We start from the raw sequence: 72,089 nt of genomic DNA, 5'->3' as shown, positions 1-72,089 counted from the left end.
TTTTTTTTTAATAGTTTAAAACTTTTTTTTTACTTTTTTTTACATTTTTACTTAGTCCCTGTATGGGACATTAATTTTTATTTTTCTGATCACTGATCTCATGTAATGTAATACACATATATTACATTACATGAGATCTTCCCTGACTGTTTCAGTCAGTCTCCTGTCTGGCTCAGCTTGCAGGCTGAGCCAGACATGACACCGTATATGGCAGAGCTGGAGGCGGTCATGTGACCTCCAGCTGCCATAGCAACCCCAGGTCCTGGAAGGAAACGGAGGTCTTCGGAGAGGTAAGATGACCCCCTCTCCTCCTGCTGTCTCCTATATGCCGCGATCACTATAGATCGCAGCATATAGAAGACAGCAAGGGGTTAACATCACTGGGACCTGATCTAATCAGGTCCCGATGATGTTCCCTGTCAGAGCTAACGCTCTGCACTGGAATCGCAGCGCTTGCAGGACCCTGGGGGTCCTGAGCGCTGCGAGACCACCCACCGTTTTTAAACGTCGGCGCTGCACAGAGCCCGGCAAGCGCCGACGTTTATCTACAGTGGGCGGTCGGGAACCGGTTAAACTTTTTCACCCCAAAAAACTCACTATGGCAATTTACTCCATAACTACTATTATTATTATTGACATGATAAAATGTATAAATATTTAAAGTGCTCATCCTGGCACTATTAATCAGAGCTCATTTTACCTGATGCAGTTACACTATACAGATAAATGAACATACACTGTATACTCTATACCTATATACTATATATACACAAACCTACCATATATACTCTATATGCAAATGCATGTACACTGTATATTGGATACTCTATATCTATATACACAAACCTACCATATATACTCTATATGCAAATGCATGTACACTGTATATTGGATACTCTATATCTATGTACACAAACCTACCATATATACACTACATACTAATGCACATAGACTTTATATATGCTACACCTACATATCTTCATATTTTCACATCCACCTTATATACACTACACGCATATATACACATTCTTATACACTGTATAAACACATTCACCTTATATATAAGTAAATACATAGTAAAAACATAGAACTGGATTATTGATATTTACCTGTGACTTTGTGATGAACTTTTTCTACTGAGTCTGAGATTAGTCAATCACAATCTTCCATCAGTTACACGGAGAAAATGCTGGTCTTGTTTGGCATCTAAGGGGAAACATCCGCTGGGAAGAAGACTGCTCTGCTCAAGTGATCGGCTGCAACTGGTGCATGTGGAGGATCCAGCTGTGTCATATAGGAGAAGGCTATGATGTCATAAGAGAGAAGCCGATGATGTCATAAGAGAAGAGAGAAGCCCAGGACTAGCATAGCAATATCTCCTACAGAAATTCATTATATAATTTGGAATAAATATTTATTTAGAGATATCTCTCTGTTAAACATGATAAAATGATGACATGTATAAATCTATAAAGGACTCATCTTGGTACTAATATTAATCAGAGCTCGTTTTGCCAGATGCAGATACACTATACAGATGCACATACACTGTATACTATATTACTATGTACTCTATACCTATACACTATATACAGTGGTGTGAAAAAGTTTTTGCCCCATCCCTGATTTCTTATTCTAACACTTAAATGTTTCAGATCACAAGACAAATGTAAATATTAGACAAAGATAACACAAGTAAAGACAAAATGCTATTTTAAATAAAGGTCTTTATTATTAAGGGAAAAAGAAATCCGAACTTACAGGGACCTGTGTGAAAAAGTGATTGCCCCCCTCCTTTAAACATAAATTAACTGTGAAAAACTACTGAATCTATCGCGCTACTTACAATATGGTAAGTTATATAGACCCAAAAAAAGGAATAAGTAAAATGATAACCTCAAAAAGAAGTAAAATGTGATATTAAGAACATAGTGATATTAATAGGCACAAGTTAACAGCACAATTTCACAAAATATCAGTTTTCCATAGGATAAATAAAGGTGCACAAGATTAAAAAGAGTCCATACAGACTTCCGGTTCCGGCTCTGACAGGGATGCGTCTGAGCTATCAGCCCCCGTGGCGGTTAAACAGCAACATCGCACCACGCACCGACGCCACAACGCTCAAAATGAGCTCTAAGAAGGCAGCGTCACCGGCAGCAAAGGAGGGACGCATGGAGAGGTGACTCCGCAACACCGGGAGCGAGCACGGAACCTCGTCTCCTCAGATCCAGCGGCAGAAGGTAACCGCCAAGATGGCGGCGGGCGGGAAGCAGAGGGACACAACGCGGGGACAACGACAGCAGAAGAAGCTGGAGGGTTCCGTAAGCGCAGACAGTAGCATAGATGTGGCAGCCAGTGGAGGGGAGTGTAGTGAAGGAGACGAAGAAGTACCCTCACCTGGTCACACTATGCCCCCACTAGATTATAAAAAGCTGGCACAGGAAGCATCACACTACCTAGCAGAAGATCTCAGGGAGACAATCAGAGAGGTGATGAAAGAGGCTCTGCTGGGCTTGCAAATCATATCTGACCAGCATGAATCCAGACTCCATACCTTAGAACAGAGGTTATCTGATTCGGAGGACAGGGTGTCACAACTGGAGAACCAAGTCTCTGATCTTCTCCAACAGTCAGCTTACACTAAAGACAAACTAGAGGATCTGGAGAACCGCTCGAGACGCATCAACCTGAAAATCATAGGGCTGCCTGAATCTATACCAAATGGGGCACTAAATGACATCTGAAAATTGAAATTTCTCGTGCCTTAGGGATTTCGCACAAATGCAAGGTAGAAAGAGCCCACAGAGTTGGCATGCCTCCAGCGACAAGACCAGATTCCAGCAAAATCAACAATTCTGAGTCTCAGATGCGTGAAAAGAACCGCACCTCCCTCCAGTCAAGACCAAGACAAGTGATTGTGCGCTACCTTGATTATAAAGACAAAGAAAATATCTTGCGCACCTTTAAGGGTATGAGACGTCCAGTATTGATTGGAGAGCATAGGATCCTGATTTTTGGAGATTTTTCTGTGGCGGTTACCAAGTTGAGAAAAGCTTTTAGCCCGGCATGTAGCATCATGTACAAGAGGAACATCCGTCTCCAACTCCTGTACCCTGCAGTGCTTAAATATAGAGGCCCTGATGGCAGGCTTAGAGTGCAGCGTGATCCCCAGGAAGCGCTAAGACATCTCACGCAAAGAGAGCCTGCGGATAGAAGTAATCACATATCTCCCAGATCGGATGAAATTAGACCGTCGGGGTCTCCGGACCTTGCCGTGATGCAGACTCCCGATCGCCTGGGCCCCGGCATGGTGAAATCTTGCCCTAGTCATCGGGAGGAGGTGTCCAAACCTTGTCCCCGAAAGAAAAGGGGGGCACAAACTACAGTGGGCCCACATGAGGTCAGCACTCAATCGCTTCTGAACCTTTGCCTATTCAAGACAGTGAAGATTTGTGCTAAGTCTGTCTCTCACTGGTAACATTAAGCTGTTTTTCTTGGGGTTTCTTCCCCTTTTTTTTTAATCTTTTCCCTCTTTTCCTTCCTCCGTGGACTCTATTCTACACTATTGGATGACTTCTTGAGCATTTGGAGGATTGGAACAGGGGTTGAGGAGAGGCGCTATGTATATGCAAAGACGGTTGCTACACTTTAAACTTTGTTCATAAGCCGTTGGGCGGGAGAGAAAGGAGGTTACCTGTCAGTATATGGAAGTTCGTTTACGTCGAATATTTAGAGGGATAATTGTTGAGGGGAGGGGGAGGGTATTTTTACAAGGGGGGGAAATGGGAATGGTTTTTACTGTTGTTGTATAAAGAGTTTTCAGAGCGCGATCCACTTAATGCAACGTCGTCTCAAATTATAATGTGCTGTTATACCACAAATTATGCTTACCCAGTTAGAGAGTACCATCACCTAATCTCACTATATAACAAAGAACATGGTTAAGGTTATAACCTGGAACGTTAAAGGATTAAGATCCCCGGAATAAAGATCAATGATATTGCGACATCTGAAGAGACTTAACGCTGATATTGCCATGTTACAGGAAACTCATTTGTCCCAAAATGAAATGTTTAGAATGCATAGAATGTGGGTAGGGCAGTATATGGCTCTGGGGCGGAAGGGAGGAAAGCAGGCGTGCTAATTCTGGTCAACAGGGCCTTCCAACACAAAATCCTCTCTGAGGTCAGGGACGATGGGGGACGCCTGATACACCTGGTACTGGATAGTCCGTCAGGTAGACTAAGTCTCTATAATATTTATGCCCCTAACTCGGCCCAGAAAGACTTCTTTACATACATTCAAAAGTTGGTCCTGGAAGATGGAGAGGATACAAAAATTTTGGGGGTGACTTCAATACAGTAGTATCTAGCTTAGAAGATAGAAGAAGGGGAGGACGTCATGGACTCTGTGTTGCCCAAAACGAGGAGTTCCAGGAGGGGTCGGGACTACTCCACAATTTGATTTCCTGCTTATGCTTGGGGGATGTGTGGAGAATGTATCATCCCCTAGATCGTGGTGAATTCACACATTATTCTCACCCGCATGATTAGTGGTCACATATAGACATGTTCTTACTGGGGGGGGGTGCCGATAGATAGAGTAGAAGATGTGACCATAGAAGACATGGCTATTTCAGACCACAATCCAGTCACTCTACAATTGACAGATTCATCGCCAAGAGGGACAGATTATCTGTGGCGCTTCTCGTCATATCTTAGACGAGACGGGAATTTTGACAAATTATTAGGGGAATGGTGGACTGAATTCTCATTAGACAATGAAGCTCACAGGTCTGATCCACGGTTATTTTGGGAAACGAGTAAGGCCGTAATGAGAGGTAAAATCCTAGCCTACACAAAGACACAGAAATGTAAGGCCAATGAGCAGTTTAAAACTGCTAGCGAGGCCGTCAGGAAGGCGTACACTCAATTCAAAAATCTACAAACTTTGGACTTGAAATCCCAGTGGGTGACAGCTAAACAAAAATTTGACGCATGGGCCAAGAAAAAAGAGCTATTTTGGAAAGCCCAATGGGAGGTTGATTTATATAGATACGGGGATATAGCAGGAAAAATTTTAGCCAATTTAGCCAGAGGAAAGAGGCCGCATACGGCAATAACATCTTTGAAAAAGAAGGATGGTACTTTAGAATCCACTCCAAGGGGGATTAACAATCTACTCGGAAAATACTATTCAGAATTCTACAAAGACAATCTAGGGCCAAGAGAGGGAAGGGAGGACTGGTTGAAAAAAGTAAAATTACCAAACTTAGCAGAGGGAGAACTAGAGGGGTTAAATAGAGAAATAACCCAAGAAGAGGTCCTTGAGACGATAAAACACCTGGGTTCCCACAAGGCTCCGGGTCCTGACGGGTTCACTGGGGAATATTATAAAGCGCTTAATGATAAAGTTGCCACCTGCATGGTCCCTTACTTTAATAAGATCTTGAGGGGTGAGCGCCTGTCTGATCAAACCAATATGGCATATATTAAACTTTTCCCGAAAGGAGAAAGGGTAGCAACCGATCCCTCCAGTTATAGACCCATTTCACTAATCAATCAGAATCTCAAGATTCTGCCCAAGATTATGGCAGACTGTCTGGCACAAATTATGCCACGGCTTATCGGGAGCCAACAATCGGGGTTTATAAAGGGAAGGTCGGCAGTGGGTAATATTAGGAAGGCTATATTGATCCTGGATGAGGTGGGAAGGGGGAGGTTATGCAGGGATGATCCACCGGCATTACTATTGTTGGACGACGAAAAAGCGTTTGACAATGTAAGTTGGGCATGGCTTGATATGGTTTTGGATGCCTTTGGCTTTCTCGGGTCCTTTAGTACCTTTCTAAAAACACTATACTTTAACACAAGAGCGAAGGTGAACACCCCGGGCTTTCTGTCTGCAGCCTTCCCCTTGGAGAAGGGAAAACGCCAGGGATGTCCCTTGTCTCCTTTGCTTTTCAACCTGGCAACTGAACCTTTTTCTCGATTCCTCAATGATGGCGATGCATTTGAAGGAATACGAGTAGGGCAAAGAACTGTTGAATCAGCTTTATTTGCTGACAACGTAATATTATTTTTAAATAGACCGGGAAGAGATATGGGCAACCTGCTTGCACAGCTTGAAGTCTATGGCTCCTTTTCTGGCTTCAAACTAAACAAATCTAAATGTGAGCTGCTCAGACTGGGTGAGTCAGGTCGCAACATCCATCATGAGAGGTTGGTGGACCGGATAGGAGGTATTAAGGTTAGACGTGACCACATAAAATATCTAGGGGTTTATCTGGGGAGGTCTGCGAGCTCTGTGTATTCTCTGAACTTTGGCCCGTTAATTGCCAAGATAGAGAAAGAGTTGGAGGAGTGGAAAAACCTCCCATTGTCTCTATTGGGGAGGTGTCATCTGATAAAGATGATTAGTTTAGCGAGACTGCTGTACCCACTACAGACGATCCCTCTTCTCCTCCGATATACAGACATCAAACGACTCAATGTAGCATTCACGAGATTCTTATGGAGAGGAAAGAGAGCGAGAATAAGAACTGATACCCTGACGCTTCCCAAAGACAGGGGGTGGTTAGGACTCCCGGATATTAGGGGATATAATTTGGCTTGTCTTTCCCGACATGTGCTAGACTGGCTAAAGAAATCTAGCAAACACTCTAACTATGAAGATGAGGTGGAACTATGTAGACCATGGGACCCGGTTAGTCTCCTTCATGCCTCTTGGTCTGACATTCCACAGTCTTTGAAACACTCATTGATATACAGAGACACAGCGATGTGCTGGAAGCGGTCCGAAAGAAATTTAAGTTGGCGTGGAGGGTTTCAAAATATTTGAATCCCTGGGCCCATATCGGCTTTAAAATGGGAAGGGAGAACATTCTATTCAAGGAATGGAGAGTTAGGGGCATTCAGAGGATGGGTGACCTGTTACATGTGACTAAGAAAAGATGGTTACGTGGGTCGGAAGTGTTAGAGAAGTACGGTCTATCGGCCATGCAGTTGATGCAATATGGACAACTACAGTTCCATGTCTTAAACCAGCTGAAGGATGTCTCGATGGAATGCGTTACAATCTCTTACTTATACAAACGATTGAAAGACATAACCTCATTTGAGGGCGTTGATAAGAGATTTAAAGGTTGGGAGAGATTGATTTAAACTGAAGATCTGGAGGACAAAATACTTAAAGGCTGGGAATTGGTGAGAAAGTATATACCTAATGAAAAGTGGAGGAACATGCAATTCCGTATCATGTATAGAGCGATATTTGGCTTTACCATACCACCAACACCACAAGCACCTGATAGGTTACAAAGTTGCCCAAAATGTGACACCCCTAAGACAGATATGATTCATGGCCTGTGGACTTGTACAGCTATTCAGGGTTTTTGGAGACGGGTTATTACGGCAACACAAGATATTTATAATAATGACATAGGTCACGACCCCTTGACATGGCTGTTACACTTCCCGGCGGAAAAAATTTGGAGATGAAAAGAAGCTAGATTATTGCACATTATAGCTATAACAGCTAAGAAACTTATTTTAAGGGACTGGCTGAGTGGGGCATGCCCCAAGATCCCAGACTTAGTAACAATGCTGAAAGACAACATATTGACTGAGAGGATGGAAGCTGAGAGAAACAAGGATATCTTGACAGAAATTTTTTTTAATACGTGGAGAGCCTTCAAAATTTTGCATCTGACCCCGGACGAGTTGCTTCGTACGGTCCTTCCATTTAAAAATTCCAACTGGTATCTACTAGAAGACTTGAATGGTACTCTGGGGATCTTAAAGATATAGAAGTGGTTTTATTGTTTGTGGTGATAGCGGAGGAACCTTCATTCGATATCTTTCAGGACACTACTAGAGTCATTTGATATACATGATAGATGGCTGTACTGCATTTTGTGGATGTATCTATATTGGGGGCTTATGTTTGATTTTGATTTTGTGCTCTTATGATGTTATTTTGTTATTTTGCTATTTTGTACCATTGACAAACTGTAATAAAAATGATTTTGGAAAAAAAAAAAAAAAAAAGAGTCCATAATAATAATATCATAGAATCATAGAATGGTAGAGTTGGAAGGGACCTCCTGGGTCATCTGGTCCAACCCCCTGCTCAAAGCAGGATTCACTAGATCATCTCAGACAGATGTCTGTCCAGCCTCTGTTTGAAGACGTCCATTGAAGGGGAACTAACCACCTCTCGTGGCAGCATGTTCCACTCATTAATCACCCTAACTGTCAAAAAGTTTTTTCTAATATCTAATCTGTGTCTCCTCCCATTTAGTTTCATCCCATTGCTTCTAGTCTTTCCTTGTGCAAATGAGAATAAAGATGATCCTTCTACAATGTGACAGCCCTTGACATATTTGTAGACAGCTATTAAGTCTCCTCTCAGTCTTCTTTTTTGCAAGCTAAACATTCCCAAATCCTGCAACCGTTCCTCATAGGACATGGTTTGCAGACCAGTCACCATTCTGGTCGCTCTTCTCTGAACTTGCTCCAGTTTGTCTATGTCTTTTTTAAAATGTGGTGCCCAAAACTGTACACAGCATTCCAGATGAGGTCTGACCAAAGAGGAGTAAAGACCGATAATGACTTCACGTGATCTAGACTGTATGCTTCTGTTAATACATCCCAGAATTGTATTTGCCTTTTTTGCTGCTGCATCACACTGTTGACTCATGTTCAGTCTATGACCTATTAGTATACCTAAGTCTTTTTCACATGTACTGTTGCTTAGCTCTATTCCTCCCATTCTGTATATGCTTTTTTCATATTTATTGCCCAGATGTAGTACTTTGCATTTTTCCCGGTTAAAAACCATTCTGTTGGTTGCTGCCCACTGCTCCAGTTTATTTAGGTCTTTTTGAATCCTCTCTCTCTCTTCTCTAGTATTAGCTATCCCTCCTAGCTTTGTGTCATCAGCAAATTTAATCAGTTTACCCTCAATTCCTTCATCTAAATCATTGATAAAGATGTTGAACAATACAGGTCCCAGGACGGAGCCCTGTGGTACCCCACTTGAGACATTCATCCAGCTGGATGTGAAGCCATTTACAACCACCCTTTGAGTCCGATCACTAAGCCAGTTATGAATCCACCTAACAGTTGCCTGGTCCATTGCATACTTGGTCATTTTTTCAATAAGGACGGTGTGAGATACTTTGTCAAATGCTTTGCTGAAGTCAAGATATACTATCATTGGACACCACTTTGTCCATCCACAGCGTGCAACCATTATATTTCGCCAGAAAAGAGTCCCAAACCTCCAGATCCGCCTTGATCTCCTGAGTAACGCGAAAAAATGATGCGACGATGATTTTCCTGCCAACGCCTCCGATAATCACCTGGAAAACACCCTGACCATCGGCATTATCCTGCAAGCAAAATTAAGCTTGCCCAACAATGACCGTACTACCTTCAACCTTATTTTCTTGACGCGTCGCACCGCCGCTTCCGCCAGCCGCAAATCCATCAACTTTCCTTTAGGAAGCCTACACTCCATCGCCACACTGTCAATTTCTATACCCAAAAAACACATCACCGTAGCAGGGCCCTCCGTCTTGTCTGCGGCTAATGGGATCCCAAACAACACCGTCACCTTCTTTAAAGTTACCCACAAAACTGAACACACTAACAAGCCAGAAGGCCCAACACAAAAGAAATCATTCAGGTAGTGAATTATTGAAGAGACCCCGGACATGTCCCGAACCACCCATTCAACAAATAAACTAAAAACCTCAAAGTATGAGCATGATATAGAGCAGCCCATGGGCAAACAACGATCTACAAAAATGTTTTCATCCCACATGCAGCCTAACAGATGAAGAGTGTCCGGATGCACTGGAAGCAAGCGAAAAGCCGCCTCAATATCCGATTTTGCCATTGTGGCGCCCCTGCGGGGTCAGTCGCCACAGAGGTACTGCATCTCACCCAGAGGTGTGGTATCTCACTCTCAGGTAAGGATGGAGTACTGCCCGGGACCCACCCACTTGCATCCAACACTACACCCTTCCAGGCCAGCAGGCGGGGCAAGATGCACTGCCTTATGCTGAGCCCTGTCCCTGTTGGAAGTGCGGTGGAACCGACTGAGGGGGAACCAAGTATTGGGTGAGGGTGGAGGAAGCAGCTAGGGGAGCACTTCAGTAGGTGTATAAAAAGGGGAGCCATCTTGAGAGAGAGAGTCCAGTCAGTCAGTGTTCAGTCTGAGGAGAGAGTGGTGGAAGCAGGAGCTCTGCTCAGAGAAGAGAGCCTAGACAGAGAGGCCCAGGAGGACTGGCTGAAGAGGAAGGGAGCAGAGGAAGGCTCCAGGAGTGAGGGGATCCCAGGGGCACGGCAAGTGCGGAAGCCACCAATGCGCCCGAATCTGCAGGAACGTGGAGGTATCAGGCCGCAAAGAGGACCGGCCCCTAACTAGTGGAGAACTACAAGGCTCAGCTAGAAACCGGATGCTTCTGTACTTTCAGGGTGCAGCTGCTCACAACCACAACTACATCGCTAAAAAGGTAGCCACATAGGATTCAGGGGACTGCAGGTTACCCGCCAAAATCCGAGGTTACCGGCTTGGGACACTGGCGCAGGGCAGGAGGGTGAGAGCCAGCGCAGGAAGACGACCGAGTAAGGCACACAGACTGGGGTCCCGTTATGTACTCCTGAGGCACCTGGGAGATTGCTGAACCCCTGCCTTGGTAAACACAGGACGGTGTGGGAGGTTACCCTGGTCCTGGTAACCTGGAGTTCAACAACTGTGAGTAAACCTTGAAGACTACACCCCACTGTGTCCTAGAATTATTATCTGCGCCATCACCTGCACTACACCGCACCAACCACATCCGCCCTATAGTATCACTACTTACTGCCCTGGAGCTAAGCTCTCCCTGTGGAGAGCTGAACCAACTCTGCTGTGTCATCATCAGTTCCAGAGGATCTGCACCACAGCGGCGGCCCCATATAGCAGCATATCACAGGTGTCGTCACGAACATTATATAAAAACTATATTCCCTTTTCTTTAATCCCTTTTATTAACCGCCCTGGGTCACGGACCGGGTCACTGCCACTGTGACACCCCCAGCACCGACCTGCCCCGCTACAGAGTACCCCACGGCCCAGGGGGCGAGTCACCACCAACGCAGCTTGCCCTGCTGCCCTTACCAACCCTAATGACTTATCAAACGATAACTCTACCGGGATGCCATTCACGGAGTCCTCTTCTAGAGAAGATAAGTGATGAATAAGCCAAAACTTATTTGGTACCAGCTTGGGTACAACATTCAAAGGGGAAATTCTCAATTCTGGCCAAGGCGGATCCAGAAACGGTCCCGCCGTGCTCCCCAAAGCCACTTCATTATACAGCGTTTCCATCACCACCTCCGGGTGTTCCCCTGCCGATTTCAAATTTCCCGGCCTAAATTTTGGCGCTCCAGGATCAAACGGAATCCTGAAACCCTCAGAAAAACCCAGCTCAATTAACCTAGCCGCCTCCATATCTGGATATCTATTTAAAAATGGAAGCATCGCCTCGACCTTCACGGGAGTCCTCCCTCTTTCCAGAACCCTCACCTCTTTTGCCTTTTGCTCGTTTAAAGCACTTACTGAGCCCCTGACTTCCCCTACATCCAAAACACTCGTGCTTAAACTTGCATGTGCCCCCAAACTTACATTGCCCCTAGTTGAACTGCCAACAAAAACCTTTCTTTATAGACACTGAAGATCCGCTGGCTGTCTCCTGCCCTCCGGTTTCTGCTGCTGGGCTTTCAGTGCCCCACAACCTCGGACTCCGGTGTCCAGTTCTTCTGCGCTTCCTCTGGGGTGAACTGCCATGCAGCTCCACTCCCTAGGTCTTTCCTCATCGACGTCCTGACTTCAACTCCTTTCTTCTTTCCTCAAACTAACCCCGCCTCCAGATCCCAGTTGCTAAGGGGAGGAGCTCCCCTTGCTGGTCTGGAGCCAGGAAAGTGTTGCATGCTAGCAAAACCTGATTAGGGGACCCCTCCTTGCTTCGAGGCATGGCATCACCCCTTGTGAGGGAGGCAATGCCACTGTGGCACCCGGAATCCTGGGGTGCCACATACACTTCAATTATCCAACCGAACCACCTCATCCTCCTTTTCTTTCTCAGTATTACTCTTTTCCTGTGATAACACCGAGCCACCACCCTGCAGGCGCACTCCCGCCTGCCCAGATCCTGCTCCTGAACCTCCGGAAGCCACTCACGCCACTGCCGGCGACCTCACATCACTTGCCCCCTGTGACGCCAAGCCCTGCAATACACTTAATAATTGACCCCATAGATAATGCACCCACCAATTGCCCCTTGAATATTCCCTATAACACCCTCTGAATTACTAACCCCCAACACACCCCGAGCACCACCCACATCAGTTAAATTATGAACAAGGGTAGTCTCCTCATCAGGCTGCCTCAGAGAGATCCTCTGACCGGCCGCGACATCTCCTGACGGAACTTGCTCATGTTCTGACGGTCCCTATGAAATCTCGCCCTCCTCTCAGCTTTTCTCCATGTTTTCAACGTTGTCAGGTCTTGATAAAGGCGCAGAAGGAGCTGCCTGACGACGCTGCCGCTCCGGATCCAAAGATAGCTCCCTAAGGTCCCGCACATCTGCCGGCCGCTTCCTCCCCGATGATCTTAAAAGGGCCCCGCAGGACAGCCTGCCCCCGCAATCTCCCGTGGCACTCCTGGACCCCAGATCCTCCCATCCACAGACCCACCCTGCCGCCTGCAGGAGGGCCGCTCATCTCTCATCCGTCCCCTTTCTTGACCACCTGCTGCTGCGCCAGTGTTCCTCATGGCTCTGCTGCACCTCCGCCCTGCAAGCCGTGCTCCTCCCTGCCGACTGTGGGAAGGCCCTTCACGCTCCCTCCCCCGCCGGGGTCGACCCCAGCATGACATCGGGGCCACCGCTGCAGACAGCAACTCCTCCCCCGCCGTACACTGGACGCTGGTCCCGCCCTCATCCGCAGACCGTGGGAGGACTCCTCATCCCGCCATCTTGCCAGGTATAACCCACGGCTGGCTTGTCACCGGGGGTCACCGCCGCGCTGCTCGGGGGCCTTTTAGGCCGCAAACCGGAAGAGGGCCGCAGCGCAGGCACGCCCACTTCTGGTAGGCTGCGGCTCCGGCGAGGATTCCTCCTGGGGATCGGAGAAGGAGCCTCAGGCACGCGCTGCTCCCCTGGCTGCAGAGGTCCCCGAGGGGGCTCCTGGAGCTTCTCCTGCTCCGAACCTCACCTGCTGGTGAGTAACGCTCCGGCGGCCGTGACCGCTGCAGGCCTCCCTGAAGCTTCTTCTGCAGCCGACGACTGTGCACAGGTCACCCGCAGCTGCTGCTGCACCAAGTCTGCCCCATGGATTGCTGAGACAGGCCGCGCTAGGTCCAGCAAGGCCACAAGATCTGCCATGGCTCCACTGCAGGGTCTGGTCTGCTTCAGCTGCGATCCAGGAAGCAAGAGGAGGTAACTGACCCCTGCCCTTCCTTATATCATCTCTTGCTCCTCCCCCCACCTCTTCCCCTCCAATCAAAACTCCCCACACTACTCCTAATCCCTTATTCAAAATTTTAACTCCTTCACTCCCACCCTCCTATCTTGTCATGTGGCCTATACGCCCTATGGGGCTCCCTGGCCTTCCTTACTAATGGTAGAGGGAAACTTACCCTTGTATACTTCGCCTGCCCCAGCAAGAGATTTTCTAATGCCTGGATTGCTTGGAGTTCCCTGTCTGTGGTAAAAATAGAATTGGTGGAATTTATCATGAAACATTTCTTAACAGTTTTTGAATAAAAAGATTTATCTTTAATGGCTCAAAAATGGTTAAAATTTGCTGCGGGTCTCACACACACACAGTCTGGAAAACAACAAGGCTATGTGATCTGATCCATAGATTATAATGGGTGGGTGAACACCGCGGATATAACCCGTACGTGAAACACTGTCGTCTGAATGAGGCATTGACGCGCCCCCGGGGCAATGGGGTACTCGGCATCCGGGCCTGTGGATGCTGGTGGGGGATATCACGGTGGCTGGCCCGGTCCGTGGCCCAGAGTGGTCAACCAAAAAGGGGGATTTGTAACTTGGATAGGAAAAATATAATAAATAGTTTGTGACGCCACCTGTGGTACCTGGTAAGGATTACCAGCGCTGCTGCAGACCTCCGGGGGGTGATGGGATGGCAGCTGAGGTGGAGCGGCCCCCGGGGCCGTGTGGAGTTTGATGGTGGTGATGCTGGGACTTGTAGTGCAGGCGGATGGCGCAGCAGAAGTAACTGACAGAGTCAGGGGATTCGCTTCAATACCTTTACTGGTGCGGATGTCAGGTACGGTCCAGGGTACTCAGTAGGATGGGTGCACTTCAGAACTTCTCCCCAGTGAGTGGGTATAAGGCCTCCTGGTCCGTGTCTGCCTCTCTGTATGCTCCTGGCCAGCCTGCAACTGGGCCTAGCTTATGTGTCGTGTTGTTCCTTCACCTGTCGCTCGGTAGTAGGACCTTCTGCTGGCAACCACTATCCCTGGTAAAGCTGGGGCCTTCGTGGTACCTGATCCTGTAATGGGTCTAGCTTCAGGTCGTCGAGGGACTTGTAGTCCTGGAATGCCGGTGAACCCTACTGGGTATAAAGGGACCCTGTAGGCGCGGACCTGGTGTCCGGTTTGTATATCGGGGTGAGCCTATGAAGCTCCTCTGCCCCCTCAACTCCTCTCTCCTTTCTCCTCTCTGCCGTCGGCCACACTCGGGGCCCTCAGAACTTAGCAGCAGACGCGCTGCGTCTTCGCTGCTCTCAGCGTCAGCACGCTCTCTGACTCTGACTGAACTTCTCACTGACTGAGCTGCCTGGCTCCACCCTCCATATATATATCCCTAACAGGCTCCCTCTGGTGGTGTGAGGTGGAAGGGTGGAGGTGTTTGTATGTAATGAGGGCCTCTTGTGGAGAAGTCCATCCATGCACCCTGGGTCCTGTGGTACCTGTGAACAGCAGGGTGCCACAGCATGAGGGGAGTCTGATTAGGCATTATTTCAAAAGGAAGTCTGGGGTTTGTATTACAGAGGATTGTGGTCAGGAGTCTGCATTAAAGGGGTTGTTGGACAACCCCTTCTTGATCTAAATGTTTGGCCATAATAAAATTAAAACGCCTGAGTATAGGTGAGTATAAGCTTTTTTATTTTATTGGGGCCAAGCGTGGGGGTGAAGGAGTTGTCCAAGTAGTGGACAACTTCTTTAAGAGAGAGTCTGGTCTGGGTATGGATTTATGAACTCTGGTAACTGTATCTTTTAGGGCTCTGTTCCAATCCGAGTTCACAGAGCTGCAGTACTGAAAGGAGGGACGGAGCCACTGATTACACAGGAGGTCACTGACCATAAGTTTTTCCTAAGAAATCAAAGGTCAAAAGCAGCAGACACTGAAGAAATGATATAGCAGGTAGGCATCAAACATGTAGAAGAGACTTAAATGTTTATTTTTTGCCCAATTTATATAAACCCTCGTCATGATTCATATCGTCTAAATAATACTAACTGCATCACTAGGATAGGTTCATAATTAGTATTACGCTTCCTACTTCCATTATATCTACAAACTATTGCTCTTCTTATTTTCTGCACACATTGTTATACTTGGGGCTCACTGTATATTACATACTAGGGATTTTTTAGGCTGCAGGGGCCGTTGTTCTTTTCCCCATGGGAGATATTGCATGTGTTATGTTGCACTTATTGTGTGATAATGATTATTTGCTGGATATGTTATTGCAGATTTACATGGCTTTGAATGTGTTGTGAACATGGGTCAGAATGATTCTCGCTGTGGCATAACTTGAAGCTCATGGGCCCTGATGCAAAAGCTCCAACGGGGCCCCTAGTTATTGCAAATCTTCAATAGTAATGGTCTTTTCACATGGGCCAAAGGGACCTTTGAGGCCCCTCGGCTCCAGGGCCCGCGTGCTATTGCAACCCCTGCACCTATAGTTACTCCCCTGGATTGTAGATGTGACATCTATTTTGTCATCATATTGGGGAGAAATCAAGTATCATGGTCAAATTGGCATATTGCTATCACTTAGCCAGCGTAGGAATTCAGGAGAGGCAAAGACGGCTAGTCACCCATGTGGGAGTAGAGAAATAGGTAGAATAAATAGGTCATATTCCCTATTTAACCCCTTCATGGTGCGACCCTTTTCTGTTTTTGCACTTTTGTTTTTTACTCCTCTTCTTACCAGAGCCATAACTTTTTACATTTTCTGTCAATATGGCCGTGTAAGGGCTTGTTTTTGCGGGACAAGTTGTACTTTTGAACGACACCATTGGTTGTACTGGAAAACAGGAAAAAATTCCAAGTGTGGTGAAATTGCAAAAAAAATTAAATTCCACAGTTGTTTTCTGGGTTTTTCTTTTACCATGCTCACTAAATGCTGAAACTGACCTGCCTTTGATTCTCCAGGTCATTATGAGTTTGTAGATACTAAACATGTATAGTTTTTTTTTTTATTTAAATGGTAAAAAAATCTAAAGTTTGTTAAAAAAAAAAAAAGTCACCATTTTCTGAGACCCGTAGCGTCTCCATTTTTCGGCTTCTGGGGCTGGGTGAGGGCTTATTTTTTGCTCACCGAGCTGATGTTTTTATTGATACCATTTTGGGGTAAACCTTGGGGAGACTAGAAGCTGCAATCATCCGATCGCCTGTGCTACACATAGCGCTGTATGTAGCAAAAATGTTCACTTGCATCCCTGCAATGACAACTGTAGGGGTCTCCTGCAGACACCGGGTTGTCATGCCAACCCATCGACGATGCGCAGTCATGTGACATGGGCGCCGATGGGCGGGTCTTGTGACGCTCTTCCAGCGGAGCCGTCTTAAATGCCGCTGTCAGAGATTGACAGCGGCATTTAACATGTTAATAATCACGAGAGAATCGCGATTCCACCCACGGCTGTTAGGAGCACATGACAGCTGATCAGATCCGCTGTCAAGTCCCCGGAAAGGTGCGGGCTCATCGTCGGAGCCTGCATCTAAGGCGAAGACACGTCATGCGCCGTATATGTACGGCGCATGTCATGAAAGGGTTAACAGGACAGGCTTAGCCTTTGGTGTGACCTACTGATAATATTATTTAGAATCTGATAACTGTGACCGAATTGTTGGCCAAATGATGCTTCAGTTGATCATTTGGCCGACAACCATCTTGGCCGTCTCTCCCATACACGGAAGCGCTCACTTGGCCGAGTGCTCCTGTGTTCTCTATGAGAGAAACTGACAAACATCTCTGTCAGCAGCTTATCTCAGAGAGAATGAAGTGATCGGCAGTCCAAAATTGTATATGCCCAAATAATATCTTCCCTGACCAGTTGATTGGCGCGCCAATATGACGCGCCACATGGGCCCTGGGGTACTTGGTGCCGGGCTGGTCGTTGCTAGAGGAGATGTCATAGTGGCGGTGACCTGGTCCGTGACCCAGGGTGGTCAATAAAAGGGGATATTTACAGGGGATTTATAGTTTTTATATAATGTTCGTGACGCCACCTGTGGTATGTGGCTAAAGGGAGCCGCCGCTGCGGAGCAGGTCCTCTGGAGCTGATGTTAGTGCAGCAGAGTTGGTTCAGCTCTCCACAGGCAGAGCTTAGCTCCAGGGTAGGAAATGGTGATGTTGTACACTGTGTTCCAAATTATTATGCAAATAATATTTTCTCAGATTTTCCCAAATTACCTATATGAATTGCAGTCATTGTAATTTTCCAGTCAAATAACTATTAGAGTACAATTGAAAGGTTTTTGTACAAACTGCCTATGATAACAGTATATTTAAAAAAAAATAAAACATTCAAACTGCACTCAAAATGCATGTTCCAAATTATTATGCACAGCAGCGTTTTCAACCTTTTCATTTTAATAAAGAACAAAAAAATGGTCATTTTTGAAATTATAAGCATTAGCAGGTTATTACAAACTGAAATCAAACAGTTTTCAACTCAAAACTTTATTCTAGGTGATGTTACATTTGCACATAGGACCCCTTGTTCGAAAGGAGCTTTTGAACTCTCTCGTCCATTGAATTTGTCAGGTTTTGGCTGGTTTCTGCTTCAATTGTTTTGTATGAGGACAGAATACCCTCCCAGAGCTGTTGCTTAGATGTGAACTGCCTCCCGCCATCATAGACACTCCTTTTGATGATGCTCCAGAGGTTCTCAATGGGGTTGAGGTCAGGGGAGCATGGGGGCCACACCATAAGTTTGTCCCCTTTTATGCCCATAGCAGCCAGAGATGCAGATGTGTTATGTGCAGCATGAGACGGGGCATTATCATGCATGAAAATGATCTTGCTGCGGAATGCACGGTTCTTCTTCTTGAACCATGGCAGGAAATGCTGTTTGAGAAACTCAACATACATTATGGAGTTCATCTTTACCCCTTCAGGGATCCTAAAGGGGCCGACAATCTCTCTTCCCATGATTCCCGCGCAAAACATTACTCCACCTCCTCCTTGTTGGCGCCATAGCCGTATTTGCATGGGGTGTCCATCAACCAGCCATCCTCCTCCTCCACTCCATCCATCTGGACCATTGAGCGTTGCACAGCACTCATCGGTGAACAAAACAGTTTTGAAGTCAGTCTTCATATATTGTTTGGCCCACTGGAGCCGTTTCTGCTTGTGTGCAGTGGATAGAGGAGGTCGACAGGTTGGCTTACGCACAGCTGCAAACCTCTGAAGGACCCTGCATCTTGTTGTTCGGGGGACGTTGGAGGCACCAGCTGCTTCAAAAACTTGTCTGCTGCTATGACAAGGCTTTTTTGCCACTGCTCTTTTAACCTGACGTAATTGCCTGTAGGAAAGTCCTCAATTTTCCCTTATCAGCACGCACACGTGTGTACTGTGAATCAGCTACATACTTCTTGATTGTGAGATGATCACGATGAAGTGTCTTGGCAATGTTGATTGTAGTCATGCCTTGACCTAAACGCTCCACAATTTGTTGCTTCTCAGCAGCCGACACATCCTTTTTCTTTCCCATTTTGGCAGAAAATGTAGGCTGCTTAATAATGTGGGACAGCCTTCTTAAGTAGTCTTGCCTTTCATTGGACACACCTGCCAAACTAATTAGCACAAGTGTCTGCTATTGCTTACAGTGATTTAAAGAGCCCCGACACACATCACCATCAATGAGTTTAACTGACAAACAAAAAAATTCTTACTTTATCACCCCTAAACACTTTTGCTGTGAAGTGTAGTGCAGGGAATGATGGCGCAGTAATAAGTCGCAGAGACAGTGGGGTGCCGTCTTCCGGATTTACTCACAGTTCTCACTTTGCTCCTGGTTACAACTGCAGATCATAACTTCCCACGTTGTCCTGTGCTTACTCAGGGAGGGGTACAGCAAACCCTCAGGTACCTCCTGAGTACATAACAGGACCCCCTTCTGTGTGTTCCTTCTGGCTGTCTTCCTACACCTCACACCCAGTGTCGCAATCCAGTGACCGCGGACCTTGTCGGGTGACGTTTTCTCTGTCCCCTGGGTCCTCTATGGCCACCTTTTCGGTGAAATAGATGTGGCTTTTGGCTGCAGCACTTGAAATGCTGCACCCTCCGGTTACCTAGTTGAATATTGCAATTCTCACTAGTTAGGGGCCGGTCCCCTCTGCGACCCGCTCTCTCCACCGCCTGGTAGATTTGGGTGTACGGGTGGCCTCCAGCACTGCTCATACCCCTGGGATCCTTTCTTCACTCCTGGAGCCTTCCCTCTGCTCCCGTTCCTTCCTCTTCTCCTTCTCCTGGGCCTCCTCACTAGGCCCTCCTCCTGAGCAGAGCTCCTGCTCTGACTCTCTCTCTGACTCAACCCCCTCAGAACTTCACTCACTCTAGAATGTTCCACCCTCTCTTTCATATTGCTCCTTACTGTGCTCCCCTGAACTGCTTCCTCTACCCACACCCACTACATGGTTCCCCCTACTTTGGTTCCTCCAACTCCAGCCAGGGACAGGGCTCAGCATTTTGCCCCTCCTGCTGGTCTGTAGTAGTGTAGTGTTGAATGCAGGTGTTAGGATTCCGGGCTGTACTCCTTCCTTACCTGAGAGTGAGATACCACACCTCTGGGTGAGATGCAGTACCTCTGTGGCGACTGAACCCGCAGGGGCGCCACACATACATATGACGCTCCCACTGGGCCGTGGGGTACCCGGTACCGGGCTGGTAGATGCTGGGGGATGTTACAGTGGCAGTGACCCGGTCCGTGACCCAGGGCGGTCAATAAAAAGGGTTATTGATTGGGGATTTATAGTGATTGTATAAAGTACGTGACGCCACCTGTGGTATGCGGCTAAGGGAGCCGCTGCTGCGGAGCAGGTCCTCTGGAGCTGATGTGAGTGCAGCAGGGATGGTGTAGCTCTCCACAGGTAGAACTCAGCTCCAGGGCAGTGTAGATGTTATAGGTTATGCTGGGCGTTGTAGTGCAGGGGTTGATGGCGCAGCAATAATCACAGAGACAGTGGGGTGCAGTCTTCCGAGTTTACTTACAGTTGATAAGTTCCTCCGGTTACAGGGTCCGGACTACAACCTCCCACATCGTGCTGCGTTCACCAGGCAGGGGTTCAGCAATCCCTCAGGTGATTCAAGAGTGTCTGACAGGACCCCTTTCTATGTGCCTTCCTCAGTCGTCTTCCTGCGCTGGCTCTCGCCCTCCTGCCCTGTGCCTCGCAACCAGTGTCCCAATCCGGTAGCCTCGGGTCTTGTCGGGCGACCTGCTGTCCCCTGGACCCTCTGTGGCCACCTTTTCGGCGACATAGTTGCGGATGTGGCCACTGCACCTTGCAAGTACAGCAGCCTCCGGTCCCTAGCTGAGCCTTGTAGTTCTCCACTAGTTTAGGGGTCGGTCCCCTCTGCGGCTTGATCCCTCCACCGCCTGGCAGATTCGGGCGTACGGGTGGCCTCCAGCACTGCCCGTACCCCTGGGATCCCTTCTGTTCCTGGAGCCTTTCTCCTGCTCCCTCTCCTCTCTCAGTCCTGGGCCTCTCACTAGGCCCACCTCCGAAGCAGAGCTCCTGCAGAGCCTCTGCTCCACACACTCTCCTCCTCTGACTGGCTTGTCTTTCTAAGATGGTTCCCTCTTTTATATCACTCCCTCACCAGTGCTCCCCTGATCTACGTCCTCCACTCACACCCACTACATGGTTCCCCCTCGCTAGGTTCCCCACCACTCCAGCCAGGGACTGTGCACTCCCATAGGAGCAATCTCGCCCTGCCCTACTGAAGTGGATGTGTTGGATGCAGGTGTTAGGGTCCCGGGCTGTACTCCTTCCTTACCTGAGAGTGAGATACCACACCTCTGGGTGAGATGCAGTACCTCTGTGGCGACTGAACCCTCAGGGGCACCACACATATTAGAGTGTAAGGCATACTTATTGATATGAATGCGTCGACCGACTTTAGACTTATGTATGGGGGACTGAAAGCTGCATTTACACCTAAAATACAGCTTTCAGTCCCTTCTAAAGAGGCAGCCAATCACACACAATAAACAAGCTAAATGCTCATTTATCGGGTGAAATGATCTAGATGTAATGATGCAGATAGTGAGGATGCAGGGATAGTTAACCAAAGCTATTTATTTTCCTACCACAGAAAGAACGTTTAACTATAGGAACACATGGTGATGCAGGTATATGGAGACAACTAACACAATCTTAGCAGTAATGACAATAAAAGCAGTGTAATAAATGCAATATCTTACTCTATGTTCTATCTGCGTGCAGTCTCATTTCACAGTTAAACGACTATTAATGTCTTTAGCTCAAAGAGCGTCACTGCCAGCGCCAGGCTTGTAGCTGTAATATGCGCTTCAAGCGCCTTTGATTGTTATACTGGCACTAACGGGGGACACCGGTACTTTCCGCTAAGCCACAAGTGCCTCATATGTGAGTCACTTAGTGGGTTCTTCACACTGGCCACCCTCGTTCGTTTCTGAAGTGCAGCCCACACCCTGTACCGTTCGTCTACGCTTGAATTAAAGGCCTGGTTCACTTGGGTCTTCTCGTCAGCACGGCAGACGTCCTGCTTCATCCAATGACCACCGTCTGATCTTCGGTGCTTGACCTGCGGCATCTTGACTGGTGAAGACTGGGGTTTGGGTCTTGACCAACCGAATCTGGGCTTAAATCAGCCATTATCTGCTGTGAAAAATCCGAGCTCGGCATATGAGCCTGCATTAAAGTCAGGGACATGACCTTTGAAGTACATTAACGTCATAGGTCGTGAAGGGGTTAATGTCATTACCTAATCTCTTTTCTAATATACATTACTTAAAAAATCCCTATTGTTCACTAGACTATCTGACTCCTTTTTTTTATTTTTTTTTTTATCTTCTTCCTGTTTCACGTTGCTTCGTTTGAGAACCCCAAGTGCATACTGGGATTTACAAACAAACCATCATCAGGGAGCAGAGGCTGCCGTCATTGCAGTAGCGCCTGTCCTTTCCCTGAATTAAGAGCCGTCAGTGATGTCCTTTTCAGGGTCTGGGCTAGTTCCTCCTCTACTGAGCATGCGTCTGTTGTCAACATCATCCCACACTGATAACATCACCTCCACCTTCCTGATATAGGGCCACATGGCTCATGTGTTTCGCTGTGACCACTGCACCCTAGTTGCACTCTTGTGAAACAGTGTAAGGCTATGTGCCCATGATGCAGAAATGCTGTGGATTTTTCCTGAGCGTTTCTGCATCTCTCTGGCAGAAAAAACGCATGCGGATTTTACATGCGTTTTTTCTGCCAGGTAGAAGCGTAAGTGAAGCTTTTTTAACATGCGAGTTGTGAAGCACTTTTCTAAGCGATTTTAGCATCACTTGGAAAAGTGCTTGACAACTTGGTCACACTGTATAAATCCATGCAAACGGCATGGATTTATATAGTGTGACCAAGTTACGATACTGCAAATGCAGCATCAATAGTAAAAAAAAGAATACAAATGGTGAAAAATAAAAAAAAAACATATACTCACCTGGCCCCTGATCTCCTTCTCCGTTGCGTCCGGTGTCTTCAGCGGCTCGCGGTGGTGTAAAAGGACCTTCCATGACGTCATTTAGTCATGTGACAGGTCACATGACTAAATGACATCATGGAAGGTCCTTTTACCACCGCGAGCAGCCGAAGACACCGGAGAAGGAGACCGGGGGCCATCAGAAGGTGAGTATATGTTTATTTTTTATTTTAATTCTTTTTTAACTACAGGTAGTATGGTACCCGGGACTGAAGGAGAGTCTCCTCTACTCCAGACCCAGGTACCATCTGCGCATTGAACCGCATAATATCCGCATATGCACATGTAGTCATGCGGATGTTATGCGGTCCAATACAAGTCAATGGTGGCTAAAACGCCGCGATTCCACAAAATTAATGGTAGTGCTGCGGATTTTTCCGCAATGATAATCTGCAGCGGAAATTTCCCAGCATGTGCTCAGCAAATGCGGATTATCATTGGGGAACATTGCAGACCTTCTACCAAGCGTTTTTTAAGCGTTTCCACGGCGGAATTGCTGCTACGGAAGTGCTTAAAAAACATTGTGGGCATCGTGGGCACGCAGCCTAAGGGGGCTCTCTCTAGCTACCACCTCTCTAACATGCTGTAGCCTTGCTGACCATGCATTCGTTCACAGATAATCTCCAGGTCTGGCTGACACAACTGACACCTTTACAAAATCATCACTATCCCGGAGTCAGTATGAAAAAGGTCCTGAGCTCAATGCTCCCACACATTATTCACATCTTTAAATTTGCTATGACTGAGATAGCTGCTGCTAGTGCCCTTACTACAGTGCCTGACAGAGCCAACCAACAAAACTAGGCTTTTGTTACACGCACGACACTAGGTTCAAATAGGGCGAGACGGGTTTCATAAATTCATTGGAATCTTGGGGGAACCGTTACTCAGGGCAACCATAGGCTGCAGCTTCTCTCAGGCACATGATAGATTCAGTTGCTGACCAGACACATCTGACAAGAGTCTTGTTCAACAGTTTAACAGTGGAATTTAATCTGAAGCATGGCCAGTGCAGTTCAGGGATATTACAGCAACAATCTTCATTACAGCACAGTCTCATAAAGCAGGCACAGGAACCTCAGTCTCTTCAGTAGCATAATTCAGCACAAATTAGATCTCTTGGCAGCACACTTCTATACGTAAACAGCAGGCTTTTCCTTCACAAGGACTCACTAGTACACAACATTCTTTATTCTGCATGGAGATGGAGGGGGGAGGGTTTGATGAGGAAGATGATCTCTGTGACACAATTCCTTCCATTCCTTATCTTCCTGCCCGATGGTAGATTTCCTGAACTAACAGTGCAAGGTATCTGACCTGTGTTGAGTTTCACCCTAGACTTGAATCCTGTTCTCTTTCCTGCACTTCTGTGAGATACAGATCACATATCACTTCTCCCTTTGGCTGCAGCCAGAATAGTAAACAAGTTCCCCACAATCCCCCTGGGGCTCTGCTAACCACTCCCTGTCTCTTGTGACTGTGTTAACTCTTATAGTTGCTGGATCCTTTTGAAGCAACAGCACTATTTCTGCATGTCACACTTTCCCTTCTTTTTTAATGTCGTTCTCGATATTCGTTTTAATTGGTCAAGCTGACCAATTCTGAGACAGTGCTAAAAGTTGAATAACTTTATATACAAATTGGCATGGTCATATTGGCATAAAATTTACAAACATCAATAACAACCTGTTCTTACGACCTTTTGCTTGTAGAACTCCTGAAAGAAATACACAATTAAAACAATCAGCATCTCTTCCGCTGGAGGTTTTCATACGTCTTCAACCAGCTCTCTCTCTCACTAGGCCAAAACAAGTCTTTCCACCAGGTAACATTGTCCATAATGTCTCTCGGTGGTGAATACCACTCAAGTGAGCTTACCTGGTCCGTAGGCAGAAATACCTGTTTCCAATGGACAGTCCTTGGCACTTGACTCGGTTCACCGAGTGTCTCATATGTCAGCATCACAGGCCTCCTCACTTCTCGAGTCGACATCCTCCTGGTAGGTTGTTCCTCAGATACCACGGGTTCCTCGGTTGCAGGAGTTTCTTCTGCCACACTCATTTCTCGAACTTCCTCAAATGATCTTGGAACTGCCTCTGTAAGTTACTGTACTTCTCTTGAATCGTTCGTTTCCACCTGGTCTGGTAATTCTGCTACTCCTAAGTGTCGATCGGTCTCTTCAGTGAACGGTGTTAGATCATCAAATCTGAATTGGACTATATCTGTACTCCTTGGTACAAACTCTGGAGCCTGGGGACTTACTTCACTCTCCTGAGGATGGTACATCCCTCTCCTTGCCGGTCCGAGAAATACAACGGTGTGTTCTTCTTCATGTGAACTTTCAAGATCACTATCCATCTTCGGAGCTTCAGTCTGTGGTGGTCCCTTAGTCGATCTCGGACGATGTTGTTCTACTTCTGGAAAGTCTTGTTGTGGTGGGAGATAATCACAGGGTAGTAGTAAATTCCGATGGACTATTCTGGTTTCCAATCGGATTTCATACACTGGACTGTCATCGGCTTTCCTCCTTACGACCACATACACCTTGTCTTCCCAGTACAAACAAAGTTTTCCCGGACCGCCTTTTGTTCTTGACTAGCACACGGCTTCCCAGTGCCAATTCTGCTCCATAACATTTTCAGTCATAGTACTCCTTGCTCTTGCTCTGTCCTTGCGTAACCACTTTGGACGCTATGTTGTATCCCTCTGCCATCCGTTCCTTCCATTTCCGAACAAACTCTGGATATGTTCTGTAAGTCTCTGATACTGGAGTATCGAACATGATGTCGATTGACAGTCTTGGCGATTGACCGTACAATAGAAAGAAGGGTGAGTAACCCATTGCATTGCTCTTTGTACAGTTATAGGCATGTACCACTTTTGACAGAGAACTCTTCCAGTCTTTCTTCTCGTCAGCTGTTAAAGTGCGCAACATCGACAATAATGTCCTACTAAAACGTTTCACTTGTCCATTACCCTCTGGGTGATAGGGCATTATGTGGGATCTCTGAATCCTACAGTACTTTCCTATCTTGGCAAAGATCTGGTTCTCAAATTCTCTTCCTTGGTCATGGTGTAACCTCGTAGGGAACCCAAACCTCAAAGCAAAATCATTGAAGATCTTCTCTGCTGCTGTTCGACCCGCTTTATTGGTGGTGACATATGCTTGAGCAAATCAAGTAAAATGGTCCATCACCACCAAGATGTATTCGTCACCACCCTTGCACGTCTCGAGATGTAGAAAGTCTATTGAGACCATCTCAAACGGATACGTAGTTTGGATGTTGCCCATAGGTGCCCGGGTTGATGTGTTGGGACGTTTATCTTTCAGACCCCCACACTCCCTGGTCACGTATCTCTCAATATCTCACTGCATGTACGGCCAGAAGAAACGTTCACGGATCAAGTTTGTTGTCCTTTCCACTCCCAGGTGTCCCATGTTTTCATGGAGTTCTTTTAAGACCAATCTACGAAATACTCTGGGTAGTACCAACTGCCGGTTTTGACCTCCTTTACGATACAGGATACCGTCTTCACTGAGGTAGAGCTTCATCCATTCTTTAACTAAAACAGATACTGCTGGTGACTCATTATCTCTCTCCCATTTACTTGGAAACCAATTTTGGTCCACATAAAGTAGTATTCTACCATTTATCTGATCTTCCCGTTGTGCTCTATGGATTTTTCCTTTTGGTAGTCGTTGAATAGACAGGGGGTAATCTTGTTCTCTCGCTTTTATGGTGGTTTCCACCGTCAACGGACACCACAATGGTGTGTTGTCCTTTTGATAAGCTTGTACTGCTTGGGCAGTGCTCTCAATTGCTTCCAAACTGACTTCCTCTGAGCTTTCTTGCATGAACTGATCAGGCTCTAGTGGGATTTTCCACAATCTGTCAGCATCCGCCTTGCATTTTCCTGGCCTGTACTTGATGCTGAAATTGAAGTCAGCTAGTTCAGCGACTCATCTCTGACCTGTTGCATTCAGTTTGGCTGTAGTGAGGACATAGGTCAAAGGGTTGTTGTCAGTGTATACCTCAAACTCTTTGCTGTAGTAGAGATAATCTCTAAATGGTTCACAGATAGTCCATTTCAACTCCAGGAACTTCAATTTTCCGGAATGTAGATGGTAATTCTTCTCGGCGTCTGTCAACGTTCTAGAACCTTAACCGATGACTCTCAATTTTCTATCTTGATGCTGATACAGGGCAGCTCCCAGTCCAACTTGAGAAACGTCACAATGAAGAACAAACGGTAAGTTGAAATCAGGATATCCCAAGATGGGTGGTTTTACCAGGTAGTCTACTAGTTCTTCCAATACCTCCTGGTGGTCTGCTGTCCAGAGAATGGGCTTTTGGGATGAAACGGCGTTGCTTCTTTTAAGCCCAGTTCTACCCGCATTCTTCTTTTTCTCCGTGGGTGTTGTTGACTCTGTCGCCCCCCCCCCACCAAGAGGAGGTATAGTGGGGCGGCAATCCTGGAGAAGTTCCGAACGTAAGTACGACAGTAGGAGGGGAATAATAATATCTACCTCAACTCCCCGACAGTTGAGGGCCGCTTGTCTTTTAAGGCCGGTACCAGAGCGATTTCTGCTGGGTCTATGGTATATTCTTCTCCGGACACAATTTTCCCTAGAAATCGGACTTGCCTTTTGAACAGTTCACACTTCTTTGGGGGTCAACTTAACTCCATATTGTTGACTTGATATCGTTGTAATACGGTCCTCACGTGTTCAACATGCTCCCAGAAAGTTTTTCTGTGTACCACATTGTCATCCAAGTACAGCTGGAAGATATTATCCCTCAATCCTTCTAAATATGTCTCCATGCTCCTCTGGAATTTTTCTGGAGCTGAACTGAGCCCAAACGGTATGCAGATCCACTCGTATATCCCGCATGGTGTGATGAATGCTGTCAAAGGTCTACTGGACTCTTCAACAAACCCTTGATGGTATGCTTTACCCTGATCGAGGACAGAGAACCAGGTACTTCCTGATAGGTTATCCAGCATATCTTGAATCTGTGGTATCGGGTGCTGATCAGGTACTGACTTTCGGTTTAGTTCCCGGTAATCACAGCAGAGTCTCAACGTACCGTCCTTCTTCCTAACACAAAGAATAGGAGAGGAATAAGACGGCTTTTACTTTTGGACCCAAACTCTGTTGATTAGATCTTGTAAATACTCTTTCACTTCACGGTGTAATGGTTTTGGCACAGACATGTAACTTCTGGTTACTGGGGTCATGTCTTTCAAATTGATTTCCAACTGCACCAACGGGATACCGCCTATATCAGAGTCATCTTTGGAGAATGCATGACACTCTTCTCTCAGCATCTGTTTTGCTACCGCTCTATCTTCAGCACACAAGTGTTCTAGGGGTACTGGGGGATCCCAGGACCCCGAGGTGGGTCGTGCAATTTCCTCCCCTGGTCAACTCCTGTTCCTTGGTGGGGAGACTGAATTCATGGTAGACCCGTGGGCGGGTCTCACACTGGCTGAATATACAGTTTTAACGGTTTCAATGTGACCTAACACAGTCTTTGGATCCCTTGTTTCGTAGTATTCATCACCGGTACTTTCACTCGAGTAAACCCACCAGTAGGAATGGTAAGCACAGTCTCACCTTGAACTAGGCCTTCCGGAAGTTCTGATGAGTCTTTTGGCATGAACAGTCTTTTCTGAACTTTTCTTACCAGTTCTACCTGGACTCCACACCTCACCCCCACCATTTGGTTTGCAGGAATGATGTTTGGGCGCCAGCCTACCTTGACTTCTTTTAGGTTCATTGTATTCTGTGCTTTCTTTACTCTATGAATCACATTTTCCACCACGACATTGGGTATGGCAAGCAATGTGACAGTTGCATCCACCACCAGCGTCACTGACTTGTGTTTCATGATGACCTCACTGATTACATTATAACCCAGGATAGGATCCTCTTCCACGTTCTGATCACTGGTCACGAGAAAAGGTACCAAAAGCTCAATGGTGTTGCTGTTGTTCGTGGCCCTCAGTTGGAAAGTCACTTCCACCCAGCCTATGAAAGGGACTTCGGTCAGGTTGACTGCTTTGCCGTGGAGTTCCACTGGTCCTAAGAGTTTGAAGGCACGTATGTGGCAGGTAGCGCCTTCTCCATTCTTCATTTAAAAGGCTCGCTTGGGCTCCTGTGTCCCACAGTGCTGTTATCAGGAGTCCATCTAGCTGGCACTATATAAAGCATCTTTCGCTGATTAGGCCGATGATGCTATCTTTACTGACCGAGGAATCCTCCTCCCAGGAGTTCATCATTTGACCTCCACACTGGGCATTAAGTAACTGATGCCCCTGTCTCTCTTGCAGCTGTTGTAGACGGAAACACACTTGGGGATAGTAATGACGCAGCTGTTTTAGCTCATATGCCGTTCTGGGGTTTGGTGAGATTTGGATTTGCTTCTGGGACCTCCTCTGTGTCGTGGTTACCAGTCGCCCCTCTCTGGCAACCTCCTGTCTTTTAACCCAAAAGACCATGACCATTGGCATTCCTTGGCATAATGTCCTTCCTCACCACATCTTAGTCAGTGTACACATACCGTACTCTGATTTGATGAACGGCACGCTTCACAAGCCGGGTATCTTCTGTTTTGGAACCCACTCCTGGGTCTGAGGGATGCAGGTTCTGTTCTGGAATGAATCAACTTTTTCATCTCAATCAACTCAGCTCGCAGTTCTCCTATTACTTCTTCCCAGTCAGCGCTGGCGGTCCTCTCTTTTGTTGGTGCTTTAAGGTTCCCTCTCGGAGGTGGCACTGGAGGGTCTCCATGATTATCTTCAGACTGGCCACTGGGGGTCTCCAACCTCAGCTGACTCATTTTGGTGATTTAGAAGCTAATTTAAAAAAACATCACAGTATAAGATAATGCCTTATCAACACCAGGTCTGATTACCAAGGCATTGCAGGATGCAGCAAGCCTCCATGATAAAGGCCGGGGCAGCACATGTGCAAAATACTGAGGCAGACAGCCACTCACTAACCTACCAATTCATGGAGGGGGTGACTGTGTAGTATTATACATGCACACCGATGGAGTTTGCATAGGGCACCAATCACTCAGATATGTGTGATGCACAGTGTCTGGCTTGCAGCCTATTGATGACGCCCATACTATTAGATCAGGGGGGCTGCCCAGCACTATATATGTGCACCCCCACAGGACAGACGCCCCAATTTACCCAGCCAACACTAAAGAGGCCTGGCTGCATCCTGCACAAAAATGTGTAAAAAAGATGAAAAATAGTGTATAAGATAAATACACCACATGAGGTAAGGGTCGATATTTTGACCAAAATACGCAAGCTCGCAACCCAGCATCAAGGGTCCCCATACTTGCGAGTCCTAACATTAAACATTAAAAATATGCAAGCTCCATCGGTGTGCGTGTGCACGTATAATACTACACAGCCACCCCCTCCATGTAATCTGACCTGGTGTTGGTAAGGAATTTGTCTTTTACTGTGATATTTTTTGATTTAGGAGCAGAGCCTTTCTTTATCTTTTGTTCGCTCTCTGACTCCAAACTAGCTGCCTCATTCATTTGTTCAATTAGGATTTTGTCCAGAATGCCAGGATCTTCTAGGTACTGTTTCAGCTGCGACTTGATGTATGTACTGATTAACCCTGTTCCCAATGATCTCAAGAACTTCTTCTGGACTAGTCCAGCATCAAACCTCTCGTCCGCTTCTACATCTCTGGATGCAAACAACAGTCTATCCTTCAGTTCAATTTCTCTGCACAAGAAACTTTGGGGTGATTCATTATTTTTCTGTGAGAGGTTAATGAGTCGGTGGAACAATTCTGAAGTACTCTCTTCTTTATAGTGCCCTTTTAAAATCATCTTCAGTTGTTGCAAGGTCAATTGACTCTTCATTTCTAGCATACTACAGAGGTTCATTCCTGGGCTGATCACTTCACCACCCCCTCAACGATTTCATCTGGCTGGTAGCCTTTCTGTAAGCCTGCATCAATCTGGTGAAACAAGTTCATATAAGACAGTTTCTCTTTCTGTTCACACTCTCCAATCTTTCCCAGGATCTTGAATTCTTTACTTATGGTGATTTGTGGTGTTAGAGAGGACTGTCTTCCTGATTTATCTAACCCGAGCAGGTTAAAGGTTCTGTCTGAGTCTGTCACCCGTTAAGAGATTTTGGTCGATTCCTGCAGGGCTGTTGTTAGGGTTTTGAGTTGTTCTTTCAATTCCCGTAGTTCAGTCTGAGGACAGAGATTCCCGCTTTTGGTAATTGGTGCCGTCCCTCCATCCTCCAACTTCAACCTGGTTAGAAACTGTGTTAGCTCCTGGAGGCATGTCCCCATGACGTCTTCAGCTTCTTTCTCCCCCAGCTCATCCATTTTTGCATTAATGGCAGCTAACAGTTGCCTGCGGTTGTGTGCTTTAGAAATCTGTTCTTCTGACATCTTTATATGCTACTGTTCTTAATTCTTCGCAGGTTAACTGAAGAAACCGCTGACTAATTCTGTCTATTTGTATTTCAACATCCATTGCTGCTAGTGAGTTTTCTTTAGGGATGGTCCCCTTTAAGTGGTGTAGCAGAGTTAAGTTGAGGTGCTGTGCTGCTGTATTTTTCCAGACATTTTTCCTCTTCTCCCTCTAGACATTAATCCCCGCTCAGTCCTCCCCATATGGGCCACCAATGTTACACGCACACCGCTAGGTTCAGATAGGGCGAGACGGGTTTCATAAATTCATTGGAATCCTGGAGGAACTGTTACTCAGGATGACCATAGGCTGCAGCTTCTCTCAGGCACATGATAGATTCAGTTGCTGACCAGACACATCTGACAAGAGTCTTTTTCAACAGTTTAACAGTGGGATTTAATCTTAAGCACGGCCAGTGCAGTTCAGGGATATTACAGCAACAATCTTCATTACAGCACAGTCTCATAAAGCAGGCACATGAGTTCATATCACAGCTACTGATGATGACTAAACAGCTCTGACTGTTTACTTATGTTAACCTATCTAGGGAATGCAGAGTGGAGGATAATTACCATGTCTTTCCTAGAGGCTCAGATGATCCTGGCTGTGGATGCTCATGTGATGCTGTGCTGATGCATCATGGTACTGATAGCAAAGTATACAAGAAAAACTTCTTTGTGAAATCCGAGGCTAAAGAGAAGCAAAGATGGGGCTTAACTGCAGGAAACTGAGTAAATTTTATATAAAAGAATTGCAGAGTGTGATAAACTTGGTGAGGGGTATAGTAGCTGGATTGCGTCTTTCATCATGAATTTTTTTTTTTAATTCCAGACATGCTTTATTATCAATACCAATTTAACACTTCTGAAGACATTACAGAAAGAAGACATCAGAAATCAATACAGAGATGGATTTCGTACAGATGGCGGCATTTGATGAGGCATGTTGGCCAATGAAGTTGATATGGGAAAGAATTAACCATGCATTTACATCAGATTCTCCCCGAAGTCATTTGGGTTCCAAAAAGGAGAATATATATGGGTTTTTAGCTCGAACAATGAAAAATATTCTGTGGTCTGGGACACTTTTTGCTCATACTGGAAAGTGAAAACTCCATTCGGCCCTGTTTTACATTTCATTGGACCTCTGTTTATTGATGGAACAAGTAAAGGATTATATGTACCACCATCACTTACTGTCATTGTATCAGATACACATATTTTAATGCCTGCTCGAGCTTCAATGGTGGATGAAAACATTTTAAAAATTTCCCGTTTTGTTATAAACTCTATATAATACAGTGATGTATATGATAAACACATTTGATTTATAAAGGTGTTTTACTTTATATATACTTTGTTGCAAATTTACATTTTCCCCTACAGGTGTTCATATCTCTTATGTAGGTATCTCATGTTAGAAAAAAAATAGTTAATAGGAGTTATATGCATTTACATGTTGTTATAAACATCAATTATGCAGTCATTTTCTTCATTTAAATATATAGTATGGCACCCTCTTGTGTTCAAAGTGTATATCAATGTGCAGGCGCAGTTAATGTGCTTAGTGCTGCTGGACATGCATGCTCGGTCTCTCTCCTCTGTTTACTGTAGACAAGCCAATAGCTGTCTGCAATGGTTCTCAGGTAAAAAGCCGAGCTTTAGCAATAGCCAGGGGCGTACATAGAAATCATGGGGCCCCATAGCAGAAATTCTAATTGGGTCCACCCTCCCAAAAAAAAAATAATTGTCAGCGTCACAGAAGACCATATCTCACAACTTTTCAGCCTTTGTATAGTCATTTTCCTCCTGCTGAAGTCTTAGATTCCTCTTTCAGTGCCCCCATAAAGTATAATGCCAACAAAAGTGCCCACCAAACACAATATGATACCCCCACAGTGAATTCCTCCACATTAGCCTCCACATGCACAGTATAATGACTCAACTGTACCCCACCTCAATTCCTAAGGTAAAGTATGGTGACCCTAACACAGTATAATCCCCCAACTGTGGCCCTCACACAGCCCTCCATGCAGGATAATGGGTCTACATACAGTTTAATTGCCCCATACTATATAATGGCCCTCCAAACAGTAAACAGTATAATGGCCCCCACACAGCCCTCCACACAGTATGATGGACCCCATGCAAACCTTCATGCTGTATACTTTCTTGCATACAGTATAATGGCCCCCCACATAGCCCTCCAAATATTAAAATGGTCCCCCACATAGTCTTCCATATAATGTAATGCGACCCCTCATAATCCTCCATATAGTGGGATGTATTAACAGAAGCATACAGTCTAGATCACGTGAAGTCATTATCGGTCTTTACTCCTCTTTGGTCAGACCTCATCTGGAATACTGTGTACAGTTTTGGGCACCACATTTTAAAAAAGACATAGACAAACTGGAGCAAGTTCAGAGAAGAGCGACCAGAATGGTGACTGGTCTGCAAACCATGTCCTATGAGGAACGGTTGCAGGATTTGGGAATGTTTAGCTTGCAAAAAAGAAGACTGAGAGGAGACTTAATAGCTGTCTACAAATATCTCAAGGGCTGTCACATTGTAGAAGGATCATCTTTATTCTCATTTGCACAAGGAAAGACTGGAAGCAATGGGATGAAACTAAATGGGAGGAGACACAGATTAGATATTAGAAAAAACTTTTTGACAGTTAGGGTGATTAATGAGTGGAACAGGCTGATACAAGAGGTGGTGAGTTCCCCTTCAATGGACGTCTTCAAACAGAGGCTGGACAGACATCTGTCTGAGATGATTTAGTGAATCCTGCTTTGAGCAGGGGGTTGGACCAGATGACCCAGGAGGTCCCTTCCAACTCTACCATTCTATGATAATGCACCCCCTTAATCCTCTATATAGTATAATGCGCCCCATGATCCTCCATATAGCATAATGCACCCCCCATAATCCTCCATATAGTATAATGCATTCCCCATAGTCCTCTATACATTATAATGCACCCCCATGGTCCTTCATAGAATATAATGCACTCCCCATGGTCTTCCATACAATATAATGCACCCCCCATGGTCTACCATAAAATATAATGCACCCCCATGGTCCTCCATACAATATAATGCACCCCCCATGGTTCTCCATACAATATAATGAACCCCCATTTTCCTCTATACAATATAATGCACTTGCCCTGGTCCTCCATATAATATAATGCACCTGTCATGGTCCTCCATACAGCATCATTTTTGAAACACCATTTTTTTATTGTTAGGAATTTAGAAGGGTTAAAAGTTGACCAGCAATTTCTCAATTTTCAAACAAAATTTACAAAACTATTTTTTTGTAGGGAGCGCATCAGATCTGAAGTGACTATGAGGGGTCTATATGACAAATTACCCAAACGTGACACCATTTTAAAAACTGCACCCCTCAAAGTGCTCAAAGCCACGTTCAATAAGTTTATTAACCCTGCAGGTGCTTCACAGGAATTAAAGCAATGTGCAAGGAAAAAAATTAAAATTGAACTTTTTCCCACAAAAATTTCGATTTAGCCCCAAATTTTGCATTTTCACAAGGGTAACAGGAGAAAATGGGCTATATAATTTGTTGTGCAATTTCTCTAACAGCAATCAGAGAGCGGGATCAATGAAATGGGTCCCTGCATTTCTGTCAGTGGAAGCTGTCTGCATGGAGCAGTCACTGTTTGATTTCACACAGTGACCGCTTAAATTCATGATGGACATAGCTCGTCATGATGCGGGAACTGACACTTGCTCATGAAGTGCTATGTTCATCATTCATCGTTAAGGGGTTAAAGGGAAACTGTAAGATCAAAAAACTGGATGAGTTGTAGTTTTTAATGACAACTTTTTACCATATAATGTTCTGTTAAATGGGAAAACAAATCCAAGTGGGGTGAAATGGTGACAAAAATGCAATTTCTTCACTGTTTTTTGGGGATTGTTTTTACAGAAGTCATTCTGCAGCAAAATTTACTTGGTAATATGATTCTCCCAGTCAGTATGATTACAATACCAAACTTTTTATATTTTAAGGGGAAACAGTCATGTAAAAAAAGCTATTAACCTGCAGATATGAGGTTAATCTGCAGGTTAATAGCGTTCTAAAGCTGCCTGGTTCACGCACTGAGAGCCCCGCTGCCAGAAGGGAATTACCTTTATTCTTTGCAGCAGCCTCAGGCTTTCAACCATAGGGGTATGGCTAGTGCAGCTTCAGTCGCTGCTCAGTGCATAATGAGCGATGGCTGTAGCTGCGCCCCGGCACTGTTTGACAGCCAGCTCTAAACCTGAGCTCTAATGTTGAGCCGGCTGTCAGTCAGTGCCAGGGCGTGGTTTCAGCCACCACTCACTATGACGGAAGCTACACCGGCCGCACCAGTATGACTGAAAGCTCGAGGCTGAAGAGAGGAATAAAGTTAATTTCCTCCCGGCTGCAGGGCTCTCAGTGTGGGCACCGGACAGCTTTAGAACGCTATTAACATGCAGAGTTACCCCATATCTGCAGGTTAATAGCATTTTTTTTTAACATGAGAGGTTTATTTTAATAGTTAAGAAAATTCAGAACCTTCTTTAACAAAAAAGGTTATTGTCACTATTTTCTGAGACTGGTAACCTTTTCTATTTATTTTTTTGTCCAAGGAACTGGGTGAAGGCTTATTTAATTGGTTTAATTGTTTTTTATTGTATGTTTGGGGAGAAGCGCAGAAACCAAGAGATGTTTCATTTTTTTGCCTTCCACCATTTAACGTACACTTTAAGTACTTTTATACGTTGAGCCTTTTAGCACAGAAATAATAAGTTTACTCTTGTACTGCAGTGCGTAAGACGTGCCAGTGACTCACTGACACAGCCTGTTAGGCCCTGCTTATAGCAGAATCAACAAACCACCGTACTGTGGGGTCATCAGATGACCTTGGGGTACCATGGCAATTATCACCATCAGCGATTAGGATCACGGGGGGGGCGATGGTATCAAACGGAATCTTTAAAACCCCTTTTAACAACTTAGGTGCTGTTGTCGCAATTGACAGTGGAAAGGGGTTAATTGGGCCCGATCGTTTCCAAAACCGGTAGGGGCCGAAGCTGCAGGGTGTCAGTTTTCGTATACAGCTGTCACTCATGAGAATTTTGCTCACTTGCAGGTGCTATACACTTATTCCTAATCGCCGATCAGGAATGAGGCCTCTTTATGACTGATGTTTTAATGTGTATTGGTGGTTTTTAAAGGGAATCTGTCACCACTTTGGAGTTACCAGACCTCTACTATGGGCATACAGAGTATAGAAAAGTAAATCTATACATACCTGTATGGCCCATGGTAGAGGTCTGAATGCAGAGAAATGTAGTTTTATCTCCTTGGTTTTTCACAGGCTTGGTGTCCCCCGGATGCCAAGCGATCTTCGCCCATCTGCTTGTTCTTCCACCAATTCCCCGCCTATGTACATGTTTACCATATTTCCCCCCCTCCCTGCACGTCACAGGGCCCTGTGACATGCGCTTTTTTCCCCCTCACCTCCCGGCGCATGCGCAAAGCGCAGCTCACGGGGAGCGAGCTTTGTTTCCTCCCAGGCCCGTTTGGCTGAGTACAGTGCAGCAGTGTTCTATTGCGCAGGTGCCGGGGAGTCACTGTGAAAGTCTCATTTATACTAACATAAGCCCATCTTTTTATAGGGGTGGCTTGGTTACATAAGAGATTGCATAATGGTTGCATAACTATTTGCATGAGTATTGGTAAGACAATGATTTGGCAGAAATACTGATTTTGTGAGATGATGGATTGTCTTTATGGCACCTGAACTACTGTACGTCTCAAATACCAGCGTAAATAGTTTGTCCTTGGCCGAATAGAAGCCTGGAGTTTCTCATTGTTCCATCTCAAAAGGGAAATTTTATCTTCACTTCAGAAGCCAAACTCCCATCCAGTCAAAGCCAAATATTGCACAATATAGTACAAACAAGGATGAAGTGCAGACATAAGATAACGCCACTAAAGAATATTCAGGAAACAAAAATCAAAATGAAAAGGAAATGTAGCAATTTCTTTCACAATTCCCCTTTTTTATCATCTTGCATACCTTTCTAAAATACCTTCCCTGCCTCACCATCACAGGTCTGCAAGACAACCCTACTACATAAGGTCCAAGGCTAAACCTATGTAAATTATGGGATGATAGTCCTGCACAGCATCTATTCAGATGAATCTTGTTAGTCAGACTTTCTATGCCTATCTACCATTACTCTAACAGTTTAAAACAATGTATCAATATTATAATAAAAGATATATAATTGATTTATAACTGCAAACATTATAGATGATATAGTCCATATAAATTAAAGATTAACCACTGAGTGACCACCAATATGACTTAAAACTGACCTGAGCTATAAGTGAATTTAGCATCCTCCTACGGGTGAAAATGCAGCAGCTGTCGGCTGTACACTATAGCTCACTTTAATTACAAATTCCCTAACGTATCCTCCCCAGTCTGACTTCTTGCCTCTTTTTTTTAAACTTCCAATGGAATTTTGTTTGAGAACTCCCAATGCATGCTGAGATACTCAAATGAGCCCTCATCAGGGGGCAGAGGCTGCAGTCACCTCCGTAGCCTCTGCTGCCTCCCAAAAACAAAGCGGCATCAGCGACGTCTGTTTCAGGGCTGGGCTAGTCCTTACTCTAATGATAATGTGTCGGTTGTAAATTCTGACGTATTCTCACTATGAGCTTCCTGTGCTATATTCTTTTGAATTCACAGTGCGCTCCCTTGCCAGCTTTAGAGAGAAATGACAAGCCAGAAGGAGAGAACAATATAGCAAAGAGAAGCCCAAAAAGGTTATATATAAAAATGCAAAAAGTTTATTTAGAACAATTTAAAAACTGTAGTAGCAGGTCACCAAGAAAATTCCAGGAGACAGTGCAGATAGACCAACGCATTTCAGCTTAGCGCCTTATTCTAGAGAGAAATGACAAGCCAGAAGGAGAGAGCACTCTCAGTAGAAATTGTAAGGAGACCACGAAGCAAGCAATGACTAGCCCATCCCCTGAAACACAGGTCACAGATGACGCTTTGTTAAAAGGTCCGCAGCCTCTGACTCCTGATGTTGTCCCGTGTGAGTATCCCAAAATTCACTGGAATTCTCAAATGAAACATCATTGGTGTTGCACAGCTTCTGGATACCCACAGTTGCGGTAGAAACTTCACAGAGCAGATTACATGGGATAACAAGCTTTTACTTCTCAGAACATGAGGTAAAGGAAAAAATGCGCAGTCACTCAGTACTGCACCAGGAAGTAAGAACAAAACTGAAAGTACAAGAGAGACTTTTTTTTCTTTTACAATACAGTAAACAAGGAAACTTTACACAACATCGCCATCTACTGTCAGATCAGCATAAAGTCCCCCTTCACACAAACAAAGAAGTCCACAACTGTTGCATATACCAACACCCTTTCTCAACAGTAAGGACTTATTCAGTCAAACCTAATTTCTTCATTATTCTCTGATGTTTTTCAGCATTCAATGCCTTTGTGAAAATGTCTGCTGTCATATCTTCAGTTGGACAATATTCTAATTTCAGGATTCCTTGTTCCTGATGGTCCCTCAAGAAATGATACTTCACATCAATGTGCTTGGTTCTTGGGTTAACTCTTTCCATCTGAGCAAGAACAAGACATCCCTGATTGTCCTCATTTATTTTTGTTGGTTCCAACTGTGCTTGTCCTAGGTCTGTTAGCAATTGTCTAAAACCATAGAACTTCTTGACGCGCATGTGCTGCTGCAACATATTCTGCTTCTGTTGATGACAGCATTACTATTGATTGTTTTTTACTAGTCCAACTAATTGGTCCACCTGAGAGAAAGAAAAGATAGCCACTGGTAGATTTTATGTCAGTTGGATCTCCAGCCCAATCCGCATCAACGTATACAGATAAAATGCATTCATCACTTGTAGGCAGTTTCAGTTTAACATTGCTGGTTCATTTCAAATAACTTATTACTCTCTTCACAGCATTCCAATCCGCTTTATTTCGCTTGGACACTTTTCTACTCAGAATTCCTACTTCTGCTGCAATGTCTAGCCTTGTAACAGTCGCTAGATACAGTAATTTTCCTATCGCCATTCTGTACTCTTCATTATTTGGTAACACATTTTTCTCACTACTCATCTCTTTAAGATAATTAGTTTCCATTAGAGACTTTGCTGGTTTTGCATCCTTCAATCCAAATGTTTCGGATATGTCTTGAATCATGTGATTTTGATTAAGTAGGAAACTTCCATCTTCTTCTCTTTCTATTTTCATTCCTAAGTACGGTTTCACATTTCCCAAGTCTTTGATCTCGAAATGTTGATTCAGGATTTTTAGTATGTCCTCTTTATCTCTTTTTCAAAACGAACTAAAATGTCATCAACATATATGAGTACATAGATCCATCTGACCATTAGTCTTTTTGTGTACAGGCAAGGATCAGCTTTGCTTCTTTTAAATGTTTCATTTGTGAGCACCTCTATGATTTTATCATTCCACACTTTAACAGCTTGTTTTAAACCGTATATACTTTTCTGTAATTTGCACACCATGTTTGGGTTACTTTCATCTTTGAATCCTGGAGGTTGTTCCATGTAAATATCTTCTGTTAAGCTTCCATTCAAAAATGCTGTCTTTACATCCAGATGTTTCAGTTCCATTTGTTTCATTTCTGCAACTGCAAACAAAGTTCTTATTGTAGTATGTTTGACAACTGGAGCAAATGTTTCATCATAGTCTTCTCCATATTTTTGAGAATAACCTTTAGCTACGAGTCTTGCTCGGCATCGTTCAGCTGTGTCATCTGTTCGTTACTTTACTTTAAAAACCCATTTACATCCTATAGCTTTTCTTCCTTCTGGTAATTCTGTTAGTGTCCATGTTTTTGAGTCATGCATGGATTTTATTTCTATTTCTGTTGCCTCTATCCATTTATTGGCTTCTTCTTCAGGAAGTCGAGATATGTCTTCCCAAAGTGATGTGTGCACACCATGTATACGATGCGTGTATACGATATACGATGTGTGTACACCGTGTAAATGATGTGTGTGCATCGTGTATCCGATGTATGTGCACCGTGTATATCATATGTTTACACTGTGTAAATGATGTGTTTGAACTGTGTATACGATGTGTGTGCACCGAGTATCCAATGTGTGCTCACTGTGTATCCGATGTGTGTGCACCGTGTAAATGTTGTGTGTGCACTGTGTATCTGATGTGTGTGCACCATGTAAATGATGTGTGCGCACAGTGTAAATGGTGTGTGCACACCCTGTATCCAATGTGTGTGCTCTGTGTATCTGATGTGTGCACACCGTGTATGTGATGTGTGTGCACTGTGTAAATGATGTGTTCACACAGTGTAAATGATGTGTGCACACCCTGTATCCAATGTGTGTGCTCTGTGTATCTGATGTGTGTGCACCGTGTAAATGATGTGTGCGCACCGTGTATGTGATGTGTTCACACAGTGTAAATGATGTGTGCGCACCGTGTATCCAATGTGTGTGCTCTGTGTATCTGATGTGTGCACACCGTGTATGTGATGTGTGTGCACTGTGTAAATGATGTGTGCGCACCGTGTATGTGATGTGTTCACACAATGTAAATGATGTGTGCGCACAGTGTAAATGATGTGTGCACACTCTGTATCCAATGTGTGTGCTCTGTGTATCTGATGTGTGTGCTCTGTGTATCTGATGTGTGTGCACAGTGTAAATGATGTGTGCACACCCTGTATCCAATGTATGTGCTCTGTGTATCTGATGTGTGCGCACCGTGTAAATGATGTGTGCGCACCGTGTAAATGATGTGTGCGCACCGTGTATCTGATGTGTGCGCACCGTGTAAATTATGTGTGCGCACCGTGTATCCAATGTGTGTGCTCTGTGTATCTGATGTGTGTGCTCTGTGTATCTGATGTGTGTGCACAGTGTAAATGATGTGTGCACACCCTGTATCCAATGTATGTGCTCTGTGTATCTGATGTGTGCGCACCGTGTAAATGATGTGTGCGCACCGTGTATCTGATGTGTGCGCACCGTGTAAATGATGTGTGCGCACCGTGTAAATTATGTGTGCGCACCGTGTATCCAATGTGTGTGCTCTGTATATCTGATGTGTGCGCACCGTGTAAATGATGTGTGCTCACCATGTATCCGATGTGTGTGTACAGTATATCTGATGTGTGTACCATGTATCTGATGTGTGTACCATGTATCCGATGTGTGTGTACAGTATATCTGATGTGTGTACCATGTATCTGATGTGTGTACCATGTATCCGATGTGTGTGTACAGTATATCGGATGTGTGTACCATGTATCTGATGTGTGTACCATGTATCCAATGTGTGTGCTCTGTATATCTGATGTGTGCGCACCGTGTAAATGATGTGTGCTCACCATGTATCCGATGTGTGTGTACAGTATATCTGATGTGTGTACCATGTATCTGATGTGTGTACCATGTATCCGATGTGTGTGTACAGTATATCTGATGTGTGTACCATGTATCTGATGTGTGTACCATGTATCCGATGTGTGTGTACAGTATATCGGATGTGTGTACCATGTATCTGATGTGTGTACCATGTATCCGATGTGTGTGTACAGTATATCGGATGTGTGTACCGTGTATCTGATGTGTGTACCATGTATCCGATGTGTGTGTACAGTATATCTGATGTGTGTACCATGTATCTGATGTGTGTACCATGTATCCGATGTGTGTGTACAGTATATCTGATGTGTGTACCGTGTATCTGATGTGTGTACCATGTATCTGATGTGTGTACCGTGTATCTGATGTGTGTACCATGTATCTGATGTGTGTACAGTGTATCTTATGTGTATCTGATATTTCTGCTGTACTGTCTGTCTAAAGATGAGAGCTCATCTAGAAAACTCAGGATGAACAATGTCATAGATCCCAACCAGATAAGCTAATGAAACACTACACAATGAAATTCATAATTGTACCCATAGACCGTGAATGGAATATAGATTTACCCTGATACAGAGCAATACACATGTTTTAGCCTATTTTATGTCTGGCATTCTGTACAAGAACCAGGAAGCTCAGGATGCACAATGCTTCTGTATACATGCATAAGTGAAATGTATTTTTCTGTCAGTATATTTCATTAATATGTCATTAGGTTATATGTATAGCATTGTTTATCCTGAGTTTTTTGATTCAGAAGTAATAAAACTGACACACGTATATTGTTATGTATTAGAGAAAATTTAAACTCCACTTAGGGTCTATGAGAATAACAATGAATTTCATTGTATACAGCAGGGGTCTCAAACTCAGCTGGGCATATGGGCCGCACACGGAAAAACATTTAATTTGGGGGGCCGCATTATTTGCATGACAAAGTGACATTTTTAGTGATACCATTTTATCTTCTATACACCTTTTGAACTGGTCCTCATCTTGCAGACATGGTCTCCCCTCCAGGTCCCCCATATTGCAGACATAGTCTCCCCTCCAGGTCCCCCATATTGCAGACATAGTCTCCCCTCCAGGTCCCCCATATTGCAGACATGGTCTCCCCTCCAGGTCCCCCATATTGCAGACATGGTCTCCCATCCAGGTCCCCCATATTGCAGACATGGTCCCCCATCCAGCAGACATGGTCTCCCATCATGGTCCCCCATATTGCAGACATGGTCCCCCATCCAGGTCCCCCATATTGCAGACATGGTCTCCCATCCAGGTCCCCCATATTGCAGACATGGTCCCCCATTAAGCAGACATGGTCTCCCATTATGGTCCCCCATATTGCAGACTTGGTCCCCCATCCAGGTCCCCCATATTGCAGACATGGCCCCCATCCAGGTCCCCCATCCAGCAGACATGGTCCCCCATATTGCAGACATGGTCCCGCATCCAGGTCCCCCATATTGCAGACATGATCTTCATATTGCAGACATGGCCTCCCATCCAGGTCTCCCATATTGCAGACATGGTCCCCCCTCCAGGTCCCCCATATTGCAGACATGGTCCCCCATATTGCAGACATGGTCCCCCATCCAGGTCCCCCATATTGCAGACATGGTCCCCCCTCCAGGTCCCCCATATTGCAGACATGGTCCCCCATATTGCAGACATGGTCCCCCATCCAGGTCCCCCATATTGCAGACATGGTCCCCCATCCTGGTCCTTATGTTGCAGACATGTCCCCCATCCAGGTCCCCCCCCATACTGCGCACAGGGCCACCCTCCGCCCCATACTGCGCTCAGGGTCCCCGTCCCCCCATACAGCGCTCAGGGTTCTCGTCCCCCATACTGCCCACAGTGCTCCCCCTATACTGAGGACAGAGGAAAAAAAAAGTGCTCACCTGTCCTCCGTTCCCTCAGAGTCCTTCCTGCACCTGTGGCCCCCAGACACAGACCCCGTAACGATAGCGGCTCTCTCCAGCAGCCGCCGACATCAGCGCTGTAATGCAGTGTATTGCCGCGCAGAGACCGGCTCTCTGCACAGCAATACCAGTGTCAGCCGCCGGCCTATCAGAGGCCAGCAACTGACATCTGCGCATGGCAGTGACGTCATACGCTGCTGCGCTGGGACGCAGATGGCAGCTGCTGGCCTCTGATAGGCCGGCGGCTGACACTGGTATTGCTGTGCAGAGAGCCGGTCTCTGCGCGGCAATACCCTGCATTACAGCGCTGATGTCGACGGCTGCTGGAGAGAGCCGCGATCATTACGGGGTCTGTGCCTGTGGGCCGCAAGAAGCAGCCAGAGGGGCCGCGTGTTTGAGACCCCTGGTATAGAGTATCATCAGCTTATCTGTTCGGCATCTATAGCATTGCTCAGGCTGGACATGCTGGTTCATGAACTGTATGACAGAAGTATAATAAAGATTGACAAGCATGTTTTACTATGTATCAGTGCAAATTTATATTTCATTCCATATATTTTATTAATATTTCATTGAGTGGGATGTGTAGAGTAGCATTGTGCATCCTGAGACTCCTGATTCATGTACAGAATGCCAGACATAAAATACACTAACACACGTATATTCCTATGTAATAATAAGTATATATTTCATTGATGGTTTCTTGGGTACAAATTGGGTATGAATGGTATGAATGTGATTCATGTCAGTGTCCCATTCCCTGATGAAGCCGCACCTGAGGTGAAACATGTTGGGGAGACTTGTGATTTAATGTCTGCTTGTCCTATTCTGTTATAAAGTTGGTGACTTCCCGTGTTTCGTCCATATCAAATATAGGTGTATACCTTATAATATGAGATTGAACAGATTAGGGACAATATTTTAGTAATACCCTACAGCAAGTTTTCTACAATTAAAAATTAAAGTTATATTTTATGACTTATTAGTGAGGGATTCCAATATGGGGTCCGTTCCTTTGCACTTATGCTTAGGATTTCTATATGCAGATATATCCAATCTTACTATTTGGATCTGTAATATACTGTCTGTCTCCATCCTTTTTGGAGGCATATTGCCCTTTCTTTTTAATTGGTTTCTTGTTTTTATGTATTAATAATAATAAAATTATATTTTAATTATCAAGCTGGAATCTCTTTATATCTGACAGCACTTCTACTTGTTGTAACAGATACGGATTATGAATGATTTAAATATCATATCATGTGACATATTTCTCCATACACAGTTTTACATGTGAAGCTCTGAATGATCAGATGCTTCTTCCTTGATTCTGTCATTTATATAAGTGACAGGTGGAATGAACCAATCAGCTGCTTGCTCTGTTTTCCATCATTTCAGAGTGACAGTAGAACCAACCAATCAGATGCTTTCTTTTTCTGCCCCTTGTGAGATGACAGTTGGAATGTGTCGGTTGGTTCCGGTGAGGAGCTTCTGGTTATATCTGACCCCAGCCCTGGTACTGTGCAGATATGGGACGTCACGTGCCGCCTCTTCTGGGATGTAAATGACAATATATCATGTCTTCTGTAGGGACAGTGTCATGTACAAGCTGATATATCAAAGTCATAGAAGTCCACGTTCCAGCAGAGATCTCAGCACAAAGACTCAGCGTCTTCCGCACAAGTCACCGTCCAATGATCTGCAAGTTACTTCCAGGTAACAGAATATATATGGAAAATTACTGGCAAGACGGTAAATTCAGAGGGTTAAACCTATGTACAATGTAACTTATTATTTTGACCCACTAAGAGCAGAATTGAAACCGAACAGAATAACTACCTGCCCTAAATGCCAGACACCTAAGACTGTATCTCATGGGTTTTGGTTATGTACTCATTCAGGTAATCAGTGGAGGATTGTCGGGGAGGGGGTGAAAGAAATTTGAGGTCTCAACTCATACTGTTTAATTCATGGTCTGAAGGCAATGATATAGAAAGGACCAGCCCCGGCACTCACGTGTTGATTAAATGCTTCTTTAATGGCAATCCACATAAAGCAAGACATTTCAGCCTCTCCCAGGCTTTTGTCAATTGTGGCACAACACATTCAACATGATTATATGTCACATATAGCCACGGAAATGACTTCATATAAATTAACATAAAAAGGAGGAAACAAAAAGAAAAAATATGCAAAACATTCTAGGTATATTGGTTCCTCCTTTTTATGTTAATTTATATGAAGTCATTTCCGTGGCTATATGTGATATACAATCATGTCGAATGTGTTGTTCCACTATTGACAAAAACCTAGGAGAGGCTGAAATGTCTTGCTTTATATGGATTGCCATTAAAGAAGCATTTAATCAACACGTGAGTGCCGGGCTGGTTCTTTCTATTTGTTCAAGTTGATTCCCCATGTTCACCAGCTTGTATACATAGTGTCGACTATTCATTGACTTTACTTGAAGGCAATGATGGCTCCAAACATTATATGTATCCATCTTGTTTATTACATGTGCTCCAACTTGAAACATTGGTTGTAAGATCAGTTACCACCTTGTCCGAACTAATCACAAAAATAAAACAAAAATATTACACACCGATAGGGTAGATGCCGAAAAAAGGAGGAACAAGCAAGTAAATTCCTAACAAAATGGAAGCTACTGTATCTATTTCTAGATATTGCTCAAAGAAAGAAATAACGTAGAAGTGACCTTCTAGAGTCTGAAAGCAAAATTGGCAATTTATTGAGATTTCAATGTCCCAGTTGAATGTAGATGAATATTGTTATGTGTATTTGTGTATTTATGGTAATGATTATAGATTTTGATTTTAGGTTTTGTTACATAGGGATCGCTTTTCTCTGCATTTGATAATGTAATATGTATTGTGATATTCTGAGGCCTGCGCGCCCAACACTCTGTAGATGAACCCCCTATGTGCGAGCGAGCTTTATATTTTGTGTTGTATTCATTGCATTGTAAAATCAAATAAAAATTACTTACAAAAATGAGTCATACCTAATGATCCTGATTGTAAAGCAACTATTGATTGTATAATTGATTGCGTCTTTGTCATAAAAAGCTACAAATGTTTTAATCTGAGAAAACGAAATAAAAATTCACTGAAAATAAAATAAAAATGAGTCAGTGGGTCCTACTCTATGGGGAAAGAGCGGACATATTGCCTGTGCTGCGGGGAATAAATATGGATGATACTCTAACATAAATAATGGAAGCCTATGAACATCACTGGGAAAAAAGAAAACTAGAAAAATGTTCAAAAACAAAATACACTTTGGTACATTGGTGAGCATTCATAGGAGCACAGGTCGCACCGCTTATTTTACAGCAGGTTACGAATACTCTTTTTTGCAATTTTGAGGAGTATTTTTATACAAGAAGTAATAATTTGCAGTAACTCACATTTATAGTAAACAGGTTTCCATAATGCTAAGACCTCGCTATATATGCAGGTACACACGCAGGACCGGTTTTAGACATATTGGGGCCCCCAATCCTGAAATATTCCACCAACAACACTGTTTGGCCTCGTGCCCATGTTGAGTATTTGGTCAGTATTTTATATCAGTATTTGTAAGCCAAAATCAGGAGAGGAACAATCAGAGGAAAAGTATAATAGAAACACGTCACCACTTCTGTATTTATCACCCACTCCTGTTTTTGGATTACAAATACTGATGTGAAATACTGACCAAATACTGAATGTGTGAACGTAGCCTTACACTGGTACCAGTGTAATCAATGTGCCATCAGTGTGTCATTCGTGTGCCGTGTGTGTGTCATCGTGTTTTTCCTGTATGGATACTGGAAATGAAATTACAATGCTTCCACTATGCTTTCAATGTTAAACACATACACACGGCACATGGACTGTACCCAGGTGCCATCCGTGTGCTGGATGTGTTTACACCCATAGACTTGTATTGGCCCCTGTCATCCGGCTGCAGGGAAAAAAATGGACATGTGAGCAGCACCATAGGTTGAAATGAGTACATTTGGAATCCCTAAAAAAAATGTCACACGTACTGTATGGATGCCACACGTGCCGGAAACAGTGACGTAGGAAGGGGGCCTCAGCGTAGGGTCACACGACCGTATAAAACATCTTTCAGAGTTTCATTCTGAAAAGTGGAGCAATTTTTTTCTCACTTGTCTTCCGTGTACAATCCGTGTTTTACAGCAGCAGTTATTAACCCTTTACAGGACCATTTACAGTTTCTTATGTTACAGAACTGCAATGTAAAATCGGATTCTACATTGTGGCATCTGATTTTTTATGACGCACCCATAGGCTTGAATGGGTGTCTCATCTGGTTTATGGTAGGAACTAGTGCATGCTGCAATTCGGTCAGTGAAAAAAAAATCCCTCATCTGCACTGCCCCATTGGATCACATTGGTCCGAGTGCTGTCTGGTTTTATCACGGTTAACACTCGGACTGAAAGTACAGTCATGTGAATGAAATCTAACAGTCAAATAGAAAACATTAGCAGAATTTCCATCTTTTTGTACATTCTACCTCACAAATGGCAGAATAAAAAGTGATAAAATAAAGTCCTATATGTCCCCCAAACTACCCTGCTAAATCCCCTCTGGCTTTAGTGCCGATGCTCCCGTGTCCCTGATAGTCATTATTCAATTTGCAGCTAGAGGTAGAGCCACAAGATCACTGCAGCCAAGTACCACGACTGCCATAGACTTCTAGAGCATCAGTGCTGGAGCCGCGGGGGAGTCATCATTTCATGAGAATTATTTTTACACTCGCAGAAAACCCCTGTAAGGTCTGTTCACTTGCACAGTTTTTCTGCGGATTGTTCTGCATCAAAAGCCAGAGTGTTGGCAGGAAAAATTCTGCGTTTTTTCAGTCTTTTCGTTTCCCATTCATTTGAATAGGGAAAAAAAACACTGCAAAAATGCTGGAAGAATTGACATGCAACGGATTTATAAAAAAAAAGTGTCTTGTGGTCTGTGTCTGTCTGTCTGCTGTACTGGGAGAGTTTGGAGTTGTATAGTAGACTGCACTATTCCATACTATAGTATGTTCAACCCTTTTCACACTTTTTCTGCAGTGCGTCCGGGGGCTCTGCTTGAATCCCCCCAAAATAGGATTCACACAAATTCCCGATGGGGCCACAGACTACAATGACACAAGCGGACTTCAAATGAATTCCATTTGCTTTTTTTTCTGATATTGATCCTCTGATTTAGTTTCTTAAAGTCCCTGTTTGTGTTTTTTCTTCTAAGCGTCCATTTTTCTGTGGCTGTTGGAACAGACAGACATATACAGAAAAAAATCACACATGGAATTCATTTGAAGTTCATTCCTGTCATTGCAGTCTATGGCTCCATAGGAAATTCAGGCAGAAACCACCAGGCTCAGTAAAGAAAAACAGTGTGAACAGGCCCTAATGTAAAACGCTTACATAAGACATAAACTGTGCTTAGAGATGATCCCTATTATGGTGACACTACAATTACAGAACTATATATGCAGCACATAACAGATATACCCTATACATGTACACACATATTTTATATACACTGCTCAAAAAAATTAAGGGAACACTCAAATAACACATCCTAGATCTGAATGAATGAAATACTCTCATTGAATACTTTGTTCTTTACAAAGTTGAATGTGCTGAAAATAAAATCACACAAAAATCATCAATGGAAATCAAATTTATGAACCAATGGAGGCCTGGATTTGGAGTCACCCCCAAAATTAAAGTGGAAAAACACACTACAGGCTGATCCAACTTTGATGTAATGTCCTTAAAACAAGTCAAAATGAGGCTCAGTATTGTGTGTGGCCTCAACGTGCCTGTATGACCTCCCTACAACGCCTGGGCATGCTCCTGATGAGGTTGTGGATGGTCTCCTGTGGGATCTCCTCCCAGACCTGGACTAAAGAATCCGCCAACTCTTGGGCAGTCTGTGGTGCAACGTGACGTTGGTGGATGGAGCGAGACATGATGTCCCAGATATGCTCAATCGGATTCAGGTCTGGGGAACGTGCGGGCCATTCCATAGCTTTAATGCCTTCATCTTGCAGGAACATCTGACACACTCCAGCCACATGAGGTCTAGCATTGTCCTGCATTAGGAGGAACCCAGGGCCAACCTCACCAGCATATGTTCTCACAAGGGGTCTGAGGATCTCATCTCGGTACCTAATGGCAGTCAGGCTACCTCTGGCAAGCACATGGAGGGCTGTGCAGCCCTCCAAAGAAATGCCACCCCACACCATTACTGACCCACAGCCAAACTGGTCATGCTGAAGGATGTTGCAGGCAGCAGATCGCTCTCCACGGCGTCTCCAGACTCTGTTACGTCTGTCACATGTGCTCAGTGTGAACCTGCTTTCATCTGTGAAGAGCACAGGGTGCCAGTGGTGACTTTGCCAATCCTGGTGTTCTGTGGCAAATGCCAAGCGTCCTGCACGGTGATGGGCTGTGAGCACAACCCCCATCTGTGGATGTCGGGCCCTCATACCACCTTCATGGAGTCTGTTTCTAACCGTTTGTGCAGACACATGCACATTTGTGGCCTGATGGAGGTAATTTTGAAGGGCTCTGGCAGTGCTCCTCCTGTTCCTCCTTGCACAAAGGCGGAAGTAGCAGTCCTGCTGCTGGATTGTTGCCCTCCTACGGCCCCCTCCACATCTCCTGGTGTACTGGCCTGTCTCCTGGTAGTGCCTCCAGCCTCTGGATATTACGCTGACAGACACAGCAAACCTTCTTGCCACAGCTCGCATTGATGTGCCATGCTGGATGAGTTGCAGTACCTGAGCAACTTCTGTGGGTTGTAGAGTCCGTCTCATGCTACCATGAGTGTGAAAGCACAACCAACATTCAAAAGTGACCAAAACATCAGCCAGAAAGCATTGGTACTGAGATGTGATCTGCGGTCCCCACCTGCAGAACCACTCCTTTATTGAGTGTGTCTTGATAATTGCCAATAATTTCCATCTATTTTCTATTCCATTTGCACAACAGCATGTGAAATTGATTGTCAATCAGTGTTGCTTCCTAAGTGGACAGTTTGATTTCACAGAAGTTTGATTTACTTGGAGTTATATTCTGTTGTTTAAGTGTTTCCTTTATTTTTTGAGCAGTGTATATACATTATACACATACTGTAATGCACACGCCCGGGCTGAGCGGCGTGTGCGTGTGATTGTAGTGATTCCACTGGACCGTGCCGGAGAGTGAATGCCTGGAGGGGCGTAACTAGGTATTCACCCGATCCGACCAGGGTCGCACGACGGCATACGACGCCAGTGCACCAAGGAGGAACCGAGCAGAGGGACCAGGTGCTACTCCAGGACAGACCCCAGACACGGCTGTTGACCCACACAGGGGAACACAGGAACAGACTGGTAGGCTGGCGCACAGACTGGTGGGTATAGGCAGGCACGACTGGTATGCAGGCAGGCGGGTATGCAGGCAGGGGGGTACAGGCAAGCACGGCTAGAGTGCAGACAGGGAGGCACTAGCAGGTAGGAACACAGGCGGGATAGGACCCAGTACACACTGGGACTCAGGAACAATACAGGCAGAGGGGTACAGGCAAGCACAGCTAGAGTGCAGACAGGGAGGCACTAGCAGGTAGGGACACTGGTGGGATAGGACCCAGTACACACTGGGACTCAGGAACAGAACCACAGATGTGGCGGACAAACACAGCAGAGTGAGGCCGCCCAGAGAGGTGAGCGAGAGCAGGGCAGGGCAGGACGAGGCCGCCTGGAGCGGTGAGAATGAGTAGAGCAGGACAAGGCCGCCAGGAGCAGTGAGCAAAGGGTCAGAGCTGAGCGAGACTGCCGGAGCAGTGAGCAAGAGTAAAGCAGGACGAGGCCGCCTGGAGCGGTGAGCAAGAGTGGAGCAAGACTGCCGGGGCAGTGAGCAAAAGGATAAGAGCGGAGCGAGACTGCCGGAGCAGTGAGCAAAAGGGTCAGAGCGGAGCAAGGCTGCCGGAGCAGCGAGCAAAGGAGTCAGAACAGGCTAGAACCGCCGGAGCGGTGAGCAAAGGAGTCAGAGCAGGCTAGAACCGCCGGAGCGATGAGCAAAGGAGTCAGAGAAGGCTAGAACTGCCGGAGCGGTGAGCAAAGGAGTCAGAGCAGGCTAGAACCGCCGGAGCGGTGAGCAAAGGAGTCAGAGCAGGCTAGAACCGCCGGAGCGGTGAGCAAAGGAGTCAGAGCAGGCTAGAACCGCCGGAGCGGTGAGCAAAGGAGTCAGAGCAGGCTAGAACCGCCGGAGCGGTGAGCAAAGGAGTCAGAGCAGGCTAGAACCGCCGGAGTGGTGAGCAAAGGAGTCAGAGCAGGCTAGAACCGCCGGAGCGGTGAGCAAGGCAGAGCAGGGGGGACAGGGCTCTGTTCACACAGAACAGACAGGAAGAGAAAGGCAGAGCCAGATACCCACAGGGTACTTGCAGTGAAGTAGCGAGTGGACCACAAACTCACAAACGGGAGTACAGAGACAACAAGCAGGAGTTAGGTACGAGTTCAGACTCTGCAGAAAAAGGAAGGGAACGGACATCGGACATAGAGGCAAAACAGGTAAAGGATAGGAGAGAGTTCAGACTGGAACTGAGTGTACGGAGGAGACCGACACTGCAGAGGGATACAGGAGCGGGTCTGGGAATACGGCCCCCAGAGAGGCGGGACGAACAGGCAAGGAGCGTGTTCAGACAGGACAGACAAGATACAGGAGCGGGTCTAGGTAATCGGCCCCTAGAAGGCGGGAGGAACAGGCTAGGAGCGTGTTCAGACAGGACAGACAAGATACAGGAGCGGGTCTAGGTAATCGGCCCCTAGAAGGCGGGAGGAACAGGCTAGGAGCGTGTTCAGACAGGCCTGGAAATACAGCCTCCAGGAAAGGCAGACAAGAGAACACAGAACGGGACCTGGCACCTTCAGAGTGCAAGCACACACTGAATGAAACACTATGCTCAGGCAGGGATTGATTGGAGCAGCTGAGCTATATACCAGGTGACAGACAACAATAGGCTGAGGACGCACAAGGGGTGCGACCCACAGCAGGTACAAAAAGCAGGAAGTGATCGGGCGCCGCCCTTAAGCAGCAGAAACAGACACAAACAGACAGCATGGAGGGAAGCCAGAGAGACATTCTGGACTGGAGATCAAGTGCACGCTCTTGCACAGTGGGAGATGGACCACCATGCAAGGACGCCGCCAGGTATGTTACAGTACCCCCCCCCCTTACGCCCCCTCTTCTTCAGGCCTGCCAGAATCTTCCGCAGGGAAATCGAGGACCAGTCGTTCACTTCAAGGAGATCACTTCCACTGTCCACAGGAAAAACTGATCCCATCTGGTTAGCTAGGATGCTACCTCCTATCCAGCCATCCTCAGCAACAGACGAAACGGGTGGAGTACCAGGAACAGCACACGAGGAAGTCTCTCTCCACATATTTTCAGGTGGCACCCCAGAGGGTACAGGAGACAACTGGAAGTCCTTCACCGGGTTGGAGGGGGACAGAGACTTGGGGGTAATCTCTGCTTCGAGGTACATCTTGTCAAGCTCACAGGAAGAAATAGACGGGTTATCAGGTACATAATGAGGAAAAGTCACTGTCTCTTTGTTATCTGGTGGTACCCCGGAGAATTCAGGAAACAACTGGAGGTCCTCCGCCGGGTTAGAAGAGTGCAGAGGCTCAGAGAAAACATCTGCTTCAGAGTACACTAGGTCGGACTCACTGGAGGAACAGGCGAGGTATCGGGTACCGAGTATAGGAAAGTCTCTGTCCATTCACCACCAGGTGGCACCCCAAAGGGTTCTGGAGACAACTGGAGGTCCTCCGCCTGGTCAGAGGAGTGTAGAGACTCATGGGTAACCTCTGCTTCAGAGTACACTAGGTCGAACTCACTGAACGAAGCAAGCGAGGTATCAGATCCAGGATATAGGAAAGTCTCTGTCCATTCACCACCAGGTGGCACCCCGAAGGGTTCTGGAGACAACTGGAGGTCCTCCGCCTGGTCGGAGGGGTGTAGAGACTCGGGGGTAACTACCACTTTGGGGTACCCATTGTCAGGCTCACAGGACGAAGCGGACAAAGTATCGAGTACCGGGTGTAGAGAAGTCTCTCTCCATTTGTCATCGAGTGGTATCCCGGAGGATTCAGGAGGCAACAGGGGGTCCTCCGCCAGGTAGTAGAGGTGCACAGACTCTGAGGTAACCACAGCTTTGGAGCATCCTTTGACATGCACACCAGTTAAAGTGGGTGAAGCATCTGATGCCGGGTGCAGGAAGTTCTCCTGTGTGGAGTCTGGATGGGCAGAAGTCTCTTCGGGCAGGAGAACCGGTGCACTACCCACGCACATTACCCGTTGGGGCTTCTCCGGGATACAGGGAGATGAAGCTTCAGTAGGGACTTCAAGGTTGGGGTCAGGAGATCTCAGGGAGGACAGACCCTGGCGTGACGGCTTGCCTCTACGTCTAGCACGTCTGGACTGCCTCTTGAGGTTGGGAGAAGTATTCCGGAAAGCGTAATCACCCTGTGAGGATTCTGGGTGGGCAGTAGTCTCATTGGGCTGGAGGACTATTGCGCTACCCACACACATTACCCATCGGGGTTGCTCCGGGATATTGGGAAGTGAAGCTTCAGCAGGAGCCTCCGGGTTAGGATCATCAAAGACCATTAGAAAGGCCACCAGGAAGGCCATTAGGTCCAGGAGGATCGGATCCTGTGTTTCATATAGGGGGTTGATCCATTCCAAGGCATCACCCGCCAGGTAAGACATAATGAATGCCACCTTAACCCGATCGGTGGGAAAACATAGAGGGTAGAACTTGAAGTGTAGCATGCATTGCTCCACAAATGCACGACTTTGTCTTGGATCCCCATAGTAACGTAGCGGATCCGCAGGAACGAGAGCAGATAGATCCATCTGGACGGGTGCGTAATTCGCCTGGAACTCAGCTAAGAAAAAAAAAATTTTATTTATTTATTTTAATGCATGTATTCGCTGGAAAACTTCTCAGAGAGCGAAGGCCGTGGGGCTCAACGGGAACCATGGCCTGAGCATGCTGTAATGCACACGCCCGGGCTGAGCGGCGTGTGCGTGTGATTGTAGTGATTCCACTGGACCGTGCCGGAGAGTGAATGCCTGGAGGGGCGTAACTAGGTATTCACCTGATCCGACCAGGGTCGCACGACGGCATACGACGCCAGTGCACCAAGGAGGAACCGAGCAGAGGGACCAGGTGCTACTCCAGGACAGACCCCAGACACGGCTGTTGACCCACACAGGGGAACACAGGAACAGACTGGTAGGCTGGCGCACAGACTGGTGGGTATAGGCAGGCACGACTGGTATGCAGGCAGGCGGGTATGCAGGCAGGGGGGTACAGGCAAGCACGGCTAGAGTGCAGACAGGGAGGCACTAGCAGGTAGGAACACAGGCGGGATAGGACCCAGTACACACTGGGACTCAGGAACAATACAGGCAGAGGGGTACAGGCAAGCACAGCTAGAGTGCAGACAGGGAGGCACTAGCAGGTAGGGACACTGGTGGGATAGGACCCAGTACACACTGGGACTCAGGAACAGAACCACAGATGTGGCGGACAAACACAGCAGAGTGAGGCCGCCCAGAGAGGTGAGCGAGAGCAGGGCAGGGCAGGACGAGGCCGCCTGGAGCGGTGAGAATGAGTAGAGCAGGACAAGGCCGCCAGGAGCAGTGAGCAAAGGGTCAGAGCTGAGCGAGACTGCCGGAGCAGTGAGCAAGAGTAAAGCAGGACGAGGCCGCCTGGAGCGGTGAGCAAGAGTGGAGCAAGACTGCCGGAGCAGTGAGCAAAAGGATAAGAGCGGAGCGAGACTGCCGGAGCAGTGAGCAAAAGGGTCAGAGCGGAGCAAGGCTGCCGGAGCAGCGAGCAAAGGAGTCAGAACAGGCTAGAACCGCCGGAGCGGTGAGCAAAGGAGTCAGAGCAGGCTAGAACCGCCGGAGCGGTGAGCAAAGGAGTCAGAGCAGCCTAGAACTGCCGGAGCGGTGAGCAAAGGAGTCAGAGCAGGCTAGAACCGCCGGAGCGGTGAGCAAAGGAGTCAGAGCAGGCTAGAACCGCCGGAGCGGTGAGCAAAGGAGTCAGAGCAGGCTAGAACCGCCGGAGCGGTGAGCAAAGGAGTCAGAGCAGGCTAGAACCGCCGGAGTGGTGAGCAAAGGAGTCAGAGCAGGCTAGAACCGCCGGAGCGGTGAGCAAGGCAGAGCAGGGGGGACAGGGCTCTGTTCACACAGAACAGACAGGAAGAGAAAGGCAGAGCCAGATACCCACAGGGTACTTGCAGTGAAGTAGCGAGTGGACCACAAACTCACAAACGGGAGTACAGAGACAACAAGCAGGAGTTAGGTACGAGTTCAGACTCTGCAGAAAAAGGAAGGGAACGGACATCGGACATAGAGGCAAAACAGGTAAAGGATAGGAGAGAGTTCAGACTGGAACTGAGTGTACGGAGGAGACCGACACTGCAGAGGGATACAGGAGCGGGTCTGGGAATACGGCCCCCAGAGAGTCGGGACGAACAGGCAAGGAGCGTGTTCAGACAGGACAGACAAGATACAGGAGCGGGTCTAGGTAATCGGCCCCTAGAAGGCGGGAGGAACAGGCTAGGAGCGTGTTCAGACAGGACAGACAAGATACAGGAGCGGGTCTAGGTAATCGGCCCCTAGAAGGCGGGAGGAACAGGCTAGGAGCGTGTTCAGACAGGCCTGGAAATACAGCCTCCAGGAAAGGCAGACAAGAGAACACAGAACGGGACCTGGCACCTTCAGAGTGAAAGCACACACTGAATGAAACACTATGCTCAGGCAGGGATTGATTGGAGCAGCTGAGCTATATACCAGGTGACAGACAACAATAGGCTGAGGACGCACAAGGGGTGTGACCCACAGCAGGTACAAAAAGCAGGAAGTGATCGGGCGCCGCCCTTAAGCAGCAGAAACAGACACAAACAGACAGCATGGAGGGAAGCCAGAGAGACATTCTGGACTGGAGATCAAGTGCGCGCTCTTGCTCAGTGGGAGATGGACCACCATGCAAGGACGCCGCCAGGTATGTTACACATACAAACATACGCTATATGCTGCATATATATATACAGACACATACAGTATGTACAAACACATATATAAAGTATATACACACAGCAACACATATATTCAGTTTATACATGCTTACACACATAAATATAGTGTATATATATATATACAGTACAGACCAAAAGTTTGGACACACCTTCTCATTTAAAGTTTTTTCTGTATTTTCATGACTTTGAAAATTGTACATTCACACTGAAGGCATCAAAACTATGAATTAACACATGTGGAATTATATACTTAACAAAAAAGTGTGAAACAACTGAAAATATGTCTTATATTCTAGGTTCTTCAAAGTAGCCACCTTTTGCTTTGATGACTGCTTTGCACACTCTTGGCATTCTCTTGATGAGCTTCAAGAGGTAGTCACCGGAAATGATCTTCCAACAATCTTGAAGGAGTTCCCAGAGATGCTTAGCACTTGTTGGCCCTTTTGCCTTCACTCTGCGGTCCAGCTCACCCCAAACCATCTTGATTGGGTTCAGGTCTGGTGACTGTGGAGGCCAGGTCATCTGGCGTAGCACCCAATCACTCTCCTACTTGGTCAAATAGCCCTTACACAGCCTGGAGGTGTGTTTGGGGTCATTGTCCTGTTGAAAAATAAATGATGGTCCAACTAAACGCAAACCGGATGGAATAGCATGCCGCTGCAAGATGCTGTGGTAGCCATGCTGGTTCAGTATGCCTTCAATTTTGAATAAATCCCCAACAGTGTCACCAGCAAAGCACCCCCACACCATCACAACTCCTCCTCCATGCTTCACGGTGGGAACCAGGCATGTAGAGTCCATCCGTTCACCTTTTCTGCATTCCACAAAGACACGGTGGTTGGAACCAAAGATCTCAAATTTGGACTCATCAGACCAAAGCACAGATTTCCACTTGTCTAATGTCCATTCTTTGTGTTCTTTAGCCCAAACAAGTCTCTTCAGCTTGTTGCCTGTCCTTAGCAGTGGTTTCCTAGCAGCTATTTTACCATGAAGGCCTGCTGCACAAAGTCTCTTCTTAACAGTTGTTGTAGAGATGTGTCTGCTGCTAGAACAATGTGTGGCATTGACCTGGTCTCTAATCTGAGCTGCTGTTAACCTGCGATTTCTGAGGCTGGTGACTCGGATAAACTTATCCTCAGAAGCAGAGGTGACTCTTGGTCTTCCTTTCCTGGGGCGGTCCTCATGTGAGCCAGTTTCTTTGTAGTGCTTGATGGTTTTTGCAGCTGCACTTGGGGACACATTCAAAGTTTGCCCAATTTTTCGGACTGACTGACCTTCATTTCTTAAAGTAATGATGGCCACTCGTTTTTCTTTACTTAGCTGCTTTTTTCTTGCCATAATACAAATTCTAACAGTCTATTCAGTAAGACTATCAGCTGTGCATCCACCAGACTTCTGCACAACACAACTGATGGTCCCAACCCCATTTATAAGGCAAGAAATCCCATTTATTAAACCTGACAGGGCACACCTGTGAAGTGAAAACCATTTCCGGTGACTACCTCTTGAAGCTCATTAAGAGAATGCCAAGAGTGTGCAAAGCAGTCATCAAAGCAAAAGGTGGCTACTTTGAAGAACCCAGAATATAAGACATATTTTCAGTAGTTTCACACTTTTTTGTTAAGTATATAATTCCACATGTGTTAATTCATAGTTTTGATGCCTTCAGTGTGAATGTACAATTTTCAAAGTCATGAAAATACAGAAAAATCTTTAAATGAGAAGGTGTGTCCAAACTTTTGGTCTGTACTGTATATATATATATATATATATATATATATACAGTACAGACCAAAAGTTTGGACACACCTTCTCATTTAAAGATTTTTCTGTTTTTTCATGACTTTGAAAATTGTACATTCACACTGAAGGCATCAAAACTATGAATTAACACATGTGGAATTATATACTTAACAAAAAAGTGTGAAACTACTGAAAATATGTCTTATATTCTGGGTTCTTCAAAGTAGCCACCTTTTGCTTTGATGACTGCTTTGCAGAAGGTGTGTCCAAACTTTTGGTCTGTACTGTATATATATATATATATATATATATATACAGTACAGACCAAAAGTTTGGACACACCTTCTCATTTAAAGATTTTTCTGTTTTTTCATGACTTTGAAAATTGTACATTCACACTGAAGGCATCAAAACTATGAATTAACACATGTGGAATTATATAGTTAACAAAAAAGTGTGAAACAACTGAAAATATGTCTTATATTCTAGGTTCTTCAAAGTAGCCACCTTTTGCTTTGATGACTGCTTTGCATACTCTTGGCATTCTCTTGATGAACTTCAAGAGGTAGTCACTGGAAATGGTTTTCACTTCACAGGTGTGCCCTGTCAGGTTTAATAAGTGGGATTTCTTGCCTTATAAATGGGGTTGGGACCATCAGTAGTGTTGTGCAGAAGTCTGGTGGATACACAGCTGATAGTCCTACTGAATAGACTGTTAGAATTTGTATAATGGCAAGAAAAAAGCAGCTAAGTAAAGAAAAACGAGTGGCCATCATTACTTTAAGAAATGAAGGTAAGTCAGTGCGAAAAATTGGGAAAACTTTGAAAGTGTCCCCAACTGCAGTTGCAAAAACCATCAAGCGCTGCAAAGAAACTGGCTCACATGATAACCGCCCCAGGAAAGGAAGACCAAGAGTCACCTCTGCTTCTGAGGATAAGTTTATCCGAGTCACCAGCCTCAGAAATTGCAGGTTAACAGCAGCTCAGATTAGAGACCAGGTCAATGCCACACAGAGTTCTAGCAGCAGGCACATCTCTTCAACAACTGTTAAGAGGAGACTTTGTGCAGCAGGCCTTCATGGTAACACAGCTGCTAGGAAACCACTGCTAAGGACAAGCAACAAGCAGAAGAGATTTGTTTGGGCTAAAGAACACAAGGAATGGACATTAGACCAGTGGAAATCTGTGCTTTGGTCTGATAAGTGCAAATTTGAGATCTTTGGTTCCAACCACCGTGTCTTTGTGCGACGCAGAAAAGGTGAATGGATGGAATCTACATGCCTGGTTCCCACCGTGAAGCATGGAGGAGGAGGTGTGATGGTGTGGGGGTGCTTTTCTGGTGACACTGTTGGGGATTTATTCAAAATTGAAGGCATACTGAACCTGCATGGCTACCACAGCATCTTGCAGCGCCATGCTATTCCATCCGGTTTGCGTTTAGTTGGACCATCATTTATTTTTCAATAGGACAATGACCCCAAACACACCTCCAGGCTGTGTAAGGGCTATTTGACCAAGAAGGAGAGTGATGGGGTGCTACGCCAGATGACCTGGCTCCCACAGTCACCAGACCTGAACCCAATCGAGATGGTTTGGGGTGAGCTGGACTGCAGAGTGAAGGCAAAAGGGCCAACAAGTGCTAAGCATCTCTGGGAACTCCTTCAAGATTGTTGGAAGACCATTTCCGGTGACTACCTCTTGAAGCTCATCAAGAGAATGCCAAGAGTGTGCAAAGCAGTCATCAAAGCAAAAGGTGGCTACTTTGAAGAACCTAGAATATAAGACATATTTTCAGTTGTTTCAGACTTTTTTGTTAAGTATATAATCCACATGTGTTAATTCATAGTTTTGATGCCTTCAGTGTGAATGTGCAATTTACATAGTCATGAAAATAGAAATATCTTTAAATGAGAAGGTGTGTCCAAACTTTTGGTCTGTACTGTATATTTACACAATGTACTGCATACATGCACACATACAGTATACATATATATAAAAAATATTATGGAGCAGAGCCAAAAGGCTACTGAGTGGGTGCAAAGCACTAGGAACACATACCCTCTGGTCCAATATGATACATAAAGAAAGAATAAGCAGCATTCCAGGTTAAGATGCAAAAATGGAGGACTTTTTATTGGCCCATGTAGCTGTGACCTGGAATGCTGCTTATTTTTTCTTTATGCATCATATTGGACCAGGCGGTATGTGTTCAAAGAGCTTTGCACCCACTTAGTAGGCTTTTGGCGATACTCTATAATAGTAACATATATATTCAGTTTAAAAATGTATTTACACACAATATACTGCATACATGCACACATACAGTATACATATATATACAGACACACACTTACTATATACTGTGTGTATATAATATATACCGTATGTACACCCATATATATATATATATATATATATATATATATATATATATATATATATACACAGTGCCTACAAGTAGTATTCAACTCCCTGCAGATTTAGCTGGTTTGATAAGATGCAAATAAGTTAGAGCCTTCAAACTGCAAACGAGAGTAGGTTTTATGAACAGAAGCATAAATCTTACAAACCAAAAAGTTATGTTGCTCAGTTGAATTTTATTAAATTTTAAACATAAAAGTGTGGGTCAATTATTATACAACCCCTATGTTTAATATTTTGTGGAATAACCCTTGTTTGCAATTACAGCTAATAATCGTCTTTTATAAGACCTGATCAGGCCGGCACAGGTCTGTGGAGTTATCTTGGCCCACTCCTCCATGCAGATCTTCTCCAAGTTATCTAGGTTCTTTGGGTGTCTCATGTGGACTTTATTCTTGAGCTCCTTCCACAAGTTTTCAATTGGTTTAAGGTCAGGAGACTGACTAGGCCACTCCAACACCTTGACTTTTTCCCTCTTGAACCAGGCCTTGGTTTTCTTGGCTGTGTGCTTTGGGTCGTTGTCTTGTTGGAAGATGAAATTACGACCCATCATAAGATCCTTGATGGAGGAGCGGAGGTTCTTGGCCAAAATCTCCAGGTAGGCCGTGCTATCCATCTTCCCATGGATGCGGACCAGATGGCCAGGCCCCTTGGCTGAGAAACAGCCCCACAGCATGATGCTGCCACCACCATGCTTGACTGTAGGGATGGTGTTCTTGGGGTCGTATGCAGTGCCATCCAGTCTCCAAACATCACGTGTGTGGTTGGCACCAAAGATCTCGATCTTGGTCTCATCAGACCATAGAACCTTGAACCAGTCTGTCTCAGAGTCCTCCAAGTGATCATGAGCAAACTGTAGACGAGCCTTGACATGACGCTTTGAAAGTAAAGGTACCTTACGGGCTCGTCTGGAACGGAGACCATTGCGGTGGAGTACGTTACTTATGGTATTGACTGAAACCAATGTCCCCACTGCCATGAGATCTTCCCGGAGCTCCTTCCTTGTTGTCCTTGGGTTAGCCTTGACTCTTCGGACAAGCCTGGCCTCGGCACGGGAGGACACTTTCAAAGGCTGTCCAGGCCGTGGAAGGCTAACAGTAGTTCCATAAGCCTTCCACTTACGGATGATGCTCCCAACAGTGGAGACAGGTAGGCCCAACTCCTTGGAAAGGGTTTTGTACCCCTTGCCAGCCTTGTGACCCTCCACGATCTTGTCTCTGATGGCCTTGGAATGCTCCTTTGTCTTTCCCATGTTGACCATGTCTGAGTGCTGTTCACAAGTTTGGGGAGGGTCTTAAATAGTCAGAAAAGGCTGGCAAAAGAGATCTTTAATCCACACATGTGAAGCTCATTATTCTTGGTGCCTGAACTACTTCTTAATACTTTAGGGGGACCAAACAGAATTCTTGTGGTTTGAGGGGTTGAATAATAAATGACACTCTGAATTAACTTTTAACGTTTTCAAAAAAACAAAAACAAAATTTGCTGCAGTGCATTTCCCACTTCCAGGCTGATCTACAGTACAAATGTCACAATGCCAAGTTAATTCCGCATGTGTCAACCAGCTAAATCTGCAGGGGGTTGAATACTACTTGTAGGCACTGTATATATATATATACAGTGTATTGTGAAATTATTTGGCCCCCTTGAACTTTTCTACCTTTTGCCACATTTCTGGCTTCAAGCATAAAGATATAAAATTCACATTTTTTTGGGAAGAATCAACAACAAGTGGGACACAATCGTGAAGTGGAATGAAATTTATTGGATATTTTAAACTTTTTTAACAAATTAAAAACTGAAAAGTGGGGCGTGCAATATTATTCGGCCCCCTTGAGTTGAGTGACAAAACTTAAAAAAAGATATGAATGTGGTATTGCTGTAAACATACTGACCTGAAGAATAAAGCTGCCTTATCAATTATACCACACGCGGAATGGCCTTAAAAAAAAAAACGAAAAACAATTCTTGAATTTTTGTTTATTCTGCCTCCCAAAAATCGGAATACAAAGAGATCAAAAAATGTCCTGTGCCCGAAAATGGTTCCAATAAAAACATCAACCCATCCCGCAAAAAAAAAAACCCTCTCACATGACTCTGTCAGCCGAAATATGTAAAAGTTATAGCTTTCAAAATATGGGAATACAAAAACTTGTTTTTTGCAATAATAAGCGTCTTTAAGGCATCCTTCACACGTCCTGGTGATTCAGGAAAAAACAGTACTAGTGAGATCCGTGGTCCGTGTCTGTGTGCCATCCGTGTGTCCGTATGTGACATCCGTGTGACATCCGTGTGCTGTCCGTGTGACTGTGTGCCATCCATGTGTCTGTATGCAGCAGCCATGTTTTGTCCAGGAAAAAAATGAATGATATTTAAAAATGTATTTATAAAGTTTAATTGCAAGAAATTTAACAACACAGGACTTGCAGGAGCGAGAACAGATGATAGATACAAAAATGTTGATATCTGTATAATCAGTGGTTTGCGTGTGTTGTTGTCTCTACTTTGATGTATCTACTAAATAAATAAAATACATTAAAAAGCGGCGTGAGCTCCGACATCATAACCAGCAGAGGGAAAGCCGACCACTGGGGGCTGACTTGGGAAGGGGCCATTAGCCAAAAATGTTATGTGGCTATTAATAACAGCCCACAGCTGTTTGATTAGCGTTTACTGGCTAAATTACAGGGGGACCCCAGAAAAAAAATGATGTAGGGTTCCCCTATAAATTCTAACCAGCAAAGGCTAACCAGACAGCTTTGGGCTGATATTAATAGCAGGGAAGGGGCCCTGGATACTGGCCCCCTCTGAAGCTAGTAACATCAGCCCTCAGCAGCCTCAGAAATAGCGCATCAATAAGATGCACCAAATCTCGTGCTTAGCCTCAGCTAATATCACTTGTTCTGGTGTAATGGCAAGTGTGGTAATAGTGCTAGGGTTCGTGTCAGCCTTGTATTGGCTGCTGACATGAAGCCCAGGGGTTAGTAATGGAGAGGCCTATAAGACACCCCCATTACTAACCGTATAGTAAAAGTTGGGAAAGAAACAAAGAGCTTGAATAAAATCTTTTATTTGAAATAAAAGTCTACACTGTTTTACACATTTATTTAAAAATATAAAACACATTTGTGCTCACCTTACAAATTTTCCTCTGATGCACGAGTCCCCTGTAAAAGACAGAAAATAATAAACAACAAAAATGCTCACCTTACACCTAATCCATCAAAGTCCTTGTCCCCTGTAAAAAAAACTAAAATAAAAAACAACCATAATACTCACGTATTCGACATACTGTCCCACGCTGTAATCCATCTCTGCAATACTTGGTTTACAAGCTCTGTGATATTTGATTTACAACAATCGCCAAATTTCCAACTTTTTCACAAATAAACGCAAGTCATATCTAAGACATGTTACCACTATCATGATGTACAATATGTCACAAAAAACAATTACAGTATCACTGGGATCCGTTGAAGCGTTTCAGAGTTATTACATCACAAAGTGACACTGGTCAGAATTGAAAAAAATGGCCAGGTCAGGAAGATGAAAACAGACTTCAGGGTGAAAGGGTTAAAGTTGTACTCTGGCGCCAATCTCTTTCAAATCTAATATGGGTACTGCCAACGAACTTACGACCCTATATATCTTCCAAAATAAGTGCACGATACCTGCTGATCTTGCATGCATCTCAGTAGGTATTCGCACCACTTGATACAACAGTTAGTGAAATACCCCTCTATCCCCTATCTGACATATGACATACAGTTATGTCATATGCTGGCTCCCTGACTTTGATGCGGACTCAGGGACTAGAATTGAGACTAATGAGCACGTAACCACCTATTCACACGGGGAATACAGGGGAATTGTGACCACATGCATAGGCGGATTATAATGAAGGCAATCTGGGCTACTGTTCACGGCCCATGGCTCCAAGGGGGTCCATTGCCAGATTGCCATCATTATAATGGGCTCATACTGTATGTAGGAGGCTATGTGTGGGCTCATATTGTATACAGGAGTCTATGTGCGGGCTCCAACTGTATATAGGGGCTATGTGCAGGCTCATACTGTACACAGGAGGTTATGTGCGTGCTCATACTGTATACAGGAGGCTATATGGGGGCTCACACTGTATACAGGAGGCTATGTATGGGCTCATACTGTATCCAGAAGGCTATGTGGGTGCTCATACTGTATATAGGAGGCTATATGAGGGCTTACACTGTATACAGGAGGTTATGTGTGGCTCATACTGTATACAGAAGGTTATGTGCGAGCTCATACTGTATCTAGGTAGCTATATGGGGGATCATACTTTATATAGGGAGCTATGTGGGGCTTATACTGTATAAAGGGAGCCATGTAGGGGCTCATACTGTATGTAAGGGTCTGTGTGTGGACTCATATCATATGTAGGGGGCTGTGTGAAGGCTTATTTTGTATGTAGGGGCTATGTGCGGGCTCATACTGTATATAGGAGGCTATGCGGGGGCTCACACTTTATATAGGAAGCTATGTGCGGGCTCATACTGTATCTAGGTAGCTATATGGGGGCTCATACTGTATATAGGTAGCTATGTGAGGCTTATACTGTATATAGGGAGCTATATGGGAGCTCATATTGTATGTATGGGGCTATGTGGGGGCTAATATTGTATATGGGGGGCTGTGTGGGGGCTCATATTGTATGTAGGGGCTATGTGGGGCATATTGCCTGGGCCTGTGAGCTGTTATCCTCATTGCAGTATATCTTATGGTCTCCTTTTCTTTTCCTATTTGAAGGAATTCCCTGATGAACCCCTGAATGACCGAAAGAGAGGGGAAATGCGTCCAAAGAAAATTCCATTAATCTAAGTACACAAGTGTTCAGGCCATTTAGGATCCATATACTGCATAATAGTACATGTCCATAGAAACGTGACTGTGAGGTATATGGATGGTTTGTGATTGACATCATATATGTTTCTTCCTGGACTTTGTTTTTTTTTTCTGGTCAGATTGTTGAAAAATATTGATAAATATATATACTGTATACTGTATGCATGGCACCCCTCCATCCTGGTATGCATGGCACCCCTCCATCCTAGTATGCATGGCACCCCTCATTCTGGTATGCATGGCACCCCCTCCATCCTGGTATGCTTGGCACCCCTCCATCCTGGTATGCATGGCACCCCTGATCTCCATCCTGGAATGCAAGGCTCCCCTCATCCTGGTATGCATGGCATCCCTCATCCTTATCCTGGTATGCATGGCACACCTCATCCTTATCCTGGTATGCACTGCATCCCACATCCTTATCCTGGTATGCATGGCATCCCTTATCCTTATCCTAGTATGCATGGCACCCCTCATCCTTATCCTGGTATGCAAGGCACTCCTCATCCCTATCCTGGTATGCATGGCATCCCTCATCCTTATCCTGGTATGTATGGCACCCCTCATCCTTATCCTGGTATGCATGGCACAGCAATCCCCATCCTGGTATGCATGGCACCCCTAATCCCCATCAAGCTGCACATTAAAAAAATAAACACTTCTACTCACCTTTCTTCCCTGTGTTCCAGCACTGCATCCTGCTCTGCTGCCAGCACTGATCTCACCATGTGAGCCTCACTGCCATGCACCCTCAGCTGTGAGAATAGTCACTGCTCCCCACGCCGGGACTGTGTGCATGGAGAGCAGTGACTTCATTCTCCTTAATAGCCGGCACACAGTGTAGCCGCAGCGTGGCTCCTGCTGCAGCCAGGCGATCGCATGTGCCCGCTATTAAAGAGCATGAATATTCACCCCTCTCTACTCCCATGAGTGTGGAGAGGGGTGAATATTCATGCCCTTTAATAGCAGGCACACGTGATCGTCCGACAGCAGCAGGAGCCGCTCTGTGGATACACTGTGTGCCGGCTATTAAGGAGAAAGAATATTCAGTGCTCCCCACACCCATGGGCGTGGGGAGAACTGAATATTAATTGTCTTGAGCAGCAGGGACAATGTAGGCTGCAGCATGCGGCTGCTGCCTCCTGTGCCTCGCTCCTCCGCTGCTACTGCTCCCCCCACAACCCCACAGTATATATATATACCCCCCACATTCGGATTATAAGACGCACCTCCCACTTTCCTTTAAAATTTTGGAGGAAAAAGTGTGTCTTATAGTCCAAAAAATGCGGTATATATATATACAGTATATCTATAATATAACGCTAAAAGTGTCCCTCTGTCTGAAGCCTCTATAGACTGCACAAGTTCGACACACCTGCGCAGTCTGGCTCCAGACAGAAGAACGCATGGAGCCGTTACAGGTAAGAGGAGTGTGTGGCACCGGGGATCGCGGTATGCGTTCAGTGTCTACACATACAGCGATCTCCGGCGCCACAGTTACATACCTGACCGGGAGGAACGCTGCCACGGCGCCTCTCTTCTCGTCGGAGACCGGGGCAGGAGTGAAGGCATCGGAATCAGCGCATGCGCATAGTGCTATCCTGCGCCATTTTACTGAAGACACATTTGCAGTGTGTCTTCAGCAAAATGGCACCGGAAAGCGCAGTATGGGCATGCTTGTACTCTGGCGCCACACTCCTCTCCCGGCCTCCGGCAGAACAGGGCACCACAGCGCTGGAGCACAGGGAAGAAAGGTGAGTATATGTGTTTTTTTGTATGTGTGCAGCGTGAAAAGGATGAGGGGGTCACACATACCAGGATTGTTGGGTGAGGGGGCCACACATACCAGGATTGGGGGATGAGGGGGTCACACATACCAAGATTGAGGGGGTGAGGGGGCCACACACACCAGGATTGGGGGATGAGGGGGCCACACATACTAGTATTAGGAGATGAGGGGGCCACACATACCAAGATTGGGGGATAAGGGGTCCACACTTACCAGAATTGGGGGATGAGGGGGTCACACATATCAGGATTGGGGGATGAGGGGGCCACACATACTAGGATTAGGGGATGAGGGGTACCATATATACCAGGATTGAGGGGTGAGGGGACCATGCATACCAGGATTGAGGGGGTGAGGGGACCATGCATACCAGGATTGAGGGGTGAGGGGACCAGGCATACCAGGATTGGGGGTGAGGGGACCATGCATACCAGGATTGGGGATGAGGGGACCATGCTTACCAGGATTGGGGGATGAGGGGTACCATGCATACCAGGATTGGGGGGTGAGGGGTACCGTGCATACCAGGATTGGGGGGGTGAGAGGACCATGCATACCAGGATTGGGAGGTGAGGGGAGCCATGCATACTTACCAGGATTGGGGATGAGGGGTGCCACGCATACCAGGCTTGGGAGGTGAGGGGTACCATGCAAACCAGATTTGGGGGTGAGGGGACCATGCATACCAGGATTGGTGATGAGACGTGCCATGCATACCAGCATTGGGGATGAGGAGTACCAAGCATACCAGGATGATGGATGGGGTGCCATGCATACCAGGATGTGGGGAACCATGCATACCAGAATAGGAATGAGGGATACCGTGCATACCGGAATAGGAATATGTGGTGCCATGCATAACAGGATTGGGGGGTGAGGGGTACCGTGCATACCAGGATTGGGGGGGTGAGAGGACCATGCATACCAGGATTGGGAGGTGAGGGGAGCCATGCATACCTACCAGGATTGGGGATGAGGGGTGCCACGCATACCAGGATTGGGAGGTGAGGGGTACCATGCAAACCAGATTTGGGGGTGAGGGGACCATGCATACCAGGATTGGTGATGAGACGTGCCATGCATACCAGCATTGGGGATGAGGAGTACCAAGCATACCAGGATGATGGATGGGGTGCCATGCATACCAGGATGTGGGGAACCATGCATACCAGAATAGGAATGAGGGATACCGTGCATACCGGAATAGGAATATGTGGTGCCATGCATAACAGGATTGGGGGATGAGGAGTGCCACACATACCAGGATTGGGGGAAGAGGTGGCCACACATACAAGGATTGGGGGATGAGGGGGCCACACATACCAGGATTGGGGGATGAGGGGGCCACACATACCAGGATTGGGGGAAGAGGTGGCCACACATACCAGGATTGGGGGATGAGGGGTACCATACATAACAGGATTGAGGTGTGATGGGACCATGCATACCAGGATTGAGGGGTGAGGGGACCATGCATACCAGGATTGGGGGTGAGGGGACCATGCTTACCAGGATTGGGGGATGAGGGATATCATGGATACCAGGATTGGGGGATGAGGGGTACCATGCATACCAGAATTGTGGGGTGAGGGATACTATGCACACCAGGATTGGGGGGTGATGGGACCATGCATTCCAGGATTGGGAGGTGAGGGGCACCATGCATACCAGGATTGGGGCTGAGGGGTGCCTTGCATACCAGGATTGGGAGATGAGGGGCACCATGCATACCAGGATTGGGGGGTGAGGGGACCATGCATACCAGGATTGGGAGGTGAGGGGGGCCATGCATATCAGGATTGGGGGTGATGGGTACCATGCTTACAAGTATTGGGGGTGAGGGTACCATGCCTACCAGGATTGGGAGGTGAGGTGGGCCATGCATACCAGCATTGGGGATGGGGGGTGCCATACATACCAGCATTGGGGATGAGGAGAACCATGCATACCAGGATGATGGATGGGGTGCCATGCATAAGAGGATGAGGGGTACCATGCATACAAGAATAGGGATGAGGGGTACCATGCATACTAGAATAGGAATATGTGGTGCCATGCACACCAGGATTGGGGGATGAGGAGTGCCATGCATACCAGGATAGGGATGAGGGGGCCATACATACCAGGATTGGGGATGAGGGAGCCATGCATACCAGGATGAGGGGTTGGGTGTCATGCATATCAGGATTGGGGGATGAGGAGGGCATACTTACTAGGATTGGTTGATGAGGGATGCCATACATACCAGAATTGGGATGAGGAGTGCCATGTATACCAGGATGAGAGGTACCATACATACCAGAATAGGGGTGTGTGGTACAATGCATACCAGGATGAGGGATTGGGTACCATGCATACCAGGATGAGGGATGGGGTGCCATGCATACCAGGATGAGGGGTACCATGCATACGAGAGTAGGGTTGAGGGGTACCATGCATACCAGGATAGGAATTCAGGGTTCCATGCATACTAGGATGAGGGATGGAGTGCCATGCATACAAGGATTGAGGGATGAGGAGGCCATACATACCAGAATTGGGATGAGGGGTGCCATGTATACCAGCATGAGGGATACCATACATACCAGAATAGGGATGCGGGGTATCATGCATAGCAGGATGAGGGATGGGGTGCCATGTATACCAGGATGAGGGGTACCATACATACCATGAAAGGGATGAGGAGTACCATGCATACCAGGATTGGGGATGAGAAGTACCATGCATACCAGGATTGGGGATGAGGAAGCCAGGCATATCAGTATGAGGGATTAGGCACCATAAATACCAGGATTGGGGGATGAGGGGTGCCATACATACCAGGATTGAGGGATGAGGGGGTCACACATACCAGGATTGGGGGATGAGGGGGCCATGCATACCAGGATGAGAGATGGGGTGCCATGCATACCAGGATTGGGGATGAGGGGAGCCATGCAAACCAGGATTGGGGATGAGGAATGTCATGCATACCAGGATTGGGGATGAGGGGTGCCATGCATACCAAAATTGGGGTTGAGGGGTGCCATGCATACCAAGATTGGGGAAGAGGGGTGCCATGCATACCAGGATTGGGGATGAGGGGTGCCATGCATACCAGGATTGGGGATGATGGGTGCCATGCATACCAGGATTGGGGATGAGGAGTGCCATACATACCAGGATTGGGAATGAGGGGTGCCATGCATACCAGGATTGGGGATGAGGGGTGCCATGCACACCAGGATTGAGGATGAGGGGTGCCATGCATACCAGGATATGAATCTGGGGGGCCAATGCATACCAGGATTCGGATGAGGGGTCATGTATACCAGGAAAGGGCTGAGGGTGGCATGTATATCTGGATGAGGGATTGGGTGCCATGCATACCAAGATTGGGGATGAGGGGTGCCATGAATACTAGGATTGGGGATGATGGATGCCATGCATGCCAGGATTGGGGATGAGAGGTGCCATGCATACCAGGATTGGGATGAGGGGTGCCATGCATACCAGGATTGGGGATGAGTGGTGCCATGCTTACCAGGATTGGTGATGAGGGGTGCCATGCATACCAGGATTGGGGATGAGGGGTGCCATGCATACCAGGATTGTGTATTAGGGGTGACATGCATAACAGGATTTTGGATAAGGGGTACCATGCATACCAGGATAGGGATGAGGGGTACCATGCATACCAGGATAGGGCTCTGAGGGGTCCATACATGCCTGGATTCGGATGAGTGGTACCATGCATACCAGTATGAGGGGTGCCATGCATGCCAGGATTGCGAATGAGGGGTGCCTTGCATACCAGGATTGGGGATGAGGGGTGCCATGCATACCAGCATTGGGATGAGTGGTGCCATGCATACCAGGATTGGGGATGAGGGGTGCCTTGCATACCAAGATTGCGGTTGAGGGGTGCCATGCATGCCAGGATTGGGGAAGAGCGGTGCCATGCATACCTGGATTGGGTATGAGGGGTGCCATGCATACCAAGATTGCGGTTGAGGGGTGCCATGCATACCAGGATTTTGGATAAGGGGTGCCATGCATACCAGGATAGGGATGAGATGTACCATGCATACCAGGATAGGGATCTGGGGGGGGCCATGCATACCAGGATTCGGATGAGGAGTACCATGTATACGAGGATGAGAGGTACCATACATACCAGAATAGGAATGAGGGAGCCATATATACCAGGATGTGGGGTGCCATGCATGCCA

General features: G+C 46.0%; 1 long non-coding RNA gene across 1 annotated transcript; it reads left to right on the top strand.

The window, feature by feature from the left end:
* Positions 1-13,409: 13,409 nt before the first annotated feature.
* Positions 13,410-34,132, top strand: LOC141233429 (uncharacterized). Its single transcript, XR_012299523.1, has 3 exons — positions 13,410-13,492; positions 15,308-15,451; positions 32,351-34,132. It is a non-coding gene; the product is annotated as an uncharacterized lncRNA (long non-coding RNA).
* The last annotated feature ends 37,957 nt before the right edge of the window (positions 34,133-72,089 follow it).

Source organism: Phyllobates terribilis, unplaced genomic scaffold (genome assembly GCF_046119375.1).
Source record: "Phyllobates terribilis strain yellow unplaced genomic scaffold, ASM4611937v1 Scaffold_590__1_contigs__length_1009792, whole genome shotgun sequence".
Taxonomy (NCBI): Eukaryota; Metazoa; Chordata; class Amphibia; order Anura; family Dendrobatidae; genus Phyllobates; species Phyllobates terribilis.
Note: the sequence above shows the minus strand (reverse complement) of the source record. Positions and strands in the feature narration are given on the sequence as shown.